The following is a 72,089-nucleotide window of genomic DNA, read 5'->3' as shown; positions in this document are numbered from 1 at the left end:
TAGGAGGATGGGTTGCATAGCACTATACTTTTCTGACAATTTTTTAATTTTCTAGCAACAGATTAACAGTCTGCATGCATTTTGTGTAAAACGTGAGAAAATAAGAATTCATGTACATCATGTCATTCTTCCTTGGGGAAAGCATGAGCTTTAAATTTGAATGCTGAATAAAACTTTGTGGCGCATGGGAAACAGTTGTTGAGACATGTCAGTATTGACGTAAAACTGTTAATCTATTATGTTGGACAACTTGGGTTATTGTTTGGCGTGTTAAACAGGCGTGAATGTGATGAACAACGAATGCGCCAAAAACCTGGACCAAACTGGAAAAAAAATTAGGAAGTCCCTGTTCACACCTACGGTTACCTGCAAAAATGACCAAATACCTTTACTAGTCCAACGTAAGCTGCCAATGTAGAAGTGCACATACACAGACCAATAAATGTTCACATACTTTATTCCAACATTTTATTTTATTGTTAATAACAAATGCGACACCGTTCACCGTTTTTGATGTTGGTGGTTTCTGACCTAGAGAGGCAAATGTTTTGGAGGTTTATTTGCTTTTTAAATTTCGATTTTTATACCATTTTCTTATCTTATCAACACTACTGCTGTGCAATATGGAACTACTGAAGATGTTTATACTACTGGTAATTTATCTAGTATGTTTACCAGATAGACATGGAAATCAACCTTCAATAATGTACCAGTATCCGGATCAGACAATTCCACTGTTCCTGCCTTTTCATTTGGTGAACTTGCTTACTTATAACAAGGGCTGTTTGTAAAACATGCATGCCCCCCATATGGGCTGTCCGTTGTAGTGGCAGCCATTGTGTGAATACCATTTTTGTCACTGTGACCTTGACCTTTGACCTAGTGACCTGAAAATCAATAGGGGTCATCTGCGGGTCACGATCAATGTACCTATGAAGTGTCATGATCTTAGGCAAAAGAGTTCTTGAGTTATCATCCGAAAATCATTTGACTATATCGGGTCACCGTGACCTTGACCTTTGACCTTGTGACCACAAAATCAATAGGGGTCATCTGCAAGTCATGACCAATCTACCTATGAAGTTTCATGATCCTAGGCGTATGCGTTCTTGAGTTATCATCCGAAAACCATTTTACTATTTCGGGTCAACGTGACCTTGACCTTTGACCTAGTGACCTCAAAATCAATAGGGGTCATCTGCGAATCATGATCAATCTACCCATGAAGTTTCATGATCCTAGGCGTATGCGTTCTTGAGTTATCATCCGGAAACCATTTTACTATTTCGGGTCACCGTGACCTTTGACCTAGTGACCTCAAAATCAATAGAGGTCATCTGCAAGTCATGATCAATCTACCCATGAAGTTTCATGATCCTAGGCGTATGCGTTCTTGAGTAATCATTCAAAAACCATTTTACTATTTCTGGTCACCGTGACCTTGACCTTTGACCTAGTGACCTCAAAATCAATAGAGGTCATCTGCAAGTCATGATCAATCTACCCATGAAGTTTCGTGATCCTAGGCCTATGCGTTCTTGAGTTATCATTCAAAAACCATTTTACTATTTCTGGTCACCGTGACCTTGACCTTTGACCTAGTGACCTCAAAATCAATAGGGGTCATCTGCGAGTCATGATCAATGTACCTATGAAGTTTCATGATCCTAGGCCCAAGCGTTCTTGAGTTATCGTCTGACAACCACCTGGTGGACGGACCGACAGACGGACCAACCGACATGAGCAAAGCAATATACCCCCTCTTCTTCGAAGGGGGGCATAATAATTTCGTCAATTTGAACACTGACATAAGCAAGAAAAGTAAACATTCATGGTGTTCTATTAACAGAAGAAACTTATTTCTTCCAATATGCTTATTATTATGTGGTGATGTTCATCCATGTCCAGCCCTGACACCCATTCATTTTTTTATTACTATGTCCAATAGCATATATATATTTTTTTTTGATAACCTTTATAAATAAAATAAAAAAAAAAATATTTTAAAATGTGTAATAAATTACGTATCTTCACCTTTATAGAGCCTTTAACACCAATAAGGTGTCCACATTTTCTCCCCAAAATTAAATCTGTTGGATTGTCTTTGTTATTTAGACTCAATGATTGAAATTACATTTCAAATTAATTCTTGTATATTTGTCATTGCTAATTTTCTATTGATAATCAAACAATTATTGTCTTTTTTGAAGATATTTCTTTTTGATAAATTGTCTAATACTTTCCAAAGACAGGTTCAAGAACACCATTAAGACAGACAAAGATGGGACTGTGGAACATCATTCTCACAAATGTCTTTAATATTTGTTGTCAACTTTGTTTTTCTCTTTTTTGTTATTACAGCTAGACAAGAATCTGTAAATAATAACATTTTACAGGTTTCCAATTGGAATGTCAATGTTTTTTGTAAAACAATGCTTCGACCAAAAGTGCAGATTCAAAAATCCAGCGGGTGCAATTGATGGATGTGTTATTTCATTTATTTCCTCAGTGACAAATGAAGCCATTTACCAAGTGAGCATCAAACATTTAACGAACGTTGCTGAAACATTATATTTAGGTCGCAACGTCAGAAACCATTACTGAATCTTGCCATAACGTTGCATACAAAACGTTACCAGGACACTTTATCATAACGTTACAAGGACGTTTCAGAAACGTTGTAATCTGGTCCCAACATTAGTAACCACTTCCGAATGTTTCTGCAACATTGCACGTGAAACATTGGTCAAACGTTTGAGAAGGATGTTGCAACAACGTTGCTTCTAGGTAATTGTGCACTCTTCAAGCGTCTGCAGTTTTTCTGCAGTATTCTCCCTTGAATTCAGTATTGCTGTTAGTTTTTTTCCTTGAATTCAGTATCGAAGCTAGGTGGAATGTATACTTTATTTTAATTCTTTTCCAAATTAGTTTACTTGTAGGACAACATAAACATTTGTTAACTATCGATCTGTTAACTTTTAACGACAGAATATTTAAATTAAAAGAAAAATTCAAACCACGTTGTTTAATCTCACATATTAACACATGCGCGAGGCATCAATTTCCGGTCTTTGTTTTGTTTTTCCGGCCAGTTTGATGAATGTTTGTGTGTAGAGCGATAGTCAGAAGATATATATAACCAGAAAATTACCAGTCAAATTCGAAATTTAAGTAAATCTGTAAATAAAAAACACATCCTTCTTCAAGAAACGATTGGTAAGTTTACATTACCTTATAAAAATACAGTTCCTGCATCGCATGAATGAAAAGATAATTTCTTGTAAATTTCAAAATTTCTATTTTTTTAATTTTACAGATCAGTTGCTTAAACTTAAAGATGCAAAAAAAGGAACTTTTACTCAAAATGGCTTGATAAAATAAATTGTTTAAGTTGTGTTATGCATTAAAATGGTAGAATATAGTTACAAAGTTTCAACAACAAAAAAATGTTTGTTTATTGTGATTTATGTGCATTGAAGTAAAAACTGAGTTGGAGCCGGTCAACAAACTATACACTTTCCTATGCTAATTACACGCATGTTCAAATTCTGTTCTTATGTTTTGCTGCACTTTGCATGCTTTAGTGTAGATTTTTTGTCATGTTTCTTAAAAGACAGTGCTGAACACTGTTTTGCAAGTTGTCGCAATGCACCAGTCAATTTAACAGGCTGATGGTACTGCCTGATAATCATTGTAGTTAACAGATTAAATTCAGTCCATGTGCAATTTGACCAACAGAAGAGAACCAAACCTTTATTGGAAAACAAATATAGCTGTATGAAAATATGCCAATTTGCAATAATTTCTAATGTGTTTAATTAATAAATTGTCTCGGTGACCTTTAAGACTTTTTGCCTTCTGTTCTTTACTTTTATCATTTTCCAAAACATCAAACTTTGACCAAATTGAAAGTGGGTCCTCTGCCTTCAGGTTATAAATTCCCTAGGGCATAATTTCAAAAGTTCTTATATGACATAGATGAGAAGATGAGACAAAAATTTAAATTGTATTGATAGTTGATACAATTAATCCATAAATCAAATATGATTGTAGTGATGTTTCTACAGTGTCATTCTATAAATTTTGGATGATTTAATGAGAGTAATACCTAATAAGAACTATAATGTAATGGAAATGTCAGAATATGCTGGATTAATCCAGAAAATGCCAGTTTCAACTCCACATGCATGGACTTAACTCATAAATGCTAGCATATTTGCCACCCTGATAACATTATTTATGTAGATGATGACTGGGTTTTTTTCCATTATTTTGGGAACTTAGCCCATGGCGTTGGAATTGGAAATTTTAATGGCGCTTTGATAAAAATTGGGGTTATTCTTTTAAAAACAACTTTGAATTCAATATTTAAATTCTCCTATAGGTACAGAGTAGTAGAATAAGTTACCAAGGTATTTCCTACCATAAGTATTATTCCTTTTTTGCTTTAGAAGGATGCTACTTTGGTGGACATTTTTAATATGAGTTGCATTTTTCAGCAAGGTTATGGATGATATTATTGGTATTAAAGCAGGCACTTCACTTTTGCATTCTTTTACTTAACAGTAACATCCTTATTTATTAACAGCCTGTAGTAAGTTTGGCAGGGATGTATCTCCAGAACAGGAGGAAAAAGACGCTCTGTTAGGATCCACGCCTGACAGATAGCAAGGTTCTGAAGGTTCTAGGAAGGGCTCACCCCGCAAGTTTACCACAGCACGTGAATTTGTTGGTTATTCAAGTTCTGGGAAGAGCTCACAATTTCCAATGTTACAGGAAAGTAAGTATTTATATTAACGTAGCTTTTCAAATGTTAAGACAAAACTGGCAGTATTATTTTTACTCGAGTAAAATTTTAACAAAAATGGCAGCCTCCAAGTTGTAAAATTTAGACAGTGATTTGTTGATCCTACACAGGCATAGATACACAGTATGTACATCTTTAAATTAATGTCATTTTTGTTCAAGGAATAAATGTCACTACCTTGTACTTAATGGTTTCATAACTAAAGAACTTTTTAACACTGACAAGATTATGTGTGATACCATATTTATTATTTTTGTTTTGACTAGGAGATACGATGGCTACTATATCTACGGACAACCATAAACCAGGACAAACAACACTCTGAAGAAGTCCATGAGACGGTTTGTAATAGTTCGCTATGTTGAAGCTACTCAGGCGTATTTTCTGGTTGGGTTTGTCTTCAGTGTTATAGGCCTAATTGTGCCGATATGTATTGTGGGGTAATGTTAATTGGTATTTGGGCTAAATATAGCATGAAGTCTATGATCATTATATCCAAATTTTATAGCATACGCCAAATTTAAAATAATGCAATATTGTTTACCAGTATAAGTGACTCTGAACTAATTGTCTTTCAACAATTTCATATAAACAAAGAATTTAGGATTTACACTTGTCACTGACACTCGTGCACATGTGTATTTACCGGTGTAGTTGAAAAACATCTACTATGTCATAATCACAAATTCATAAAATATCACTCATCCAAGAAGTGTAAACACATTTATTTTAATTTTCATTATAAGACTCGAACGCTGCCAATTACTGTGTATGAAACTCTGAGGCATTAGGCAATTTAACATAACTGTTACATATGGATATTGGTTGATATTTTATCTGAACGACAAAAAAATCAATGATGTCTACTCAATATCTTGTTGTCCGATACATTCTGATATGGGTTAAGAAAAGAAAGTTAAGTTTATCCCACCACCAAACACTCAATACAAGTTTTCACGTGAACCACAGTTCCTTCTGTCTTCTAACAAATTTGTCAAGAGAAGTTCAACACCTTTCATTTAACCTTGCATGCATTTTGTCCAATTTGTATCTGTTAAAATTATGCCTTGTATAATTTTGGAAACTTGACGAGATACACATGCATGCCAAATATCAAGTTGCTATCTTCAATATTCAAAAAGTTATGACCAAACTTCAACGCAGGTTAAAGTTTTGGGAAACACACATACAATGACAGACAGGCCGAAAACAATTTACCTCTGATCTTTTGATCCGGGGGCATAAAAATGTGTATGGATAATGTGTTTTGCCATTTTTTATTATGTCGAGCTATCAATCTTTTTCAAGGGTCATCAATGAAAGTGAACAGCAAAAATGAAACATGTGATGTAAGATAAGCAAAATTAAACTATTTTGGACGAAGTTGAAATAAAATTATACCATCTGCTGCGAATAATTACACGAAATTCTCATGTTACATAGATTTTCTTCCTCATAATAAAAAGCCCCATGAGTTTTGATATTTATTGTAAATGCTGCTAAAGATAATGGCAATTTCACCTGATACTAAGTAACTTAAGAGGTATAAATCTTACTAATTCTTGTCTCATTGAATTGTATTGCATTGAGTACCAAAACTAAAGAACATAGCACCACTGCACAAGAGTGTCTATCACAAGATGCAGAAGAGAATATATTGAACAGGGAATCATCGGATATCGATGTATGTAAATTTATTACGATTTTTGTGATTGCAGCACAGTATACTCATTTACACATTGTATCTAAGATTACATATAATTAAGATTTTGTTTTCAAGTGCTAGTATCCAACTGCAATAAAGAAATGAATTATGTTTTGTGTTATGTTACACTTAAACATTTTTTATGGATGTAGTTCTCCAACAACAAAAATATAACTTGTGATATGTTCATAATTTTTATATGATCTCACACACAGGAACAAAAAGGAAAGTGACAATGACAAAGACTATATTCCGGAAAAAAGGCGATGCATGTCAGATGAGTCAGTAGTTGTCGAATTCATACCAAACATTCAAAGATTTCCAAATAAGACAGCGTCAACACTAGCTCATGTTGAATCCTTACAATCTCGTGAACGTGACGAATCATCAACAGATACATACAAAACCAACATCACCATCGCTCAAACAAATAACAATGAATACAGACATTATGATAAGAGATTTTATTGCATGTTCTGCGAAAAGCTTCAAACAAAACTAAACAAACATTTGCTTTCGCAGCATAAAGATGAACAAGACGTGAAATTGCACACCGCGAAATTAGGTGACATAACGATATACACATTATAAATAACACAAGTAGATTGATCATTTTATATATAAAATATATACAATTCACTACGCATGCAGGAAGATAAAAGCTTCAACATACACTGTGAAGCAAGCTACTGAAAAATGGCTTATAAGGTTGGCATGGACCCTGGACGTCTATCAGGCATACCCCAAGCAGTGGATAAGTGTCAATGTCTGGAAGTTGCCTCAGGCCAAGGTTACCAAAGTGGACCAGGACTATGATTCCAACCGTAACAGGTTGGGATATCCGTGAGGGTATACCAACATTGAGATACGTGGGGAACAAGGTGCTGGACGAGGAAAGCTTGTTGGCTTCAAACTCGGATTATGATATGGACTTAGGCTCTGATCCAGGCAAGTTGCTTGAAAGTCCTCAGTCAAGAGTTTCTACGGGATCCATGAAGGAGCAGCCTGAGGCAAACCCAGTAAGGCTGTATCAGGGTGGCGTAGGAAGGGGTTTGTTGCGACTTGTTAGTCAAACAACGGAAATGCCGATCAGCCTCGAGACATTGTCATTGCAGCAGGGAGTGAAAACAGTTGGACTTTCTTGGGTTTCTTCACCCAGTGAGAGGAGCAGATTAATGCCTGTTAAATTGAACCGTCGCAGAGGTCGGAAGAATGTGTTGGGGCATCTTTGCTCACGGATGTTCAAAGACCTGCTGCAGAAGAACTGGTGCAGAGGTAAGAAGAATCTGTTTGGGCTTCCTTGCCCACAGATAGACAAAGACCTGCTGTTGAAGGAAGGAGGCAGAGATCCCCATTGTGGTTCGCCCATCCACGAGCGGAGTCTCTATAACAGTGTCTGAGACAAATCAGGTAGGGGATTTAATAGTAACAATCCCTGGAAAGCGAAGAAGGGAAGATGAGGTTCCTGTGAAGTCATCAGCTGTTGCGGCCAGTTCTGGTGCTATGAAGCACAATACTCTAAGAGTGTTTGTGCCATGTGTGGTCCCAGGATGTGCAGGTTCTACTGGATATCGGAAGAGGCATGCATACAAGTACCACAAACCGGTGGTCTTCGAGGAACATTTACCTGCATTTGAGGATGCAGTAGTAAGGAGACATGTGGCAGCACTGAGGAAAGCGGCAATGTGGCTCTTGAGCAAGGTGGCCACCCTCAACAACTTGGTCAAGCATGTGGCCATTTAGATGCTTCTCGATGCAAAGGACAACACAAAAATTTTAGAGGCCTAGAGGAAAGCCATGGACCGGATTTGCAATTTTCTAAATGTTAGGGCACGGGAACAGTATCAGTTGGTCCCACCAAACTGTCCTGCTGTATAGTCCATTGGAAGGCTTTAGTGCTCATTGCTGCATCCCTTGATGAGGACGAGAGGAAGTACTGAAAAGACACTTTCGGTGCTCCTGAGGGCTCAGAGGTGGAAGCAACCCTTGCCTCAGTCCCGGAGGCTGTTGACAGTCATTTTCATCTGGACAAATTGGCTAGAAGGTTGGGATTACGGACAGATGGCCCTGTTGGAGATATCTGGGAGATGGGACCAGTGGCGAAGGAAGAGAGAGTTTCCTTAAAAGGAGGAGTTGCAGTGTTCTGTGATTCAGCTACGTTTCCTTCGGATGCATATCTTGCCAATTTACCCCCATCAGTTGGCGTTGCTGTAAGGATCCACCCACATCTATCCAATCAGTCGCAAGACACCTTGGATGATTGGATTGGTCTCCTAAAATATCTGGTCGGGAAAGAACATGTCGTTGGGTTTGGAGGGATCGGATTGGATCTGATGGAGCCTGATAAAGATTGGCATCACCAGTTCCAACTGGTTGACTGGTTGTTGACAGCCTTGGAACAGCGACACGTCCTAGTTATCCACTGCCATGGCATGCCTGGAGACTAGTCCGGCAGCGGTCATGCTGTTGCTTAATTGAATGAAGTCCGTCTCTCACACAGAGGGAATGCACATGCATTGCTTCACGGGAGACAGTTACGTCGTGGAGAAGTGGCTGGAGGTGTTCCCGGAAACGTATTTTGGTTTTACCGATACAGTTGAAAGGTTCAACAGACACCAGCAGGAGGCAGTTACAGGCATCTACGAGAGTAGATTGCTCTTGGAGACAGATGCGCCGTATTTCCCTTTGCCGGGCAACAAGTGGTCGTCACCGAGCCAGATCCACAAAGCTGCTAGACTTGTGGCGGAACTAAGGAACGTGTCTGTGGAGAAGGTGTTGGCAGCCACTACTGAAAATGCCTTGAGACTTTATGGACTGCGGGCTTAATATTGTCAGATTCCTAGGCTTGTTCTGTGGTTGGTTGCATGGGTTTATTTGTCCAACAATCTAAACCATAGTTTTCGAGGACCAGGATACCAGTGAATTACTTGTTTGGGCTTCTTTGCTCGGCAAAGATAATTATAACCAGTACCCAACAATCATTAGGGCTTCTTTGCCCAATGAAGGAAGGAAATCATCCAGCTGATGCAGGAGCATTTGTTTGGGCTTCATTGTCCAACAAACAGTGGCTCCAGAGGAAAATTTGGTTGACTTGTTGGTTCACCAAAGGAAAAATAGGTTCAACAGAAAGAGCATGACATTTGTTAGGGCTTTGTTGCTCAACAAACTAAGAAAAGGCCATTAGTCACTCTTCCCCACATCTGGCTGGAAACTTTTCAGTTAAATTGAGAGAGAGTGTTGTGATTTATGGGTTTAGTAGATTGTAACTATGAGCAATTATTACGAGTGGGTAATATCGCAGGACCTAAATTCTGATTAAGCGCGAATCGCTCTCTTTCTAGCTTGGATTTAATGAGAAGAGACGTTTATTAACACAGTTCTTTACGAACATAATTTGTGGGAGCACTCATCTTTATCATGTTCACGTTCATTGTTACCAGTTTATAGTTCACTGTTATTAATACTTAGTTAGGCAACGACTTTTATGTTTCTTGCTTTACAAAACCGCAGATCCTAATTTTTGGAAAATGGGAAAAAATATATAATCGGAAAATCGTCTTTTTTTATATATTTTATTCCCAACCGCACTGAAAAACGAACGAAACGATAAAAAAAAAACGATCCGGTTTGAGTACGGTTGCGAATAAAATCAAGTTAGTACAATCAACAATTGGTTCACATATATTGCAGAGATTGGTATATTTTTCAATGTGACACATTACATACCAGTCCTTTTATGGGCTCTTCTCAAAATTTATTTCGGGTAAAAACTACAGACAATAGGAAAATCAGCGTCAGTTAAATGTCGACCCCATCAAAATTTATTTCCGAGTCTGTGACGCAACTATATTGTTTAACATGTTAATTATATTAAACAAACCCGATATTATCGTAGATAAAAAAGTATTACCTTGCAATTTGATAATTAGTATAAATAATCCAATAAAACACTGCCATTATTTACGATATATGTGTTTAGGAATTTTGTTAAAACGTCTGCCATAGTTTATAGGAACTGTACATTAAGTTTGGAAATCGAAACAAATCGGTATATCTTGGAAAATCATTGATAAATGTATTTGTCGTTTCAATGCTTAAGGCCGAGTAATTTCGGCAAATCGGAACTCAACTTGCGTAAAACACTAGCTCAATTAACCGTTAAACTCCGCCTCAGTTCTCTGCAAAAGATTCGAAGGCGGAGCTATGAACATGCTATTATTAAATTGGAGGATTGCAATTTAGAAACAGACACACGATTGGTTCGGCATGTTGATTGCTAGACAAAGGAAGCCAATTTTGTCGGCGCGAAATTTGTTGCTTTATTTATTGCTTCAGACAGAAAGGGGCTTTCCTTTGGGCGCGAAATTTGTCGCATTATTTATTGCTTCAGACAGAAAGCGGCTTTCCTTTGATGACGTCAAACTGTCAATTCACACAGACTGCACATTTTCAGAAGACTTGAACTGACTCCTTGTTTACAATTCCAGTAAAAATACACTTGCTAACATTAAACTTTGGATTAAATGATCAAAATAAAGCAAAAGCAAAGTTGACACATATGATTAAATTAATTTGCGTCAGTTCAAATAAGAAGTTTTGCCTTGTAAATCAACGAGTTTTCATGACAACAACAACTTAAACAAACATTACCGCGACGACGCGGGGATCGATCTCATAACCTAGATTTTTTTTCATGGACGATCTTATAAGTCGAGTAAGAGCAAACACATAATTTGTGTATGAGTAGTTTATCTTATATAAGATTTATGCAACGGGCATAGCATTTTGAATGGTGCGCATCGAATTACGGAAATGAAGCGCAGTTTTTCGTTTTAATGGGAGAAGAACGCATGTAATGTAATGGAGTGTTTAAAATTAAGTGATGTTACAAAAGGTGCTTTTAGGACTCATTTCATTTTAAGATATAGATGTGTTTCATTGCATAATTTGATATTCTCTCTCTGTGTTAAGGTTATAAAAGATATGTTGTCTTTGTTCTGATGTTATTAGTATTAACTTTTTTTTCCAATAATTTTTTTTTTTTTTCGACCGCCCGATGGACCATTTTCAAAATAATTTTTGTAAACCAATAAAAAAAAAGTCGTGGCCTTACTAGCAATCTCTAAGGAATAGAGTACAGAAAACACTTTATGTAAACAGACAACTTAAATCCTAGTGATCGGGGGGGTTACTGTTGAAGTCGGCTGAAGATGCATACGCTATGGAAGCAGACTATAAACTGCACCTTTAACCTTTTTTATAATTTGCATTCCTGGGTTTACCACGTGACGATGATGATCAATCTACTTGCGTAATTTATAGTTAACTGGTAGTTATCTGGTTGACATGCTCAGTGAAATTTTATTACCGAATTTACTGAAAATATGAAAACTTAACAACTTTTTTCAAGTAATGTAATATACCAGTCGTGATATTTTAATCAATATAAACTAATAATTGTAAAAAAAATACGTTATTTTAGAACTTTTCTTTTTTCGTCAATCGCGGTTGACAGTCTCTTTAAATATTAAATAAATATTTTCAGTATATTTGGTAATAAATTTTACTGGGTATGTCTACCAGGTACAGTACAGCCAAAGCGGCACAAACAAAATCCGCGGCTACGCCACGGCCAGATTATTAGTCCGCGGCGGCCGAATCGTGTGTTCACGCGGCGTATCGCCGTGGCACTCGGCATCGATCCGCACAACGACGCCGAGTCTGTATTCACCTCGCGTACTTTCGCGGAGTAAATCCGCCGCATACGTACGCGGCGGATCGAGTGAAAAGATATCCACCTACATGTATGTGTAGCGTAGAATTAATTACGCGCAACTGTTTATGTTTCGTTCGATTATCATTATTAAATTTGTAATCCGAAACACACTTCCGAATTTAAATGCTAACGCGTCCTTTGGCAAATTCTAGCGTCAAATAAACAGTGCTAAAATATCCCTTGCTTCATAAAAAGCGCGCGAAAATTATGCAGACATGTAGAACGTCGTTTGGAAAGTTTGGGTGTATTTTGTGTTGTATAAATACATGAACATCACGTCAGGCGTAAATCGCGTGTTCAGTGGGGAAAAAAAACGCCCCGATTAGACGTTATTTCATCATCTCTATAAATAGTAACAAATGCCAAAATGTATTTGATACTTAAGGAAATATCGAGAATGTTTGTGTATCGAAAATATTTACCAGCATTTGCTTTAAAACTGGAATATACGGGATTATCGGGTAATTAGTAGCGATATTAACTGTATAATATGAACAAAATAAAACGTGTTTATATACGCATATTCAAACAATAGTTATAATGAGCTGATAATTAACAAAACAACAAATACGTCGTCACCGTCTTGATTATTGATGTGGCTTCAAACTGCTAATTTTCTCAGCTAAAATATAATAGCAGAATCAACATGCAATTAATTTATAAATCCACCATATGCTGGAGCATTGACCACTTGTATGTGCGAAAACATAATTACGTGACCTTGTTTATGTGTGAAATACATACACTACGGGCGGGAAACAAACTTAATTGGCTAGACACATTAACTATGCTTACATGTATATAAAAATACAATCCGCGCACTATAAATTTATTATGATTTTAATTATTATTATAATTGTTCTTTCAAAATTTGTTAACTACATGTTACTAATAATTTTAAAAAGATTTTTTATTTCATGATGCGCATCGACTCGGCATCATGCCGCGGATCGCGGCATGCCTCGGCGGACAGATGCGAAGTTTCGCGGCGAAATGCGACTTGCCGCTGCATACTGACGCGGCTTCAACGACTGACGCGGCATCGACTCGTTTCGCCTTGCCGCCGCGGATCGCGAAATACGTTTGGTCCGCTTCGGCTGTACTGTAACTACCAGTTAACTATAAATAACGCAAGTAGATTGATCATCATCGTCACGTGGTAAACCCAGGAATGCAAATTGTGCATGCGTAGTGAATTGTATATATTATTATATATAAAATTATCAATCTATTTGCCTTATTTATAGTGTGTATATCGTTATATCACCTATTTTCGAGGTGTACTTTCGATTTCACATCACAAAATTTTATAACCGAATATACTAAAAATATGAACTTTTTTCAAGTAATGTAATATATCAGTTGTGATATTTTAATCTATATAAAATAATAATTGTAAAAAAATAAGTTATTTTAAAACTTTTCTTTTTTCGTCAATCGCTGTTGACAGTTCCTTTAAATCAATACAAACTAATAATTGTAAAAAAATAAGTTTTTTACAACTTTTCTTTTTTCGTCAATCTGGTTGACCTCCCCTTTAAATAAGAAAAATTAAATAGTTGTGCCAGCAGTTTTTTTATAAGTATATACCATTTTGCAAAGCATTTACACAAATGAGTTAAAGGGAACGATAAATGATAATCCTAATGTGAAAACCACTGGCAGGAGACATGCCTATTAATAATCTTATTATTATTTCGGAGGCCTAAGATGTTGAACTCTACACGACAAAACAATGGAAAAAAGAGCACCAAGCAAGCGTACATTTTTCACACAGTCTACATTCCTAAATCTAAAGTGACGTAAAAACTCCTGAATTTAAAATATAGGTAATTTTAAGTACACATAGTTTTGTCCTTTTGATTTTATTGATTGATTTGTACTAGACATTTTCTGACACATGTCCCTAAATCCCAAACACGTTGAAGTACGTGGAAGTATGCAGAGGTGATTTGTCTTGGTGTCAATCATGCTTTTCATTAGCAGCGCAGACTTATTATTAATTATTGTATTAAGTGCAATACATGTTGTACACTGGACCATGAATGCGCATATTTTAATATACTTGTCCTTTACCCGTTAATCGTAAATTATGGGGCAAAACGCGCACATCTTTACATGTGTTCCCACAAAGCGTTCCAGTTTCACAAACACAGTGATCATTACTACACCCTGTTGAATAAAATGAAATATTTACATTTTTATAAGAATTCTAAGCAATTGCCAGACAGTCGGTACTTTTTAAAGTGATATATCTGTACTTTCAAGTACTGGTCACATCAGGTCCCTTTTCATGTGACAAGACTTGAGAATATATTGCTGGTTTTATTTCTTGGTGTTCAATAGCATTTATGGACTGATGTTTCCTGTTATATAAATACTGTGTCCAAACTCGGTCACAATAAGAGAAGTTTTCAGACGACCCATTGTTTTTTGTCTAATTAATAACCATATAAAAACAGTTACAGTGTGACAACACCATCGATGAGTTGTCACAGGGTTATATGTTTTGAGACGATTCTTTGCTGCCTTCTGGACTTAACAATTATTTTCTTCTTCTCCATTATCAGAGAGCACAGTATCAGTGGACAGCTAACCGAGAAAGTATTGGCCGCAGAATGCAAAGTTTGTGTACAAGATTTTACAGTCACTCCGACGCAAGCCAGCAACCCTGAGAAAATGACCAGGAACCAGTCAGAAAGTGGACTATCGAAGAGACAGCATCATCGTTGTATAACAGCATCTGTTGCTCATGATGTGAAAACCTTAAAAGAGGAAACCAAGTCTAATGCCTTGATAAAAAAGACAATTTTGTGTTGCTGGAAAATGCAATGGTGGTAGACACCATATTTCCCTTGTTTGCGGTATCACTTGATGGTGTTAGAACTTGCGATTGTCATGGGGAAGGACATTCCAGACATTGACCCTACATTTTTCCTCGCAAAGGAAAATCTAACTCTGAAGGAGGTTCACCGACACTATACCCAAATTCAATTTAAAATGTTTGTGTGCCAGAAACAATTGTGTGACTTTGTTGTATATACGAATAAGGGTGTATTTGTACAGACACTTTATTATGACAGCACTTTTGTGAGAGACCTTGTAGACAGGTGTACAGCATTTGCCATGTCGGAACTAGAACCAACAGTTGTCATAAAAACGAGAGCACCGCCAAGCGGCTGCAGACCGCTCATCCATTACTGTAACAGATAGGCTTTCGAGTATCAAGAAGCACACCCAAACTACTTGATGTAATCATACAAAACAAAAGTCTAAAAAATTTTTGGATCTGTCCTCGTAATTAAATTTTTTAAGGACTTCTGTAATGCAGTAGTTAGACTTCGCTATAATATTCTAAATGAGGTTAATTAAGATTTTTTATCCTTAAATATGTCATCAGAGTCTTGTACATGAACTTGTACATGACCTGTTTTTTGTGTATGTTTCTTTAATACTAGACTGTACATTGCTATTGTTTTAAAATGTATAAGTCTGCAGACGCACAAGGTTCTTAACGTCCTGCAGCGTAACAAAAATGGGGCCTTCCTTCTTCTGAGTGGCAGGAAGGAGGTCACTGCAAAAGCAGTTCGAGATCTGCTGCAGTTCAAGTACCGAGAAGGCAACCATTAAGGCAACTAGATGAAGAAACTGCCTAGGGCTTTCGCACATTTCTTCAAGCAACAAAGGGTAATAAATAAAATAATCCATTTATCTTTCTGTCATTTAGTCCAATTATTTTGTTTGCTATGTTCACAGTCATCATACTTTTTCTGGCTGACAATATTTATTATACTGCTGACAGGAGACATGCATATTAAACAAACATCACTTGTTCATATGAATTAACAGAAGTTGATTTACAAAGTTGAATTATAAACTATGACTGAGATTGCCTTACCTCATTCAGCCCTGAACAATTGTGCACAATTTGATATCTAATATCTATTAGCCTAAAGGTCAAAATAAATCAAGTATTTTTTTCAATTTCAGTCCTGACAGGAAGGAAAAATATTTACTATTGGAGTACACATGGATAAGTAAAGTCTACCCGGATTAAACAGCTCTTGAGAAGCTGTCTGAGAAGCAGGGACTAGATTTGCAAATGACACCTCAATGCATTACTCAGGCTGAAGGAGTTAAATACTTTACAAAAGCTTATAAAGTGATACAGATATAGTGATTCATGCTTTGTAATACCAGTGACATCAGCATCTTGAAAGAGGTTTTGATGAGTGTTTTTCATTTTTAAATGTATTAGCCAGGAAGCCACAAGATGTGCTCATGCGGATCACAGGTGCTCAAGCCATTCCTGCCATTGGCTTCCACAAGAAGATCTGGGAAGCAACAAGGGTGAACACAGTCATGTGCCCTGGTTCTCACTCTTGGACCGCACCCACCAGCACTTGACTTATGTCATCCGTTTGTAAGCTCAAATTTGATTGGCTGACGGGTTTAAGGGCTTATTCTAAAAATAAATGCTGGTCGAGCAGGATTTTTCTGCTGCAGCAGAAGTTAAAGTTTTTAACCCCTTTGGTGCGCCATAGTTATCAGCACTGTACTTTGTCCACATAAAGTTCTCTTCAACAGCAAAGTATTCTTAATGAGATATCAAATTGATGCAACTAACCTCTGGTCTATCAATGAATATGACGGCATGAATTCCGAGTACAGAGACTACCTTGATGTCCGCTGGACTCATACAAGAATGCAAGAAGTGAGCAAACCAAAACCGCTTCATAAGAGAAACAGAGTCTGGACCAAAAGCACTTTGTTAATTATTCTTTAATACTTTATATGCACCAGAAATATGAGATATCTACGTCAAAAAAGGTCTTGAGATGCAAAATGCTGACAAACATATCAAAATTGAAGCACTGCAACGCGCGCCAATTCAGATCGTAAAGGACCTTTTTTAACATTATAATAACGTCATATTGAGATATATACCTACTGAAAATTTCATTCTTCCCCACCGATTTCTATATTCCAATTACCCATGTGCCAATTACCCCTGACTTCCAAAATGAAATAATTGTCAAATCTTCATTTCTTCCACGTAAATTGTTATTATTGTCTGTTTTCATAATACAATCACTATTGCAATTGCAAATTCACGCACAATGTGATAGCTTTATTATTTTTAAATTAATATTTGCATCATATCTCAATTATAAACATTCAATTACATTGAACTAAACAACGTTTTTTTCCAACCACCTCACAATAAAAAGGGTGGGGTAAAAACTAGCCAACAAGCTAGTTAGCTACCTGGAAACTAGAACTGATCAACTGAATGATTGGCGCAGGAAATCAACAAGTACCGGTACTAAAGCAGCCAAGGGTCCAGACAGACTGGTTAACATTTGAAGAATTGTTCATGGTCTTGGTTAAATTGAAAACTGGCAACTTCAAAGAAGACTTGGCTACTACATTCAACACAAGCCCATCACATGTTTCTTAAATATTCATAACATGGGTGAATTGAATGGCGGAAGTTTTGACAAAATGATACATTGAGGAGTAAAAATAAGTAAAATGAACATTTCGAAGATCATGTTGACAGTAGTGCTTGTAATAATTAATCTGAGAAACTTTCAAACAGTCTTGTCAATCATGAGGTGCAGCATTATTTGGACGACTCCATTTTCAGTCAAACAAAAGTTCTCTCTTCGTTCTATATCGGGCTTACAAAGCTTACAAGAACATTGCCTCGGAGACAATACATTTTATGAACATTTCATAGTCCCATTTCATTATTGTGGTAAATCTAAACATGCAACTTCCTCGTCTAGATGCTCACTATCCAACTGGACTCAAATTTGTTTGCTTTTGTGTGGAGATATCCACCTCTGTCCTGGACCAGTAAATGCGAGTACTCCAAACAATACGTCGGATGTGTTTTCAGTGTTTAGAAAAAGAGGTTTACATATTTTTCACATGAACATTCGCAGTTTAATACCAAATATAGACGAAATTCGTTTACTTGTTCGTCAATCCGAAGCCGCAGTTTTGTGTTTATATGAAACTTGGTTGGACGAGAGTGTGCCAGATAATGAAATTTCCATTCAACTTTATTTCTAAGAATGAAATTAAAATTAAATAATTAAAATACCATGTTTCAAATATCCATTAAGTTGCAGTCATTGCAGTCTGCATGTGCTGAATTCTCTGAAGAAGAGGAAGCTGGAGTTTCAGATAAGATTGTACAAGGCCCAGTTGGCGTGATTGTGCGAAGAATAAAACAAATAATAGAATTATATTATATGTATTTTATCAAACATTACATTATTATTTTGTTATGAAGATAAAGGATAGTGATATTTAAGAATACCATGAACTTCATCTACATTGTGTATTTCTTACGATTTCGGTCTATCCATGAATATGACAGCATGAATTCCAAGTACAGAGACTACCTTGATGTCCGCTGGGCTCATAAACGAATATAAAAATTTAACTTACATTGTGTAAGAATTGTCAAGTTTGCATCCTGGTATTTATAGTTATGCACACGTTTGGTTTTAAAATTTATAAATAAAAGTAAAATAAAATGACAGGATCAAAATGTTCATTTTGTTTAAAATTGCAATGCTGCTGTTCATATTTTGTTTTATCTGTTATTTATTTGCTTTGTAACATTATTAACAACTTTCATCATTTTATAATGATTTTAAAGTTTGAAAACTGATTTTTAGTTATTTATATTATTTGGTATTAAAATCACCAAAAATAAAAATCAGAATGAGATAATCAAAATGTTTTGTGTTTTTATTAGGTAACAATAACTATACTACTGGTACTATACTGGTATTCAACGATTGTAAACATGGAAAATTACCTTAACAACCGCATCTGTTCTTTCCTGAATAAGATATTTTATCCTTGTTATTCAGTAATGCTTGGCGCCAGGAATTGACTAAAGTATGTTTCTTTAACAAATTGTGTTCCTATGTAGCTCAATAGATAGCATGCTTGCAGCTTAACCCTTGTGAACCAGGTTTGAATCCGGGTAGAGGCACACATAAATGCACGCCATGTTGCAACAGAAAGCTGACTAGTAATTTAAAAGTAGGCCTTGCATATGTTTTTTCCACAATAGAGCTAAAACAAATCAGCTTAAACTTAACAAATGCTTCTCTTTTTCTATTTCATATACATAACAGACCTGGGGCAGGTAGACGATAGTATAAGAGAAAGCCTCCAGAAATTAATGGACACTGGGAAATCTATAACAAAAGCATTGGGTTACTGTGTAATCCAAGAAGGACTTACACAACAGATATGGGACACTGAATTCAATGCCATTGATACTGAATCGTTAGATGCTTACTAAATAGACTGAAGAATGAGAGAAGAGGTCTTAAGAATCAGGCTCTCTTAGATACACAAAACAACAAGGGACAAAATTGTCACAAAACCAGGTTTTCATTGTGAAAAAAAATCTGATTAAGGGAGACAACTCAAACTGAACTTTTGAAATGAACAAACAAAATTAACCCCCTTTGTAAGTTTGTTTCAAAATAAATCTATTTTAAGTTGTGGTGACCTTGACATTGGAGATATTGACGTGATTCTTTCGTGCGACACACCGTCCCATGATGGTGAACAAATGTGCCAAATAATTGTAAAATCTCACAATGAATAACATAGTTATGGCCCAGACAAGCTCATTTATTGCCAATTTTGACCTTTGAACTCAAAGTGTGACCTTGACCTTGGAGATATCGACGTAATTATTTCGCGCGACACACCGTCCAATGATGGTGAACAAATGTGCCAAATGATTTTAAAATATGACAATGAACGACATAGTTATGGCCCGGACAAGCTTGTTCCGCCCGCCCGCCAGCCAGCCAGCCAGCCAGCCAGCCAGCCCGCCCGCATTCGCCAATCTAATAACCAGTTTTTTCCTTCGGAAAACCTGGTTAAAAATGCTTAACGACTATCTGGCTATGGGGGGTACAGCAAATGATGAGTCTGAGGACATTGTGTCGTAAGTGTTTAGTGTAAAGTACGTGCCTCCGAACACATGTGGACACTCAGGTTTATGTCTATTGCTTTTCTTGATAAAATAACTAGTCACAATAATTTTGTACTTTTTGCTTGGAACAAACCAAGAGACGTGAAACTACCAGCTGCACCTTTCTATGATGTGGACTTCGAGAGGAAAAAGTTTGGAAAACAGCTGAAGCAGAAACGAGAGCTGAAAGGGGTGCGGCCATAATGGTACCAGCTTTACAAAGTGTATGCTAGCAACAGGAGTGCAGTCACAGAATTCACAGAAAGATGTTGCTGCTCAGTACGGTAGTGGATCCAGAGGAACCCGTTGAAACCATATCAACTGTGAATCATCTGTACATATACTGTAAATATGTTGCAGTTCTTACAGAATGTAGAGCGTATTTGTTCACAAGACGATGTTCCTCTTCAGGAGCTTAGAAATGCTTTGAAAGTCTCTGAAGAGGAGCCAGTCATGATTGAACAGAATACTCTTCTACCAAGTAGAATTTCAGACTGGTTTACCTTAAGAAAGTATCGCATTACAGGTTCTGTCGTTCATCGAGTTTGTAATTTCTACGTCTACAAACCATCCCACCCAGAAAACATTGTTAAATCTACATTCACAAGTGCTGCAATGAGACTTGGCTTTGAACTTAAACCCAAAGTCCTAGAGCGTTATGAGGCTACCAAGAAGGCGGACAATGATGAGGTTTCTCTGAAAAAGATAGGGCTACTTATTGACACTCAGTATGTTTTTTTGGCAGCCTGACTCCAGATTCTGATGTAATTCAAAAAGGTAACCTAGTAGGTTTGGTGAAGTGAAGACAAAGATTGGTGACAAGTCGAGCAAGAACTCAATTGCTGACAGTGTTAAAGACTCCTGCTACCTTTTAAAATATGTTGCCGGCAATGACAGAACCACACATTTCATGCTCAAAAAATCAAATCCCTGATATCACCAAATACAACCGCAGCTATTTGTGTGCAGATCATTTGCTATGTTTTGTGACCTTGTAATATTCTACGTTGAATGTGGCGATTTTATTTGCTTGAGGATAAACAGTGATAATGATTGGGTCAGAAAACATGTAGGAAAACTGGAGCATTTTTGGATACACATATGGCTCCAAAAATAATTGAAAAACATAAAGCAGTAGGTTAAGTTGTAAGTTTATTTGGTATATTTCAGTGTAAAGATGCTAGAGGCACTTTAATTTGAAAGTACAACAAACCACAGAAACATGCAACAACAATCAACATTCAATAAATTTAAAATGAAGAGGAAAATATTTCTAAGTACTGTCAGACTGGCAAAGTCAATTCTCTCAAAGTGTTTAAATTGTGTTTAGTATAAGACAATCGATAGCACAAACTATGCCCCGGTTATTTACTTAATTGTACTCTTACGTTCACTTACCGAATGGATTGACCGTAAAAAGATTTGTTCACTTACCGAATGGATTGACCATAAAAAGATTTGTCTATAGACCTGGTAATAAAACAACTTTTTAAATTATTTTCTTTTTTTACTTTTCTTCTGGTGATGACTCAAGTGGAGCATAGTATGTGCTGAATATTAATCATTCATACTACAGCTAATTACATAATCTGTGAGATATAGACAAGTCATTTGAATAAATGACCAAAAAACTGTACATATATTGGTTCTAATTACATTAATGTACATAATATTTGCACTTAAAGAATACAATACTTGTAAAATGAGCTACATCATTGGAAAAGAGACCTTTAGGCGATTGCAACCAGTTAAGATCCAGATCAGCCTGCGATTGAAAGTGCAGTCTGATCAGGATTCAATCTGTTTGATATTCAGTCAGTAAAACAAGATGTTAAGCGAACAGTTTGGATCCTGATCCGACTGCACTTGAAAAGCGCAGGCTGATCTGGATCCAAACTGGTGGCAATTGCCCGAAGGTCCCTCTTCCCATTACATTGCTCAAATGGGACTGTATATCGTGCCATCTACAAAATACTCTTCTCTCATTGGCTGTTTGACGTCACATTCTGACCCCATATATTCAATATGGTGTCAGTAGACTATATGGGGCAGTAGAAACATTCAAAATGGCCGCCCAAAATCGTCGATTAAAGTACTTAAAGCACTCAGCCCCTAATATATTCAGCTCCCTTTTCCAACAATAACAATAGTGTAGTGTAACCACAACAGTAAGGTTCAATATTTGAGCATAATGTACATAAATAACAACTTTGAATATTTTCAAGCTACAATGGACGCTGAAAAAAAAATCGAAATCATGGAGGATTTACACATTACAAATGCAATTCCTAATGGCAATAAGTAAGTTTTTAATCCTTATTGTCTTTCTGAGTTGTATTGAAAACAACGGTAGTGGATCCAGTGTGGCTGGATGTTATACAGGTAAATTTTGCATTATTTCGCGATCTGTCAAATTGTGTTCCTGCATCATGTAATGTCTAGAAATATTTTTATCAAGTCTCTTTTCTGGAGAAGAACCTAAACAAAGAAGTGAGGTTACACTAGATGAATGGAAGACAGAAGTCAGAAGTCTGTTAGCAACCAAGATGTATCCAGATAACTGTATAGCGCAAGCAGTAAGAAAATCACTGAAGGTACTAGCAAAAGGTTTTGATAAATATTAGTCCTAAAGTTACAGCAGATGACATCATTGAAAAAATAGACGATATATCCGGCGATACTTCAAGCCAAAAGACAATATTCACAGAGTATTACACAGCTGCACAGAAAGAGAAAGAATCCGTGGCAGACTTGGGTTTAAGACGCGAAGAAATTTTTTGAAAGTTTCGACAAAGAAACAGCTCACAGCAGAAGAAAAGAGCGAGATGTTAAAAGATAAGTTTTGGAGGTCTCTTTACAACAAAGAAATTAAAAATGGCCTAAGAATCTCTTTTGTTCAGATAGTTTCTAAGTCATAAGAAAGAAAGCAAGAGCTAAAGAACGTGAAGATAGCATCAACGAAGAGCAAAGGAGACTAAAGTACTTCAACAACAGAAGACATCAAAGAAGCCGATAAACAAACAAATATGCTACAAAGCATGATGAAGACAAGATGTGTTTGTGAAACACAATGTCCCCCTATATGATGTTTGACCTTGAAGGATGACCTTGACCCCTATATGATGTTTGACCTTGAAGGATGACCTTGACCTTGACCCTTCACCACTCAAAATGTGCAGCTCCATGGGATACACATGCATTTCAAATATAAAATTGCTAGCTTCAATATTGCAGAAGTGACATTACATGAGCAATTTTGACCCATATATTTGACCTTGAAGGATGACCTTGACATTTCACCACTCAAAATGTGCAGCTCCATGAGATACACATGCATGCCAAATATCAAATTGCTATCTTCAATATTGCAAAAGTATTCATAAAATAAGCGATTTGGGCCACATATATTTGACCTCTGACCTTGAAGGATGACCTTGAAATTGACCTTTCACCACTTAAAATGTGCAGCTCCATGAGATACACATGCATGCCAAATATCAAGTTGCTATCTTCAATATTGCAAAAGTACTCATAAAATGAGCGGTTTTGGCCACATATATTTGACATCTGACCTTGAAGGATGACCTTGACCTTGACCTTTCACCACTCAAAATGTGCAGCTCCATGAGATACACATGCATGCCAAATATCAAGTTGCTATCTTGAATATTGAAATACTGCAAAAGTGTACATTAAATGACCGATTTTGACCCATATATTTGACCTTTGACTTTGAAGGATGACCTTGACCTTTCACCACTCAAAATGTGCAGCTCCATGAGATACATATGCATGCCAAATATCAAGTTGCTATCTTCAATATTGCAAAAGTTATTGCAAATGTTAAAGTTGGCGCAAACCAACCAACCAACCAACCAACCAACCAACCAACAGACCAACCAACAGACAGGGCAAAAACAATATGTCCCCCACTACTATAGTGGGGAACATAAAAATGGAGGAGCTAAAAAGAAAGATTGAAGAGTTTAAGAGAGAAAAGAATACAACAGAACCTGGGTCAAGTGATTACAAAAATAGGCAAGGTAAAGCTACAATGGAGAATACGGCCAACAAAATATGGAAATAGAAAAGTGATTGTGTTTTACAGTTCTGGATTTATTGAAAATAACCGGTTTAGAGACTGCAGCAATTGGTTTATCACACCTAATTGAGATAAGAATGTAATTAGGGTGTGTTAGCATGTGCACTGTGTATGTAACTCACAATTGATAACATGACATGGGAATTTTAGCAAACACCATGGGACCGACTGTTTGGGATTTTCATGAACCCAATCAGTCTAGGACCGACAATACTGAAAAAATATAATCCCTGCATTCAGGCCATTCCTTTCTTAGTTCAATACTAAACCTTATTTAATTATCAGTTCCAGCCATTTTTAACACATGTTTTATTTTAACTGTTGAGGATTTTCAGAGTTTTACCCCTCCATTTGTTTGCTTGTTATTTTGTCTGATGTAGTTATCAGTTCAGGCCATTCTTATGACAGGTCTTGACTTATGCTGAAGGCGGTCATTCATATACCAAATTGCTTTCCTTCATGGTGCAGCATACTAATTGTTTTAGTTTTAAGTAACATTTTAGCCTTTGTAATTGGGAGTGTCACAATATAATACATATATTCAGTCTCCGCCAAACATGGTCGGACCGACGGACATGTCCTGTAAAATTTTGTAAGGTCCGGCCTGTCGGTCTAATTTACAGGACCGATTGTCCGGTAAAAAATAGAACGAAACTGTTGATTATTTATGTTTTTACGGCTCTGAAAGTTTTCCGCGGTATAAAAATAGCTAACGGGTCTTTCCGTTCCAACGCTCTACTCTACGGAATTTTGCGATGCACTTGATTGGTCCATTTTTTGCGTCGTTACCATATGACGAATGCTCGTCAGGACATTCTAAATCCATGACGGCCTAGTCGCTGATTAAGATAATTATAAATCTGATTATTAAATGATACAAATATCAATTTGTATGGACATAATTGAGATAGTTATAAATAATTGTGATCATCTTAATTTGCCATGTAATGATCTTGACTGTCAATGTCCCTGCGTGAAAATCAATTATCTAGGCGGCCGTCGGTTTAGGCCTTATTGACCAGATTCCTCTCTGACATGCGCACTGAGACTTAGCAACAAGAATCAACAAACGCTACCGCCGAGTTTGAAAACTGTTTGAAAAATGTTTCTACGATATTACGAGGGAGCGACTCCCGGTGGAAAATGACCGGCACCACCTGATTCTTCGGAAAAACAGAAAGAGAAGTGGAAAAAATATGAAGAAAAAATGAAAATGAAATGCTCCTTAAATCTTTTTGTACATAGTGCAATTATAATGATAAATGTGTTCAATAGTTTTCAGAACATGTTTTATCAAACTAAACAAGTACCATGTATGGTCGCTTTTCGTATGATTGTATTAATATAGTTATGTAGTTGGTAGGTCCTGTAAAAAAAGAGGAGGTCCTGTATTTTTTCCCAGTTTACAGGACATACAACATTGTACCTATTTTACTTCTGGTTATGTTTGGTTAATAATAATTCTGATTTTCAGAAAAAAATGTTGATAAATGAAGACAGAGAGTTACTACAACAGCCAGCTTGTGTTGTGAGAAGGCTCCAGTCACTGATAAACATTTGAGATTCTGAGAAAACTGGGCTTATTGCATGTGCATAAAGTGTTGTCACAGATTAGGTTGTGAAGTCTCCATGGGATAATCAGGGACACCACTTTCCACTTTTATGAAATTTTTTGTTTTAACTAAGTCTCTTCTTAACCAAAATCCACAGTAGGTGAAAGTGTTGTACCTGATTAGCCTGTACATACTACACAGGCTTATCAGGGACAACACTTTACACACATGCATAAATCCCAGTTATCCCAAACGAGGCAACTTTGAAGAAATCAACACCAGCAATTCCTATTGAAGAGCTGGCCACAGACACAAATGAAGGTCTCCTTATACATAGAATCATCAATACTCAAAGAGTTTCTCTGCCTCATCCACAGCACTCTCCACAACAACCTCCAATCATATTCTAGCTAATTCAAATGGTCTGGAAGATGCTCCTTCCACAGCTGGCCAACCTCTGCCACTATGATTGGGTCACTCAGATTTAATCCCTTTTGATGAGGAACATTATAACATTAATATTCCATTAAGCTTTCCTGTCATGTGACATGGACCTATTTCTATGTAATATATATTTTTTTCAGAATGTCATGACGACAACAACGTTAATTATGAAGTATTCCCCGACAATGGTCATGACGACAACAGCGTTCATTATGAAGTCTTCCCCGACAACGGTCATGACGACAACAGCGTTCAGTATGAAGTCTTTACCGACAACGGTCATGACACCACACAGTTCATTATGACCCCTTTTTACCCATGATGAACCCATACGTAGCCTATATCATCAGCCACTTGAAGCTAAGTTGGTCAAAGACATTTGGTGCAACAAATTTGGGGACATGGTTTCACTTCTTCCATCAGTATTGTCTCCCGAGACCAAGAAGTACAAGATGGACCGAAATATGCAGATACAAGCAGAACAAGTTTTCTTTCCTTCTTTGGTGTTATCTTCCAAAGAGAGAAGAAAGCAAGCTGTTCCTACTTTCACCTTTCCTTTGATTTGTATCCATAACATACATGTTGTTTTTTTAAACAAGTTCATGTTTAATCGCCCTCTTTTTAAATAAATTTCTTTAATTATTTCTCTCAGTCAAAAAGAACATCAAGACAGCTAGACCTGGAAGATGTAAAGTTCTTAATTGACTCTTTCCAAACTGGAGTATTCAAACAACTAACAATCCTGGTGGGAATGGTCCCTGAAGATTGTGACCCGTCAAAATTGAAGATTAATGGTGCCGTACAGGTTGAGACCCTTGGAAGAAACCACACAAGGGAAGCCCTTCTACAGCGTTGTCTCACAACAATGACAACGGTCAAGATGAACATTTATTCCGCCATGTCCACATGCACCGCCTTAACGGTGGGTTGGCAGCACAATGTTTCCTTGCAGGAGAAACAAAAGTCTCTAAGCTTCATGGACAAAGTCAGGCTTATGAGACAGGTTCGCCCCTCAATGCCAATGTCACCAACTGACCTGAAAGCTTGGAAAGAAGCTCTTTCTTCCATCTTTCATGTGAATTTAAGGACATCCAATGATTCCAGAATTCCTATGGGCTGCATTTGCAGATGGCTCATCTGGAACAGAGAGTTTGGGCAATCGTGGAAGAAGTCTCGGGTGGTGCAGTGAGAATCAATGAAAAGTTCTTCAGACCCCTGTTGAAAATTAAACTAGAGCTTTGTCACAGACGTGATGAATACCCCCACATGCCACATTGACACATAATATTTTGCATGTCGTCTTCACAAAAAACAGTGGACACCATACTCAATTTTTAAAACGCAATTAGTGACCCCTTGACCTAGTTTTTGACCCAGAAAGGCCCATGTTCTAACTTGGCCTTAAGATCATCTCCATAAAACTTCTGACCAAGTTTGGTGAAGATCGGATGTAAACTACTTGAATTAGAGAGCAGACACCATGCTGAATGTTAAAAAACGCACTAAGTGACCCCGTGACCTAGTTTTAGGCCTGGAATGGCCCATGTTCAAACTTATCCTAGAGATCATATAGATAAAACTTGTGACCAAGTTTGGTGAGGATTGGATGAAAACTACTTGAATTAGAAAGTGGACAACATGGTGAGGTTTAAAATGCACTAAGATACCCTGTGACCTAGTTTTTGAACCGGCATGACCCATATTCAAACTTGACCTAGACATCATCTAGATAAAACTTCTGACCAAGTTTGGTGAAGATTGGATGAAAACTACTTGAATAAGAGAGCGGACAACATTGTGATGTTTAAAACGCCCCAAGTGACCCCGTGACCTTGTTTTTGACCCGGCATGGCCCATGTTCGAACTTGACCTACACATCATCTAGTTACAACTTTTGACCCAGTGTGGTGAAGATCGGATTTAAACTACTTGAAATAGAGAGCGGACACCATGCTCAATGTGTAAAATGTACTAAGTGATCCCGTGACCTTGTTTTTGACCCGGCAAGGCCCATGTTCGAACTTGGCCTAGACATCATCTAGATACAACTTCTGACCAAGTTTGGTGAAGATCGGATGAAAACTACTTGAATTAGAGAGCGGACAACATGCTGAATCTTTAAAACACACTAAGTGACCCTGTGACCTAGTTTTTGACCCGGCAAGGCCCATGTTCATACTTGGCCTTAAGATCATCTAGATACAACTTCTGACCAAGTTTGGTAAAGATCGAATAGATACAACTTCTGACCAAGTTTGGTGAAGATCGGATGAAACTACTTGAAATAGAGACCGGACACTTAATACGGACCGACCGACAGACAAGCTCACTCCTATATACCCCTCTTAACTTCGTTTGTGGGGGTATAATTAATAGAGGATATTGAGTCTTGTCTCGACAATCTGCACACCAGAGGACTAGCTGATTATAACATCAAAATCAAGTAACATTTGAGATCCAGACAGATTACCAAAAAAGACAAGACAAACAGACTTGGAATATGCTGACAATGAGGAATTTCAAACAACTATGAGGAACTCCTTGAGAATTACAACAAGGTAGTCGAAGAGTTGAAAATGAAGAAGGAAAAATGTTCCATGCTTGAAACCGAAAACTTAGAATTGAGACATCAACTTACAGAGAATTGCACAAAGACCTAGGAATGAATCGATTTGAGTTTGACACGATCAGTTAAAAAATGTTATTGACTTTCTTATATTTGTTCTTATATTTGTTCGGTAAAGTAACGTGTAAATGGGTTGGATGAAAATTGAAAATAATTTAAACACGTATTACTTAATGTTGATTTATTCAGGGAACTAATACCACAAAAGATTTACTTGAAGAAATCCAGGACAAAATTGATGCTAAATTTACAGCATTGGAAGATTTTACAATTGATATGTTGTGAGGCTTCCGCTCTAGATTGGAAGATTTGGAAAGGTGTGTTAATGATTCCAAAACGTGTAATGACTCCTTGAACAAAAGTTTAACGAAGAACAGGACTGGAATGGAACAGACCTGTGAATGCCAAACTTCAGACGCAGAGTGGTTTGGTTTGATCAGTGAGCCTCAAGCATTATCTACGCCTGAAAACCCTTTGAAAAAATCCAGGACAAAATTGATGCCAAATTTACAACATTGGAAGATTTACAATTGATATGTAGTGAGTCTTCTGCTCTAGATTGGAAGATTTGGAAAGTGTGTTAATGATTCCGATACGTGTAATGACTCCTTGAACAAAAGTTGAACGAAGATACGGACTGGAATGGAACAGACCCATGAAAGCCAAACTTCAGACGCAGAGTGGTTTGGTTTGATCAGTGAGCCTCAAGCATTATCCACGCCCGAAAACCCTTATAAAAAAATCCAGGACAAAATTGATGCCAAATTTACAGGATTGCAAGATTTTACAATTGATATATTGTGAGGCTTCTGCTCTAGATTGGAAGATTTGGAAAGTGTGTTAATGATTCCGAAACCTGTAATGACTCCTTGAACAAAAGTTAAACGAAGATCAGGATTGGAATGGAACAGACCCGTGAACACCAAACTTCAAACGCAGAGCGGTTTGGTTTGATCAGTGAGCCTCAAGCATTATCCACGCATGAAAACCCTTTGAAAAACAAAAACTTCCTTGTTCCGTTCGGAATAATGTCTTCAAACCATCTGGCAAGTTCATTGAAAAGCCCTGCAGTGCTGTTCTGCCCTCTAAGTACCTTGAGGGATGTCACTGATGACAAACTGGCCCAAAACTTAAGACGAATTGTAATGGAAAGTTCCTCCATGTCTGCTAACAAAAAACTCACGCCAGTGCAACTGGCGCGTGGCGTATATAACCTACATTTTTTAAAGATCTGATGAAAGTAGTATATTCTGGTGGGCAATAAAATTTAATAATTTATTGAAATGTATATCTTTCAAAAAAAATGTATTATTATCGAACGTTTCAAGTTGAGTACATTTAGATTATTATTATACTCGCATATATGTTCTTCAATAAGAAGACAACTTAATCCCTGAGCAAAGTATAGAACATGATTGCTAGCATAAGAAATTATATGTATACTCTGAAAAATATGTATATTTAAATGAATTAATTTTGAATACATTTTAGCCAAAAGTTTGGTTCTGGATTGATGACCTGTATCAAAAAGCGAAAAAGTTTGGACAGAATCATGGACACTTCTGGGGATAAGGGGAGTTTTCATATATACTTAAAAGAATAAGTACGGAACCTGAACAAAAGGCAAATCACGGAGAAGGTCACAGGCGATTTTGTGAACAAAATGTCCATTAAGAACTGATAAACTGAAGCTTTTAAGATTTCACCATGATAAATAAGTGTTATTTTACTTTGCAGATACTTTTGTTTGCTATGTAAGAATTATAATTCTTCAATTAAATGCTTATCAATAAGACATTTATAGAAAATTTACGTGAAATGAATGCTCTTTTCTGTAGTTAAGGATTATTAATTTAAAAATAAGTAAAATATTTCAAATGTTGCTGTTTTTGCGTTGTGGTTTGCTTCAACGATACTTTTTTGATTGATTGATAATCACACGAAACAGTTCTTCAAGTTGTTTAATTATTTTGCATGATTTAATGGTGGTTTGCACAACAAATAAACTTGGTGCCGAACGTTTTGTTTTGTGATATATTGCATGTTATTAGTAAAGACCTGACATAAGAACACGAAGCAAATGTTTTAGATTATTAGAACATGGACACGTTAAACATATTGACAAAAAAGACCCACATTAAATATGATCGTATTGCCTGTATAAAATCCCATAAGCACCACAAAGATGGGTGTGTGAAGCAACAATGACACAAGACTATCAACCTTGTCGTTTGTAGTATTTGTCACAATAAAATTGTGCAATTTTTTTTTACCTAAGACCATGGCAATATATATATGTTACTATTTAATAAATGGCAAAGTCAATTACATACTTAAGTTAGGTGTCACACGACATTTAAGTAGAAATGACTTAGGAATAGTATGGCATAGTATGGCATTAATGTCAATGAAAATAACTTATACTTGAAGTATTAAATTGTGTCATCCAATCTGTGATCAACATATTTAAAACAAGTTGATACTTATGTCTACTAGCAATTTTTCAAGCCTCGAAATAAGCTTTTAAGCCCATTGATTTTCTATGTTTTTATTGATTGATCAGTCTAGAATTATTTCAACAAGATTTGGTCAAAATGTCAGAAGAAAAGTAAAACTATCTCCATCTGTTTAATGCTGTGACCCATTAAACGAAACTGTAACCTGTTTCGCCCAATTCGTTACCTAACCATTTTGTTTATTTAAATTTATGTTGAGAGACGTGGTACCCCTTGTTTGTTTGTTTTTTTACAAAGTGATGCAACTTTTTAATGGATTTTCTGGTTTTAATTTGCAGATTGTTAAGCAAGGTGGTCATGTCAGAAGGTTTACAGCCAATATTGCCCAGAGAGACAGTAAATTAAAGCAATTTCTATCAGTTTGTGTGGACACAGAGGCTTGAATGTAGAAATCAAAGAGTGGACATGCATATAAAATATCGCCAACAAACCATGGACGGATAAAGAGAAAATTTGTGCTTGATTTTTTTTTCGGAAATTAATGTATTCGTTAAAAAGAACTTGTTTAATAATTTCTTAATACACATACCTTGATGTCAAAATATAGATTATAGAAATATGATGATACAGGCGAATCCCCAAAACAAAACACTTAAACTCTGTGAGGTCCAAGCCCAAGGACATCTCCAAGAAAGAACACCTTGTACGAATATGTTTAACGATAATGCTATACGTAATCGTCTGGTCTATTATCAAATACTGGTTATTTGTAATACAAAATGTAAGGTTCATGTATTTGTTTGATGGTCATGCATTCTGGTCTTATACAATTTTATGATTTTCGTTCAAGTCTTAAGCAGAAGATTATCAGAATGGTTGATTAATTATTTTGAAACTAGATAAAAACTACAACTACAAACATATATTATTGATAAAGACACATTCATTTCATGTTAATAACGTAAACCCTTTGTGCTTAAGACTTCCTGGTTATATGCAAAATATATAATACTTATTATAAACAGTTTTCCCAGTGGCGCTGTTCACTGGCGCGGGAAAATCATTATAGTGATGGTAAATATTTATGAACGAAATGTGCACAAGTATCCCTCTATGGGCATGCTCACTGAGGATAGTCGACTTTAAACGGTAATTAGCTTGGAATATAAATTCATTGAAGCTTGCTATGTCTGTGGAGCTTGATTTAAAATCCTATTGGGATCGTATTGGAAATAATATGTTTTTCACGTTTAACTTCTTTTCTTAACGATATTCATTAAATTTTGACTTCTGCATATTTTGAATTTTTTCCTTTACATAGGCATATACCGTCGATATGCCACTTTAAAATAAATAAAATAGCTGATTGAAAAGAAACATATACTTGAAATCATTTTGCACCATTTCTATGTTTAAATTAATGTATTGCTACCCCTACCGGGAGGCATAAACATTATTTTTTTGGTGAGGGGGTGGGGGGGGGGGGGTATAGTGTGAGTGTGTGGTGGTCATTTATCAGATGAACTTTAATAAAAAAACAATAATGGGGGGGGATTCAGGGGGGATTCAGGGGGGGGGGGGGGGGATGGTTTGGACGGAGTCAATTGTAGTATGTCAGGTAAGAGTTGTTTTGTCAAAGTATCAATCGAATCTAATCATAAATAAAGAAGTTATGGCAATTTTAGCAAAATTTAATAACTTGACCTTGAGAGTCAAGGTCATTCAAAGGTCAAGGTAAAATTCAACTTGCCAGGTACAGTACCCTCATGATAGCATGAAAGTATTTAAAGTTTAAAAGCAAGTATACTAAGCCTTGATACTTTAGAAGTAAAGTGGATCTAAACACAAAATGTAACCATATATTCAAAGGGCCATAATTCCGTAAAAATGACAACCAGAGTTATGCAACTTGTCCTTTGCTTTCCCTTATGATAGTTTGCGAGTGTTCTAAGAATGAAAGCAATATCTATGATACTTTAGGGGTAAGTTGGACTAAAACACAAAACTTAACCAAATTTTCAAGTATAAAGGGCCCATAATTCTGTCAAAATGCCAGTCAGAGTTATATAACTTTGCCTGCACAGTCCCCTTACGATAGTTAGTAAGTGTTGCAAGTATGAAAGCAATGGCTTTGATACTTTAGGAAAAAAAGTGGACCTAAACACAAAACTTAACCAATTTTTTTTTTATTTTCTAAGTATAAAAAGGGCACATAATTCTGTAAAAATGCCAATCAGAGTTACATAACTTTGGCTGCACAGTCCCCTTACGATAGTTAGTAAGTATTGCAAGTATGAAAGCAATGGCTTTGATACTTTAGGAAAAAAGTGAACCTAACACAGAACTTAATCAGATTTTCAATTTTCTAAGTATAAAAAGGGCACATAATTCTGTCAAAATGCCAGTCAGAGTTACATAACTTTGCCTGCACAGTCCCCTTATGATAGTTAGTAAGTGTTGCAAGTATGAAAGCAATAGCTTTGATACTTAAGGAATAAAATGGACCTAAACACAAAACTTAACCAAAATTTTCAATTTTCTAAGTATAAAAAGGGCACATAATTCTGTCAAAATGCAAGCCAGAATTATCTAACTTTGCCTGCCCAGTCCCCTCATGATATTAAGTAAGTGTACCAAGTTTGAATGCAATAGCGTTGATACTTCATGAGAAAAGTGTACCTAAGCGCAAAACTTAACTGGACGCCGACGCCGACACCGATGCCAAGGTGATGACAATAGCTCATATTTATTTTTCAAAAAATAGATGAGCTTATAAATGAAAGCTTGTCAGAATTTTTTTTTATTATTTTTTTTTTTAGAGGTCACAGTGACCTTGACCTTTGACCTAGTGACCCAAATATGGGTGAGGCGTGTAGAACTCATCAAGGTGAAACTACATATTAAGTTTCAAAGTTGTAGGTGGAAGCACTTTGATTTTATAGCCAATGTTCAAAACCTTGACAAAATGTCAATTAGCACAACGCGGACGGCGGACGACGAGATGGCTATGACAATACCTCGGGTTTTCTCCGAAAACAGCCGAGCTAATAACATGGTTTGTTTTCTTTTTTTTTTTAGCATTATTATCTGTTTATTTCACTATTTTAAAATTGCTTCACTTTAGGTGAAGTATGTTGTAAGATGTTTTGTTTTTATTGTCAGAGATATTGTTGATTTGGTGAAGTGTTGTTTCATTTTTTAATATGTTGCTGAAAATTGTATTGGGAATAATTATTAACCTTTTTGGGGGGGACAGTCAATAGATAAATTTACAAATATGTAATGACCCTGTGTAGACGAAATTGCTGAAAGGCAAAGGCCTGATAGAAATATTTTGTTTTTAACTTTATCCATACTTTTTCTTAGAGTAGCAACAGAGAAAAATGGTTGTTTGTAAATATACCGTTTGAATGTGTCTCGTTATTGTTAAAGGCTCTATAAAGGTGACGATCCTTAATTATTTACCGATTTTTAATTATTTTTTTTTCATATTTTATTTATAAAGGTTATCAAAAAACAATATATATACGCTATAGGGCATCACCATAAAAAATGAGCAATACAACTTGTTTTGAGCTCAAAATATGGTGTCCTCCAAGTCAATTCTGTTTACAAACAATCAGTTTATTTACATCGCTGTTTACTGGGGAAAGTGAAAGTGAACAAGAGCGCCGCATGACGGAGCAATATACGCCCGATTCGTGTGCCATTGGAGATGATACACTGATGATTGATGTATTTGTTTTGGAAATAAGCAAAAAAAAAATTCAAAAATCGCGAAAAAAATAAACCCGATGAAAATATCGCAAAATAAAACTGGATAAAAATATTGCATAAAAATATTGCACGTGTTAATCGGTTGCATGTCTCCAATCAGACCTGACTGATATATAATCTATATACTACCTCTGACCAAGTTTGGTGAATTCAACTTGAACTAGAGCTTTGTCACTGAATGTGACTTATACCCCCATACCACTTTGACGCAGGATAAAAAGTTGTTTAAAAGTTTCGGATGAATACAATTTGAATTAGAGTCCGGACAAAGTGGCGCCGTTGAAAATGCACTAATTGACCCTATGACCTAGTTCTTGACCCGACATGACCCATATTCGAACTTGACCTAGATATCAACTAGATGCAACTACTGACCAAGTTTGGTAAAGATCGGATGAATACAATTTGAATAAGAGTCCGGACAAAGTGGCGCTGTTGAAAATGGACTAATTGACCCTATGACCTAGTTTTTTACCTGGCATGACCCATATTCGAACTTGGCCTAGATATCAACTAGATGCAACTACTGACCAAGTTTGGTGAAGATAAGATTTATACAATTTGAATTAGAGTCCGGACAAAGTAAAATGCACTAATTGACCCTTTGACCTAGTTTTTGACCCAGCATGACCCATATTCGGACTTGACCTAGATATCAACTAGATGCAACTACTGACCAAGTTTGGTGAAGATCGGATGAATACAATTTGAATTAGAGTCCGGACAAAGTGGCGCCGTTGAAAATGCACTAATTGACCCTATGACCTAGTTTTTGACCCGGCATGACCCATATTCGAACTTGGCCTATATATCAACTAGATGCAACTGCTGACCAAGTTTGGTGAAGATCGGATGAATACAATTTGAAATAGAGTCCAGACAAAGTGGCCCCTTTGAAAATGCACTTATTGACCCTATGACCTAGTTTTTGACCCGGCATGACCCATATTCGAACTTGGCCTAGATATCAACTAGATGCAACTGCTGACCAAGTTTGGTGAAGATCGGATGAATACAATTTGAATTAGAGTCCGGACAAAGTGATGCCTTCCGCCCGCCGCCCGCCCGCCGCCCGCCCGCCCGCCAAGGGGTTTCACATAATACGTCCCGTATTTTATACGGGCGTATAAAAAGACTCATGAGTCACCAAAAATATATCGTTGATTTTCAACATTTTCCGGTATCACTCACAAAGAAGGTCTCTTCTAAATGGTTAAAACGTTTGTAGTCATATAATCAGTTACTTTCTGCTGGTAAAAAGTTGTTTAAAATAGAATTAAAATTGAATTTTCTTTTGGCTACTTTTAGCATACGTCACTGCTTTGGGGCTACACATCACGTTAGTTGCAAAGTTGTAAACATTTCTTCCAATTATGAAACGGGTAAAACTTCCATAATTCTCGATAACGTTGCACCTAAGCTGTGTTATGAGCATTTTTTATGCAAGAGTAACTGAAATCCGGTAAAAATTAGAACAGTTTATATGCATAAGAATTGGATTTGTCACCTTTATAGGGCCTTTAATATATCTTGTCGCTGGGAGGCTGCAAGCCAAAAGGAGGGTAGTTTTGCATTTTTTCATAGCTTATTTCGGCCATATTATTATGTTCAAAACATTGCTGGGAAAAGGCAATTTCTCTCCTATGAGTGGTGACTCATTTATCTTTTTATTTATGTAAATTGCTATAAATCATGGTCACTTTGGCAAATTGCTATAAATCTCTTCACTTCTGAAAATTGCTATAAATCATGGTCACTTTTGCAAATTGCCATCAATCTCTTCACTTCTGAAAATTGCCATAAATCATGGTCACTTCTGCAAATTTCCAGAACTTTGCATATGTTAAGAAATTTGCATAACTCATAATGTCAGAAAATAACATATTGGAATAGTATATAAAGGGGATTTGGGAGAAAGAGAAAAGGAGGACAGGAGAATGGATGGATGCTTTGAATAAATGTCACTGGAAAACATTTGAGCATTGGCTATGGGAAAACTGGGCTTAATGCATGTGCATTCAACAGCTGGCCAACCTCTGCCACTTTGATTGGGTCACTCAGATTTAATCCCTTTTGATGAGGAACAGGGGACCGTTTTACTAACAGAGTTACGCTAGCCTATGTCTACGATTTTCGTAATTCCTTGCGTACGTTTGAAATTTTTGCGCAAATGCGTTTTACTAAAAAATGCGTACGTAAGTTTTAACGCAACTTTACGAACAAAAAAAGCATGCGTAAGCATTCAGTATTTTCGTAAATATGGCCGCGTTATTTCCGAGAAGGAACGCTCGAAGGAGAAATCCAAGGATTTTTAGAGATCGACCAAACTATCTAAATGTTCTGACAGAGCAAGAAATACAGCGAAAGTATAGACTGTCAAAAACACAAATCTACACAGTCCATGAATTAATTAAGGACGACATATCGCCGCAATGTAACAGAAGTCACCCATTGTCGTCAATGACGAAGGTAATATAGATTAACATATTTTGATTTTGTTGTATCATTTGAAATGACAACTTGTTAGAGTGACAGTTTGCCGCATTCAGAAAAGTACGTGTCAATAGCGCTTGCGTCCTTGACATTGTCAACTTTTTATGAAAATTAAATAATGCGTTTGCCCTTTTTGGAACTGATAACGCTATTAAAATACACAAGTATTCTTTTATTTTGTAACATCTATGATTCATTTTCGAGTGTTACTGAGTTTGTAGAACGCAATATTAACTGGATACATTTTCGAGTGTTACTGAGTTTGTAGAACGCAATATTAACTGGATATGGGGAACTACATATGTATTACTGTGAAAAGGATTTTCATCCGAAATCTGTATCCGAATAGTGAATCTCATCCCCCTTTGTTTGGAAAACATTCTTTGACAAGTTACCTATGGAATATGCCAGAGTTTGGTATGTAACCTTGTTGAAAAGATATTGATCTCTTTGATCAATTTTACAAAATGCAGTAAGGTTATTTTATCAGATAATGGCATGTTAATAATGTAGCTTGTTGTGGCATCCAACGAAGACGATTTCACAATGAAATGGAATTACTGCAGTATGGTTTGATTCTGTGTACAGCAATTGAATTGGTATTGTTCAGATATGTTTTTAAATATATTAAGTATAAAACCCTACTATATCCGTATAATCATACATTAATTGTATTGTCCAGCAATGTGATTTTGTCTTAGAGATAATTTAATTTGTTCATTTGAAGCATAAAAAAAATCTGACACTCATTGTCATTTCAAACCATAGTTTATTAAACTCATCCAGGAAATTCCTTAGTAACTTTTTTTTTTCAAATTTTTTTCAAAGTATATCACTATCTGTTACAATTTTTCAGTTGCTGATAACACTTCAATTTCTAGCCAAATCTGAGTTCTACAGTGAAGGTGGCATGACTCACGGTGTCTCAAGAAGTTCAGTTTGTAAGAGTATTTGGCAGGTACAATAGTTGAACATATTTAAAATCAAAATTGCTTTTTCGACATGGAAAATATATATGTTTTGCAGTAACACATAGTTTAAAAATATGTTCTGCGTACTCAACAGCTCCCTTAACACTTCACACATTTTTGTGTCGCCTTTTATTATTAAGTAGATGCGACATAAATGGATCACTTCTCCATCGTCTTGTCTGTCCGTCCGTCTGTCATAAATTGTTTCCGGCGCATAACTAATAAAGTATTGAAGATATCAAATTACAACTTTTTACAGTGATACAGCTCAATGAGAGGAAGAGTAGTGACAAGGAACCATAACTCTGGGTGGTCCCATTTTTTAGTTATCACCCATCGTTTGAAAATATACTCATTAGGTGAAACATCCGACTCGCGGAGTTCTTGTTTTTAAATTTTATCTATTCCTCAGCTGTTTCATCTTGTTTTCCATGTTGCTATATATATTTTCACATAGTTTTATCGTAAACATGTGCTATATAACTTATGGTCTCATCAAGTCATTCATCAACATAGCTCATAACATGTTAAGTGTCAGACCAAATGAAATATTTATAAGTTATGTACATTTTATAGAGAATATTATTAGAGTTTCGGAAAGAGATTCAGTGAGGCTGATAAACATGTTTGTCTGAGATGTTAACAGAATGTATGATCAAATTTTAATTTGTACGACATTGTGGCTTAAAGGCCCTACAGATGCTTTGCATAAGTCAATCCGTTCACTGCTTTTAAACAATTAATATTTAAAAGGAACAATTTTTATTATGTAGCTAAATTAAGTGTAATGTCAATTGGTAAATAAATTACTGAACATTCCATCAAAGAGTTATCACTTTATGTTTTGTTAAAGGTGCTAAAAGCTTTAGACCGCCGCTTGAATACTGTGGTATTCCCTACATCAGAGAGAGAACTGGTCCAAGTGAAACAAAAAATTTTTGGTATAGCCGGAATTCCAAATGTGATTGGAGCAGTGGATTGCACACACATCGCCATGTTAGCCCCAAGGGAGAGAGAAGACATATATGTGTGTCGGAAAGGATACCATTCCATTAATGTACAAGCTGTTGTAGATGCAAACATGAGGTTACTCTTTTTCTCTTTGTATAAGTTTGTGAAAGAACTGACAAAAAAGCATATCTAATGATTATCTCCAAAGGTGGAGGGATGTTGCTTTGGTGTTGTCTGTCTGTTCTACTGTTTATCTGTCTGTATCACTTTTCTGACAGGAGATGTTTCTCAGTAACTATTTTGTGGAATAACATGAAACTTAAAATAAATGTTTCACTTTTGTAAATTATTTGAATTATAATGCATATAATATCATGTCAAGAGACGAAACAAATTTTAAATCTTAAGTGAGATTATAAAGCAACGCAACAATTTATTTTTGTTAATCCTTTACTCTGCTAATCTCTGCTCATTCGAACACAACACTACAGTGTACATACCCTTTATGATTCATGTTTTCTGATTTTATGCGTTTGAAAAGAAAAGCTGAAAACTTTTTTTGTAGATTCACTAACATTGTGGCAAAGTGGCCGGGATCCACACATGACAGTGTAATCTTTGACAACTGTAGCTTGAAGGACTGGCTGGTGGATGGAAGCAAAGGATGGCTACTAGGAGACTCCGGCTATGGACTGAAACCATATCTTCTTACTCCAAAGGTAATTTTTCATCATCATTGACAAACCATTAATGAACATAAACATGTATGTTAAAGAGCCAGAGGATATTTGTTGCATTCTGTGCATTATCGATTTTAATTCACGAGTGATCATAGAAAATAATATTTTCACGAGTGAATTAAAATCGATATTTAACCGAATCCAATAAATTTTCCTTTTATTTAATGCTTTTGATTACAGTTTATATACATTGTTAAAGAGTTAAACTAAAGAATTTTGCTGGGATAATGACGTCATTTCGTCAAAAAAGTAAACAGTGAAAATTATCGATAATTTTCAGTTAATTTTCACTGTTTGAAACAGTGAAACAATCAGTTTTAATTCACTGATATTTCTCTATAAACCACCGGAAAGCATAAAATAAAGTACTTATGGTAATTGTTTAGTTAGATAATCTTGTATAAAGATTGTTAATAATCATGATATAAAATGTATTTATGAGAGTGAGCAATAATACAATGTACTTTTGTGTACAAACATTCCTTTTGTTGAAAAAAACAATTTCTCTTATTTCCTATTCAACGGTGATTCATATCCTATTTACCAGTCCAGTAATGTTCAATGTTTTTCAATAACCTTTTTAGCTCGACTATATCTATATATACATTGTTTTTTTTTAATATGCTGGTAGCTGAATCCAATGAGCAGAGCTGAGATCGCGTTCAACTTGGCCCACAGTCGTTCGAGGATGGTAGTAGAGAGGGCGTTTGGACTGTTGAAGTCACGTTTTAGGTTATTAATGTTATAAAAAATAGATTTGATTTTTAGCTCCACTGGCCAAAGGCCAGCGGGGCTTATGTCATGGTCCTTTGTCCGTTGTGCGTGTGTCCGTGCGTTTACTTTTCCTTTAAACATCTTCTCCTAAACTACTGGTCCAATTCTGATGAAATTTCTCAGGAATGTTCCTGGGGTGAACCTCTTTCAAATTTGTTCAAATTATGCCCCTGGGGTCAAATTTGACCCTGCCCTGGGGGGTCACAAAATTGAACATATGCTTAAATAAGGCCTATTTTGTGAAAACTTCAAAAATTTTCTTGTTCATAACCATCCGGCCTATGGCTATCAAATTTGGTATGTAGTGACATCTAATAGTCCTCTACCAAATTTGTTCAAATTTTATCCCTGGGGTCAAATTTGACCCTGCCCCAGGGGTCACAAAATTGAACATATGTGTTCGTGTGTTTGTGTGTTGTTGTGTATGCATGTGCGAAAAATTGCAATAGTTTCGCGTTTGCTCAATAACTTTGTTATACATGTACAGATTTTAATAATACTTGTTATGGGTATTAACCATATTATGATGTGTCGTGTGAAAGACTCAATATGCTAATACCTTTCTTGGACAGAAACATAACTTGTTTTGCAACTCTTTCTGATGAAACTGTAAGAGAAAGTACATTGTACTTTACTGTACTTTATATCTCCAATGAAAGCAGGCCAATAATGACATAATGGTATATCCACGTGTTTTCTTCCAGTTAATATATTACTAAGTATGGTATATTTGTTGTAGGTGTCTTCACAAAACTGGAGGCTATCTACAATTTTCGCCTCAGAAGATAGCTCTGGTTGTGACTGTATGTGCCAAGCTGCACAATCTGTGTCTGAGTGATGGTTTCCTTGACATTGATGACATTGACGTAGAAGATGATGATGACGATGTACAACTGCCACTGGAAAACCCTGACCTGAATGCGTTGCGTGCACGGGCCTTACTGATTGAGAGATTTCACTAAAAAGGGATTCTATATTAATTTAATATAGAATACCTTTTTCAGGGAAATCGCTCAATCAGTAATGAATTGATTCTCAATAGCATACTGAACTGTTTAATGTATTGTTTTGTTCATTTCACTACTAGAGTATTGTTTTATTACTATGTGATACTAGGTGATATTTAGTGTTAAAATATAAGAAGTAGTTCTAACAATGACACAATATTTTTTGATAGTTGTTAAAAATTGCAGAGAATTGTAATAACCTTATTAATTTCACACCATATTTAGTACATTTCATTTATAGCAATTTGCTGCTAAAATTGTCATTTGATTTATAATATGAATGTTAATAAATGTTTAAAGCCACACACCTTGAAATGAAGTACATGTTAATAAATACATATAGATGCAATTTCAAAATGTGCAAAATTGTCATAAAATCTCTAGCCTTGTTAGCAAGTTATTTATTGTTTTTTTTAATTTAAAAACCAAAAGTAGGATTTCTATACATATACATACATTTCGACAAACGCAATTATTTTTAAGTTTTAAAGCGCAAAAGAGACAGATGTCTACCTTGTAACCACCAGATATATTCTTATTGGCATAGATCAAATATGTTTCTCATTTATCCTTAAACTTACTATGCCATGTATTTCATTTCAAGGTGTGTGGCTTTAAACAATGATTATTTATTGTTCATTAAGCGGAAATGAAAACAGTTTTGCAAGAAGTTCTCTGGTTCTTCTTTGCTCTAATAAAATTGCATCGAGTGTCTCATTTTGCTGTCTCAAAAGTTGCAAGACATCTTCATGGTCATCTGAAAAAAAAGGCTTATTTTTAGTAATAGAAAGAAATTCAGGCAAAATGGACTTTAACAAAGGTAGGAATAGGTAACGACTCGCCCCATTAACAACTCGCCTCATAACGACTCGCCCATTGTTAATTGGGCTAGTCGTTACAATACCAATAGAAAAACAACATGACTGCGAAATTTAAATAAATTAACATAATTCAACAGTTTATTTCTTGAAATATTACCATCTTCACTTGTCTTCCGCCTTTTGTTTTTCGTGCTTGGACTCCTGTAATAATTCAAATTAACATACATTGAAATAATTTGTTAGACGATTGTTATAATAATTGGAATAAAACAAGGGCTGTTTGTAAAACACACATGCCCCCAAAATGGACTGTCAATTGTAGTTGTTTCAGGTCACTGTGACCTTGAACTTTGACCTAGAGTCCTGAAAATCAATAGGGGTCATCTGTCGGTCATGACCAACGTCACCATGAACTTTCCTGATCCTAACCCTTAGCATTCGTGAGTTATCATCCGGAAACCATTTTACTGTTTCAAGTCACTGTGACCTTGACCTTTGACCTAGAGTACTGAAAATCAATAGGGGTCATCTGTCAGTCATGACCAATGTCCCTATGAACTTTCCTGATCCCAGGCTTAAGCGTTCTTCAGTTATCATCCGGAAACCATTTACTGCTTTAAGTCACTGTGACCTTGAACTTTGACCTAGTGACCTGAAAATCAAAATGGGTCATCTGCCAATCATGATCAATGTACATATGAAGTTTCATGATCCTAGGCGTAAGCGTTCTTGAGTTATCATCCGGAAACCACTTGGTGGACGGACGGTCCGACGGAACATGTGCAAAACAATATACCCCCTCGTCTTCGAAGTAGGGCATAAAACACACCATATGTTGATTGGCAATAATTACATTTTTATTACAGGGATTGTGTGGATATTAATAATATGTATTATACTGTTGAAATGTATTCCAAATTAATTGGTTATCTTGTTTCAGTTTAACATTACTGAATGTATCGTATTTATACTAATAGCATATTTTAGTAGTGTTTTGTCACATTATTTATATGTTTTAGATGCTTTGCTGAATACACACTGTTGTTAACAAATAGATGAAATAAAAAGAATTTGTTATAACGCACTGCACATACATTTTTGTTTTTTGGTTTGGAGTTGCGACTCCTCCTACCACCTGGGGTTCTAAAGCTACAGTGGGCTCCACACACATCGTACTGCATGATTGACCATGTTGCTCTGCAATCATCGGCTGTTGTGTTCCTGTCATTATTGAAAACAGACAAAATGTTTCTTCAACTCGAGTGCCTTTCAAAACAATGAAGATTAGAAGCACAAGTACATTTAGCGTTAGCAGCGGGGATAGCAGTAATTTTTACTGTTTTTGCGAAAACAGTACTGTTTTCGTTATCTAGTCATACCGGCAGCGGGGTGTCATTAACTGTCACAACGGCGACTGTTTTAGTGGAACGGTATGGTAAATAATATAGCTAATGACAGTAAGTAAAGATAACTTTTTTATTTGATCATTGCAATAAGGTATGTTACTCACGTTGCACAGCAAACGTGTCCACACCACCGAACCCCACAATCGACTCTTCGCCAATAACCTCTATCATCTATAAGAAATTAGATCTAACTGTACGGTAATCAACAATATAATTTGCATCAAACTTAGGCCTAAAGAAGTTGTATGTTTCCGCTAACCCGACAGACACGAACTTTTTTACCGACCCTTAACTTGTTTTGCCATTTGAAGTCAAGTTTACAGACAAAAAATCAGTTTTTGGTTACATTTGTTAAACTGGAATCTTTTATCGATATAATAATTGTGCCATCTTAGAATTATATTAAATGATGTTTGCATTGATGTTTTGAACACTTTTGTCAATGGACTTACCTTGTTAGTGGAACACAACGTGTAAAAGTCAAACAAAAGTTCAATGAAAGTTACGAAAACCTACTTTTTTTATTTTTGGTGATGTTAGCGGAAGTAAAACACAACTTTTTTACGCGTTCAAAAGAGTACAAAACACTTTAATTCTAAATTATATGAAAAGACACTTATGAACCCTATTAATTAATCAAGCAAGTATTTTTTAGATTTCTACGGTAGGAGTATTATTGATTTGACTTAAATGATACACTGCATTACATAATTAATTTCATCACAGCTATCAGTCAGATACAGTAATTTACATTTGATATCATTGTTTATGAATAAAAAAACAATATTCTAAGGTCACTCATCAAATGGAGATATGCTTTGATATAGCTTTCTCTTGGAATAGTCGTGAATACAAATGCATTTACTTTCTCCTCCCACTTCTCCAGTGTGATTGCTGGCCCCCCTCCAGTTTGTTTCATTGATAGGCGCCGTTGTCTTTCTTTCTTTCTCAGTTTTGTTTTCGTGTCGGAAATCTTTTTCCGGATCTCTTCCACTGTTCTTTCTTCTGCTCCCAGTGCGTTTATTCTGCATGAGATTATGTTTACATACGTCTAGCATGTTTAGTGACATTTTAATAAGCTATATCCTTATTTAACAAGAAGCCGTCGGAGACGGGTTATGATCCCAAAAGTTTTTTTGTCACAATATTGCACTATATATTCAGATAAAAGGAAACGTCTAGTAGTTGGGGGGACAAGAATTGCACTATATGTACAGTTAATGGAAAATTTCAAACGGCCATATCTCTGTGAAAAATCATCCGACCAGAACCGGCTGATAATATGCACATCTCCTCTTGGTAGTGAAGCTTCCCATAAAGTTTAATTGAATTCCGGTCATTAATTGCTGAGAAATAGCCCGGACAAAAATTGTGCACGGACGGACGGACACACGCACAGACAAACGAAGCGGCGACTATATGCTCCCCCCCCCCCAAAAAAATGGGGGGGAGCATAATAAATTATTATGGTGTTTTTGAGCGTTTAAACTACAGTAAGCACATGTCACGTTGTGTTTTTTTCTAATCTAAAATTGTGTTCATTGTTAAGTTTCAAAGAAAATATAATAGTGCGCTAGATGATACTCACTGTTCTGCAATTTTTTCCCACGCAAGATCCTTATCTTTTCCAGACAACGTCGATGAAAAATTGCCGTTTATCAACGCATGCTGCTCGATGTAAGCAGCTGCTAACACCTCCGTTTCTATTTTGGTCCAATTCAATTTCCTTTTTTCTCTTTTCTTCTCATTAAGCGTTACCGCATCCATTGTGACAAGTTACAACTTAAACAAGTGCAGACGACACTAGGTGACAACACACTTACGAAAGCAGATGGGTTACATAAAACAAAAAAGTAAAAATAGTATAGTTTAACCGTCAGAGTTGTTGTTGTTTGTTTTCATGTCACCTCCAAGTTGGAGAGTTACGATCATTTTTTTCACTTACGTACGATGTCAAACTTACGCAATGTTAGTAAAACGCACTTACGAAATGCGTACGTTATTCGTAACTTGTCAACTTACGCCAATACTTACGCAAAACTTAAGTATTGTTAGTAAAACGGTACCCAGGACCTTAAATTCCATCAAGCTTTACTGTCCCGTGACATTGACCTATTTCAAAGTAATTTATTGTATTTTATGAATGTCATGAAGACAACAGCGTTGATTATGAAGACTTCACCCACAACGGTCATGCCGACAACAGCATTCAGTAAGAAGTTTTCCCGACAACGGTCATGACGCCACACATAGTTCATTATGACCTTTTTTACTCATTATGAACCCATCAGTAGCCTATATCATAGGTTACTTAAAGCTAAGTTGGTCAAAGACATTTGGCGCAACAAATTTGTGGACATGGCTTTACTTTTTCCATCAGCATTTTCTCCCCAGACCAATCAATACAAATTGCAGATGGACCGAATAAATGAAACAAATCAATTGAGTAAGAGTAATTGATTAGTGATTTGGAATAAATACATATGTACTAAAAATAAAAATGTGTTTCGCATAATTTATATCAAAGTACATACAAACATCATTCTGCTTTTTGCTTATACTGATTTCAGTTGATAAGAAAACCAACCAGCCTCAAAAGTTGTTCTGTACACTTTAATACAATCTATGGCAGAAATTTTAGTATATTCTTATGATATATTTACAGTGAAAGTTAATCAATATGTGTATTTGTTTTTAAGGACAACATCAGAGCTTGAGACATTCAATAACCATTTTTTAATGTATGCATCCAAAAGACAGGCTTACTGTCATGTAAGCATTTTATTCAGCTTGTACTTTAAGTTGTACATTCAAATACTTAGGAAAGATAATCAGATATCTAGTATGAACAAACCGATTTGAAATCTTTCTTCTGTGATTCAAGTTAAATCATTGTAGTCATGCTTTATAATTGATTTTACAGTGTCTCCTCTAAAATAATGTTGGTTATGCAATAAACTCTTTAACTGGGTATTCAATATACAAGTGCTGATGCCAGCTTGCAGCCATAGACTATATGCACCATTTGGACAGGCCATACAAGGCTGCAAATGGTGAGCTCTGGTAAGTGGAAGATTGAATCTTTTTTTTTGTTTATTTATAATGCTTGGAGTGGATTTTGTGCCAACAATTAAAGGATCTTTCATTATCATATTATTTGCTCCTTTTATGTTGACTTCATCTAATTATGTACACAGACTTTGTGTTCTTATACCACATGGAATGTTTGTAGTCTTATACCACATGGAATGTTTGTTAAAGTGTTTTAGCTTATTTTATGACAGTATGCCTATTTTTTTAGCTAGTTTTCCAAGAGAGAGAACAAGTGGACAGTCTACCCAGTGAAGGTGGACAAGGCCTACAGCTACATAGAACAAGAGGCCCCAAAGGGCCCTGGGTCGCTCACCCGAGAGACTAAGATGGAAAGAAACAAAGATTAAAAATTTTCAGCAAATATTTCAAATTATTGGTATGACAAGACTGACTTTAAAAATAAGGTGTTTCAAAGTATTCACAATAGGCCTATATAGAAAATTACCCCACCCACCATGGCAGCCATGTTTTTAATAACTAGATTTTTTTAAAATATATATATAAGGAAAATGCTTCTTACATACATATAGAGAAAACTGCCCCATCCCATGGCGGCCATTTTTTTCCACTGATCATTACCATTTTCATACTCATCTGACATATCAATAAAACCAATGTTTTAACCAAGTTTCATGATGATTGGCCAAAAAATGTGACTTAGAGTGTTCACAAGCCTTTAGTATATAAATATAAGGAAAATGCCCCCCCCCCCCCCCTCCATGGCGGTCATGTTACTAGATAGATCAAAACATTTTTTGACTCAACCGTGGTATACAGGAAAAAAAATGTTCTGACCAACAAATGTCATGAAGATTGGGAAAAAAATGCGTCTTCTAGACTGTTCACATGTTTTCATTATATACATATAGAGAAAACTGCCCCACCCCCTGGCGGCCATGTTTTATCACTGATCACGACTATTTTCTTACTCAACCAAGATATCCAAAAAACCAATATTTTGACCAAGTTTTATGATGATTGGACAAAAAATGTGACTTCTAGAGTGTTCACAAGCTTTTTTTACTGTATAAATATAAGGAAAAAGACCCCCACCCTGGCGGCCATGTTTTTTTACCGATCCGAACCATTTTCGAACTTAACCGTCGTATCTAGGAAACAAATGTTCTGACCATATTTCATAAAGATTGGGCAAAAATGTGTCTTCTAGACTGTTCACATGTTTTCACTATATACATATAGAAAAAACTGCGCACCCCCTGGCAGCCATGTTTTTCCACTGATCCAACCATTTTCAAACTTGTTCAATATATCCAGATAACCAATGTTTTGACCATATTTCATGATGATTAGGCAAAAAATGTGAATTCTAGAGTGTCCACAAGCTTTTTTACTATATAAATATAAGGAAAAAGACCCCACCCCCTGGCACCCATGTTTTTTTACTGATCAGAACCATTTTCGAACTCAACTGTTGTATCCAGGAAACCAATGTTCTGACCAAATTTCATGAAGATTGGGCAAAAAATGTGTCTTCTAGACTGCTCACATGTTTTCACTATATACATATAGAGAAAACTGCCCCACCCTCTGGCGGCCATGTTTCTCCACCAAGCATGACCATTTTCGAACTCCTCCGATATATCTATAAAATCAATGTTTAAAAAAATTTCATGATGATTAGGAAAAAATGTGACTTCTAGAGTGTTCACAAGCTTTTTTACTATATAATAAATATAAGGAAAATTACCCGCCCCTCGGCGGCCATTTTTTTTACCGATCCAAACCATTTTCGAACTCAACCGTCAATTCCAGTAAACAAATCTTCTGGCCAAATTTCATTAAGATTGGACCAAAATTGAGACTTCTAGAGTGTTCACATGTTTTCACTATATACATATATAGAAAACTGCCCCGCCCCCTGGCGGCCATGTTTTTTCACCGATCTGGACCATTTTCGAACTCCTCAAAGATATGAATAAAACCAATGTTTTGACCAAGTTTCATGATGATTGGGCAAAAATTGTGACTTCTAGAGTGTTCACAAGGTTTCTCTAAAGCCATATAAGGAATACTGCCCGCCCCCTGGCGACCATGTTTTTCAACGGACCAGAACCATTTTTGAACTCAACCAACATATCATTAAGACAAACATTTTGACAAAGTTACATGAAGATTGGGCAACAAATGTAACTTTTACAGTGTTCACAAGGTTTTTCTTTTTTTTGACTTAGTGACCTAATTTTTTACCCAGCATGACCCAGTTTCGAACTCGGTTGAGGTATCATTGTCTGACCAAGTTTCATGAAGATCTGACAATAAATGTGGCCTCTAGAGTGTTCACAAAGCAAAATGTTGACGACGGACAACTGACGACAGACAAAAGGCGATCACAAAAGCTCACTATGAGCACTTTGTGCTCAGGTGAGCTAAAAACGGATTGTTTCAGCAGTCAACAAGTACTGCACGGGCAAGAAACGCATCTATCACCCAATCAAAAGACAGGCTGGCGAACCCTGACCATTGCTTCCACCATTGCTTCAATTGAACCACCACCTACTGCAGAACTTGTCACTCAAAGGAAATCAAGATTGGCAAAATAAAGGCAGAATCTGAACTATGCAGATTATCTACAAACGTTCAATGACACTGATGTCTATTGTGTTGGAAATGATTGATGTTTTTGTTTCATATTTGAAACAAGAGATGTGTTCGTCAGAAACACAATGCCCCCTATTGCACCGCTTTGAAAAAAAAATAAATTGACCTTTGACCTTGAAGGATGACCTTTACCTTGAACTTTCACCACTCAAAATGTGCAGCTTCATGAGATACACATGCATGGCAAAAATCAAGTTTCTATCTTCAATAATGCCAACGTTAAAGTGTTTTTTTTCGGACGGACAGACAGACTGACATACACACATACTGACATACTGACTGACGGACAGTTCAACTGCTATATGCCACCCTACAGGGGGCATAAAAACAGAGAAAATATAGACCATGGCGGTAGGTACAGACCCTTTTACAGTGTTCGATAATTTAAGGCGTGAATTAATTAATGTTTCCAATTCTTTAATAACTCAGGGCATTTCACAAACAGTTCCTAAATTTCATGGAAACCGTCAAGAGTATAGGGAATGGGTCAAATCCAATGAGAAATTTGCTACGTTAATGAATATAACTGATGATAGAAGAAAACAATTCATTGCACATCAAAGTGCATCGGGTGCAGTTTTTGGTTACATTGAAAGATATATTCATGATAATCCTGAGAATACTAGGGGACAGTTCAAACAAGACTTAGCGATCAGGTTCTCAGACGTGACAGATCTGCATTTCACTCTGTCCCTTCTAAGGAAAATAAGACAAGGTAAACATGAGGATATCCAGTCATACGCTGAAAGAATTATGTCTTTGAGGAAAGAGGCATATGGTGTGAGAAATGCTAATGCTGAGAGACATTTGATAGACAATTTCACAGATGGCTTAAATGATAATTCCCTAACATAGAAGATATTAAGGGAAAGGCCCGCAACTTACAAACTGAAATTAACAGGGCCATAATCAAACAAAATTTGTTGGCATGAGTAAGACTTTCTGGCGGTACTAGTAGTGTAAGATAAGAGAGAGAGGAAACCCCTATGGGGATTAACCATAATCGAGATTTCCGGTGTTACAAATGCAAACGGATCGGACAACTCCTCCGATTGCAAAAAGGTTAATGTTGCTTCAGTCGAGTGAGAGAGTTCAAGAGTTTTGTGTTGGGGCTGTGGTACAGAAGGGCACGTGTTGCGTGATTGTCCTTATTCGAAACAGGGTTTGAAAGATAATAAAACAGGCCATAGAAAAACTAAAACATTCTCAATATGTCGAGGTCGAAGTTTAGATAACAATAAGTCAGAAATTAACCAACCATGGCAAGTTTTTATTTCTGGAAAACCGAACTCCTGTTTATTACGTATTGGTAAGCAAAAATTTCGAAGTTTGATAGATACAGGTGCTGAGATTTCTTTGATGCATAGACGATTGAGAAGACAAAATTACAAAAGAAATTGGTTACTGTACAATCAGCAAACGGTAGTCCGTTGATGATTGATGGGCTCATCAGTATTAAAATCTGCGTTGGGATATCAGAAATGATCCAAACTTTTTATGTTGTCAGAAATTTAAATAGAAATTTAATTTTGGTTTATTCGGGTAATAAATAACTCATAATGTCAGAAATTTACATATAGGAATAGTATATAAAGGGGGTTTTGGGGAAAGAGAAAAGAAGGACAGGAGAATGGATGGATGCTTTGAATAAATGTCACTGGAAAACATTTGAGCCTTGTTCTGGGAAAACTTGGCTTAGTGCATGTGCGTAAAGTGTTGTCACAGAATAGGTATTGTAGTCTCCACACGGCACAGGGACAACACTTTCCGCTTTCATGGAGCTTTTGTTTAAATAAGGTCTCTGCTTAACGAAAATCTACAGTAGGAGAAAGTGTTGGCCCTGATAAGCCTGTACAGACTACACAGGCTTATCAGGAACGACACTTAACGCACATGCATAAATCCCAGTTATCCCAAGGTGGCGACTTTGAAGAAATCAACACCAGCAATGGCTATTGAAGAGCTGGCCACAGACACAAATGAAAATCTCCTTATACATAGTATCATCAATACTCAAAGAGTTTCTCTGCCTCATCCACAGCACCCTCCACAACAACCTCCAATCATATTCTAGCTAATTCAAATGGTCTGGAAGATGCTCCTTCCACAGCTGGCCAACCACTGCCACTTCAATTGGGTCACTCAGATTTAATCCCTTTTGATGAGAAACAAAACCTAATATTCCATCAAGCTTAACTGTCTTGTGACATGGACATATTTTTATGTAATGTATTTTATTTTCAGAATTTCATGACGACAACAGCGTTAAATATGAAGTCTTCCCGGACAACGGTCATGACGATAACAGCGTTCATTATGAAGTTTTCCCCGAAAACAGTAATTGATGCCACCATAGTTCATTATGACCTTTTTAAAACCCATGATGAAACCATCAGTAGCCTATATCATCAGCAACTTAGCTTAGTTGGTCAAAGACATTTGGCCCAACAAATTTGTGGACATGCCTTTACTTCATTTATCAGCATTTTCTCCCCAGACCAATAAATACAAGATGGACTGGAATATGCAGGTATCTTTCACCCTAAAATTCAATCTCTGAAAAATCAACAACATCGATCAATGGACAAATGTCATCCTGTTTTCAGCGGTTAACATGTTAAAATTTACATCAAAGACGCAGTCTCAGCTGAAACTGAGTTTTGCATAATTTCTAGTATAAAAACTTGGCTATGATTTGCAACTGTTGCATTTTTTGTTTCATGAAAACCGGGACATCTGGCATTCCAGAAGAATTTTATTGAGCAACGTAGAAATACATTCTACTATCTTGAGCAGTCAGTAGCACTGTCCGTCAGGACAGGACGGTCCCAGTCTGCCCATTTTCTCCAATATAGTGACCGACTACATCCTGGACCGTGACCATAGTGTGGTGAGCGAGGGAGATCTGCCAGAGCACCTTGCTCAGCTGATAGATCAGGTCAGTTTTGTTAATAATCAAATTCATATATTCAACAATCAGCATCACAGAAAGAGCTGCAGGACAGATGTGCCAGGCTTGAGTTGGAGAATGAGCAGCTCAAGCAAAAAAAATAAGAAGATGAGAGAGAAACTAGAGGGGCTTAGTCAGGAAAAAAAACACTGGCGGTTATATTTAGCTGTTTTGATCATTTGAATGGTTTATTTTGCATTCAGTATTGATACTTCAGTAAGAATATCCTTACTTTTCAACAACAACGGTCTTTGCATATGTACTTTTGTCTGGGCCAACCAAAATATAGTTTGTACAAACAGTTCTTGTTATTTCAGTTGTTCTTTAACAATATGATAAAACTGATAAACCTTGCTTATTTGTCCATGAAATACTGCTACAGTAATGCTTAACACATTTTTGAACATTTTCTTTTTTGATACTGTAAAAAACCAGCACAGCAATAATTACAATAAATATATGATGGACATGATTGAACGCGGACTGTCTGGCCATTTGCTGTTCAAGTTGTATTTTATATCTTGCTGATAATTCAAATTTGTGCCTGAATCAAGCTTCAGGGCTTTAAGACTTGATTTGGGGAAAGGGCCTAGCCTTCCATTTTTTGGGAAAAAAAATCAAACTGAGAAGAGGGAAAACCTTCCCAAAGTAAGCTTGAAATTTAGGGAAAATTGTATAATTTTACAGAAAATCTCTTTGAGGAAGGGGCATTTATAAGGCCCTTGCTAAAAAAGGCAAAACAAGATGTGTTTGTGAAACACAATGTCCCCCTATATGATGTTTGACCTTGAAGGATGACCTTGACCCCTATATGATGTTTGACCTTGAAGGATGACCTTGACCTTGACCCTTCACCACTCAAAATGTGCAGCTCCATGAGATACACATGCATTTCAAATATAAAATTGCTAGCTTCAATATTGCAGAAGTGACATTACATGAGCAATTTTGAACCATATATTTGACCTTGAAGGATGACCTTGACCTTTCACCACTCAAAATGTGCAGCTTCATGAGATACACATGCATGCCAAATATCAAGTTGCTATCTTCAATATTGCAAAAGTATTCATAAAATAAGCGATTTGGGCCACATATATTTGACCTCTGACCTTGAAGGATGACCTTGACCTTTCACCACTCAAAATGTGCAGCTCCATGAGATACACATGCATGCCAAATATCAAGTTGCTATCTTCAATATTGCAAAAGAACTCATAAAATGAGCAATTTTGGCCACATATATTTGACATCTGACCTTGAAGGATGACCTTGACCTTTCACCACTCAAAATGTGCAGCTCCATGAGATACACATGCATGCCAAATATCAAGTTGCTATCTTGAATATTGAAATACTGCAAAAGTGTACATAAAATGAGAGATTTTGACCCATATATTTGACCTTTGACCTTGAAGGATGACCTTGACCTTTCACCACTCAAAATGTGCAGCTCCATGAGATACATATGCATGCCAAATATCAAGTTGCTATCTTCAATATTGCAAAAGTTATTGCAAATGTGCAAACCAACCAACCAACCAACCAACCAACCAACCAACAGACCAACAGACAGGGCAAAAACAATATGTCCCCCACTACTATAGTAGGGGACAAAGCAAGCCCTGAACTTGATAATGCTTTGATATGAACATTATAAGAATTATTTCTGTTAAACAAATAATTCCAATTATTTACATAGAAATAAAGTCATTTTGCGTTACTAAGGAAGCTGGGAATGTTTGGAATAACTCAGTCTTTCTCCTAGTAAATCGGGATCCCGGATGTGACGTCACACACATTCGGAGAACTTCATCACGTGTACTGGAGACAGAGGAAGGGGAACTCATAGAGATGGCAAACAAGTTGATGGACATGCTGCATAATATTCATGAGAGGGCCAGAACCCCTATGACAGAAGAAATGAATGAAAGACGAAGAACTTTGTCCGAAAGACAAGTTGCCCACCAAAGTGACAGTGAGGCCAGTGAAACTAGTACATTCCCTATAGAGGACATGATGGAAGTGTCCCAGTCATCAGATCCTCCTGTTTTTGGTGCAGACTCAAGTTTTAAGTGGAGACAGAACTCCTCTCAAGAGGAAACGATTAAGCAAAAAGATAAAATGTGCGAGACAAACACAGTCAGAAAAAAGACAAGAAGAACAACAGATTTCCTGTGAAACAAGACTGCTTGATATAAGGGACATAGATACGCTTGAGGTAGCTTCAGAAGGACATCGCACCTTTGATAAATCTGAAGAAATGCAACAAGAAGCCCCACTTGCTCAAACAGAAGCAGCCCCACCAGCTGAAATTGCAGCGGCCCCAGAAGGTTACATTGCAGTGGCCCCAGCAGGTCACATTGCAGCAGCCCCAGAAGGTCACATTGCAGCAGCCCCAGAAGGTCACATTGCAGAGGCCCCAGAAGGTCACATCGCAGCGGCACCAGAAGGTCACATTAAAGCGACCCCAGAAATAAAACTGAAGTTCTATGCATTAGTTAATAAATTTTGTCCATATATAAATGTTTTGAATAGTGCCTTGGCACTAAACATTATATTCTATTTGATTTGAAAACATTTATACCTGTGTCTATTGTAAATGTCTGTGAATTTCCTTTACTCATGTTTGTAAGAAATGCATTCATTTTCAACTTGTTTTCGTAGTAATTGTTCACTTAATATATTAACCAAATTCAATGTTTTAATTGTAATCCTTTCAGGAACGGCAATCCTTAATATCCTTACAGACCTTTTTATGAAAATTGTCTGCTTCCATTACTGCTTGTGTACAGTGTTTACGGAGACAAGTTTTCAATTACTCGCAAGTCGGTGCGTGGGAGCTAGCTTAAGTTTTCCACTCTGTGTGGAACCGGCCATACTAGGGACTGAGATAGTGCTCCAGGTTACATTACACTAAATCATTGTGTATCCCTCCGTGGTCCATTCGAAAGTAGTGCCTATTTCTAAAGAGTTCCTTTTCTCTTCTTGAATATAAGCCATTTAACAATGTGAGACATGTCTTTTGTGGTTATTTGTAATATCCTGTATGTGTCTGGAGTACTTTGATGCCTTGGATTGGAAGCTAACTTAAAAGATGAACTTTTGAGGGTGTGTTTTCTATTGTGTGGGGCTTTTGTCGAAATTAGGATTCCGAAACGCGTTTTTCTACGGTGGGTTCATTCGACAGCGATTTACTTTCTTAGAAGTTGCGAGAAGGTATGTTTTTTATTGCAATTATTGGAAGATGACAGCTCCATCTTTAAAATGATACCAGGTTCGGAAAAATTGATACGTCGGAAAGGCAAGAAAAATGCTGTGAAAGTTGTCAGTTTTATAATGGGACCCTATGGGAATCGGAATTAGTGTAATATAACCTTTAAAAAGCACATTTACTGCAATTTCAAGGTCACATGGATTCGTCTGCAAGCGAGACAAGTAGAAAATGAATTTTAATGAATGTTTTGATGATTTGGGTGCTAAAATAGATGAGAGATGTCAATATTTTGGTCCAAATGGATGTTTTAGGTGGTTTTGGACTGTTCCGGATGGGTGGGGGACCTGGTATGGACAAGTAAGGGTAACATTTCCAACAAATCTTAAATGTAAATATTATTATGTCCATAGATTGAAGTTTCAGGTGGAGAGCAAGATGAAAAATATGCCAAATTACATGCATGCAACCCATTTATGCCATTTTTCTCTTTGTTTGTAGGCCTGACCGTTTGTCCTTGAGCCGTATATGGTCAACAATCCGCTAGCTGTCTTGCTCTGACTGGTGCACTGGACATGATTTCAATGTGAGTCATCATACTGATTGTTTAATTAACACATGAATTTCAGTTTGTTCGTTAAAGTACTAACTTAGCTGTGTATTTACAGTGGACGTAGTGGTGCGCAGCAGGTGGTAGACTAGGTATTTCCATAAGTACACTATGTTTACAGAATTGCGGCCAGTGGAGCAACATAGCTGATGAGTTAATAGCACTAGTTCTTCAGACAAATAACTTTATTTTCAACCTATAAAGCATATTTAGCTGTAGGTGGGGCCATTTAGCTGTAAGATCTGGCTTTTGTTCTGTTAAGCCCTTAGAGTAATGAATTTCAGAGTGAAGACCATAGGGCCTTTTCCTAGTCAAGTATCGGGCAGCTGTATGTCTTTTCAGAAATGCACATGCCTTCTTAAGCATGTCATTGTGTTTGCTTTTAATAAGATAGGCAATAAACTCATAACCTTTAGACAAATGAGCATCTGTAAATTCAGATTTCACTATTTCAGAGTCAGCCAGACCATGATTGAGCTTAAGGATTGTGCTGCGAATGCAGCCTGTGCAGTTCCGGGAGAAAGTCACTGTCTTGGGCAATGCGGTCTGGTATCAGGTAAGCACTATTGAAAGCCTCACGCTTTTGGGGGGTCTGAAGCCTTCTGCTGTCAATGCGATCTGGTTCAAGTACAATCAGAATGCATTCTCAAAGCAGTACTTCATCAGATATGGTTATCTCAAGCTTACAGTTCGCGGGCAGATATGACTTCGATTTGTTCTTGCTAGCAGAACCCCTACAGGCCAAACTATGCGTTAAGCACTATTTTCCACAGCAACCCTTGCAGACAGAAAAACAATACTTAAAATTACTTCTGGCATTTAATTTCTAATTTCCTTTATATCTCTTTTGTATGTTTGTTTGCCCTTTTTAACTCTGACATGCCATCTTGCTCACATTGATGGAGCATACCTGTTTTTGTTTAGAGCCAAGTCCCCAGCCGCTCGAGTTTGCTGTGTCGATAATGAGAAAGCCATGGCATGATGTCTCCTCTATGCGTTTCCTTATCTCAGTGTTGAACATAATTGCCAGTTTCAGGGTCCTAAACATTTTATTTTATTAAAGGTCTGGATGATCCTTGCCTGACTGCGGGTTTGTGTACACCTCAATCCGACTCTGTGTCCTGAACAGAGGCCGCAGTGGTGCAGCGCTTGTGGACGATCCATCAACATCCTGAAAGGTCAACACTACACCAAGCTGGGAAAATTGATCCTGATAGTCATCCCCAGGTAGTGGAATGAATGTACACTGAGCTACAGAGGAATCACACCCAAATGACTTTCCTGCCACGACATTAGTGTGGCCACTCGCGTAGGAATTCCTTAGCCAACGTGCTCTTTTGCATGGTGACTGTGGGCATTTTTGCAAAACTTACGCTTTCAACACTGGATTTTAAAGGGAATAATTAATAAAATGTCGCTAACAGGACTTATTTATATGAGAGAGACTATCTGGATGCGCATTAAGTGTCACTTTGTGTCGTAAGCTGTTGAAGGAGCGATTTGCGCCTTTTTAAGTGTTAATTTTGGGTAGCCGGCTTGTATCGGCTTGAAAGCTGCAAATTATGCCTCTCATCATAATAGCATTAATTTTTGTAAATGCAATGTGTATGTTTAGATTGTAAGTGAAGCTTTTAATAATAATTTTCTTAAAAAACATGATTTTATATGCTGTCAGTGAGTTTTTTATTGAAAAAAGTGCTTAAAATTAAAAAAAAAGTCTCCTTTTTCATCAAGAAAAGTACACTGATTCACAATCAATACATTTATTTGGGCCTTTTGCTGATATATTGGTGAATTTCGCATGCAATGATACCAGTTTTTGCCATAAAAGTTACGCATAACAATAATTGGAGACACAAAATCAGCTGTCGTCACTTAGACTAAAAATCATGCATTCCGACTTGACTGCGGCCAATTTAGTCACCGCTTTAAATGGCCATTTTAAGGCCTTTACACCCATCCGAATGCACTGAAATTGCATATTCATTGTGGAAATAGTTGAAATCTCATGTGGAGAAAGTTTGAAAAAGATAGGACAATGTTGAGTTCCCTTAAAGGTTACATTACACTAAATCATTGTGTATCCCTCCGTGTTCCATTCGAAAGTAGTGCCTATTTCTAAAGAGTTCCTTTTCTCTTCTTGAATATAAGCCATTTAACAATGTGAGACATGTCTTTTGTGGTTATTTGTAATATCCTGTATGTGTCTGGAGTACTTTGATGCCTTGGATTGGAAGCTAACTTAAAAGATGAACTTTTGAGGGTGTGTTTTCTATTGTGTGGGGCTTTTGTCGAAATAAGAATTCCGAAACGCGTTTTTCTACGGTGGGTTCATTCGACAGCGTTTTTACTTTCTTAGAAGTTGCAAGACGGTATGTTTTTTATTGCAATTATTGGAAGATGACAGATCCATCTTTAAAATGATACCAGGTTCGGAAAAATTGATACGTCGGAAAGGCAAGAAAAATGCTGTGAAAGTTGTCAGTTTTATAATGGGACCCTATGGGAATCGGAATTAGTGTAATATAACCTCCAACAGTCAATGGGACACCAGTATCATGAACGTTCTTGGTGCTGGATCAATACTTTTTAGTGGTGTGTCAATAAGACAATTTTTTAACTGTCTAGACTTTCTAAGAGTACCTTTTATTACATAAAGAACATTTACACGGATTCAGACATCTTATATTCTATCAGCAGTAGATAACGTGTGGAAAAGAACACAGAAAAAATCTTCCTGGGGGCCGTTTCATCTTTGGTTGCAGCCCAGTTGCGTTGCAAGTTGCAAGTTTTTCCTCGATTTTCAACGCTCAACTAAGTGGGTTTCATCATTGAGGTTGCAACTTTCAATAGGTTAAACACCACCTATTCCTAAAATCGTGACGCCATTTACATGCGCAACTGTCAGACAAACTAAAAATAAAATGGCGTAGTGCAGTTCCAATTGGACTCGAGAGGAAACAGAAATTCTGGTACACGATTATGTAGAAAATAGAGGTTTTATTTGGAAAGTTTTCAAGCAAAATAACACATAAGGAGAAAGAAAGAAATTTTGGTGACATTTTAGGATCGTTAGTACTGTTTTATGTGAGTTTGTTCAGTTGACAGCTGTCAACTGGCCACTCAGAGATTCTGTATTTAAAGTTTGCAATTTGTTCAGGGGATGTGTGCAGCTTGGGTTGCATCGAGTACTGTAAATAGCAACTGATTGTACTTTTAACGAGTTTTGAATAATAAATGTTACCTTAAAATAATTAAAATACTTGATCTAGATTTTGGAATTGAAGGAATTATTTTAAATTGGACCCACTTTTGTTTTTAAGTTTGTACGGGTAGTTAATATTTCATGAGCTATGTTTTAAAAACTGTAAATTTCACACAGTTGATAGGTAGAACTTGTCTGTGTAAAGCATTGATATAATGGATTTATATAAGCTGCCATGAATTATTGTTTTGTTCATCTAGTATAATTGGAGTGGGAGGCAATGGGAGGTCTATTGAAGACCACACGAGTAAATGGAAGCAACTGAAGGTAAATTAAAGTAGTATGTTTTAGTAGTAATATTGAAGTTTAACAATACATTATGAGGATGAAACATCCCTCCCCAAAATGTACTGCTTTATTTTGATTTTGCACAATGCCTTATTGTGAGGTGTTAGTTGTTGATTAAATTAAAGAAAATGATAATGGTAATAATAATGATGATTTAAAGCTCTGCATGCACAATTTTCCTTTTTTGCGTACTGGGTTCTGGACATTGTGTACAGTATTAAATTCTCCCGAATACTGTGTGCCAAAGAGGGTGGTTTCACCCTCATGTAAATACTCAAATTTACTTGAGTATCACTAAACAATTCACCCAAGTTATGAATTATTCTTTTATTAAACATTACTATTCAACATAATTTATGCTCATTATAAATATCACTTTTTATTAATAATACCTTTTTTTCAGTGCTGGACTGTTGCTAAGGAACGCAAAACTCTTTAAGAACAACAGAAGACTGGAGGTGGGGAGGCTGTACAGGGACTTACTACTGTACAAGAAAAGGTTTGCAAGTTTTTATGAAATGTAATAATGTTTATTCGCTTAAGAACGCAATTCAACGCAAAGGCTATTTTCCACTCTAACTCTAAAACACCCCTCTTTATGAAATGCTATTGTCCATTGTATCATTTGGACTTGTCCACTTATATAAACCGCTTGTTTTCCTCGCAGTCATTCCTTTTCCAGCTGACCAGTAAACCGAGTAAGTCACTGCTTTACGAATTTTACATTTAAGCACGTGGTTGAAAAGTCTCGATGTCTGAAGTTCTTTTTAAACTTGTTCTTATTTTGTACAGTTTTATCTTGTTATTCGTTTGTAAATTTACTATAAGAAATTCAGTATCTTTATTCTGGGGTAAGGTATTTAATAGTTTGCGTTTTTATATTCAAGATATACCGACCACGTGTTTGTACGGTTCTCGGAATTGTGTTTGGTGATCAGCTTTATCTTGTCAGTCGTTGTACATTTAGTATACAGTATATAATTTGAGTTTTTAGATTCAAGAAACAACAACCACATGTTTGTATGATTATAGAAATGGTGTTTCCTGAATAACATAACTATTAAATATTAAAAGTGAACTATTTAACAAATCTTAAATTCTAGAATAATTGTATTTTTGCTTTTAATTGGAATTATTGTCTATATCATTGTTCGCTTTCCGTTTTTATTAACAAGACTATTTTTATGGTTTTATAATGCCACCACGTGCAAAAAGACGTCGAGCGAAAGTCGCGCAAGTGCTTCAAGCCATGGCCGCAGAACCGAGACAGAGGGCCGTTCGCGCGGAACCGATAGTGACGGCACCGGAAATTGACCCAGAGGAATCGTCCAAGCCAGGAACAAGCGAGCAACAAAGCGAGAAAGGTTGGTTGAATATGTACGCACATGTACCTTTACAGACAAGGCAAAAAATCTGGAAAGGGGAATTTATTGATTTGAGGTCCCTTTTGCCGAAATTCCGAGAATCAACCCAGCAAAAAGTCCAAATAAGAAATGGCGAGATAATTGTCTCTGATTCAGGCGTTATTAACAAGGGCTGTTTGTAAAACATGCATGCCCCCCATATGGGCTCTAAGTTGTAGTGACAGCCATTTTGTAAATATGTTTTTTGTCACTGTGACCTTGACCTTTGACCTAGTGACCTGAAAATCAATAGAGGTCATCTGCGAGTCATGATCAATGTACCTATGAAGTTTCATGATCCTAGGCATAAGCTTTCCTGAGTTATCATCAGGAAACCATTTAACTATTTCGGGTCACTGTGACCTTGACCTTTGACCTAGTGACCTGAAAATCAATAGGGGTCATCTGCCAGTCATGATCAATGTACCTATCAAGTTTCATGATCCTAGGCATAAGCGTTCTTGAGTTATCATCCGGAAACCATTTTACTATTTCGGGTCACCGTGACCTTGACCTTTGACCTAGTGACCTGAAAATCAATAGGGGTCATCTGCTAGTCATGATCAATCTACCTATCAAGTTTCATGATCCTAGGCATAAGGGTTCTTGAATTATCATCCGGAAACCATTTTACTATTTCGGGTCACAGTGACCTTGACCTTTGACCTAGTGACATCAAAATCAATAGGGGTCATCTGTGAGTCATGATCAATGTACCTATGAAGTTTCATGATCCTAGGCCTAAGCGTTCTTGAGTTATCGTCTGACAACCACCTGGTGGACGGACCGACCGACAGACAGACCGACCGACCGACAGACCGACATGAGCAAAGCAATATACCCCCTCTTCTTCGAAGGGGGGCATAAAAATATCGAACGCATTGAAGTTTGGTCAGACCCCTTCTTGATATATATGGCTATATTTTTGTCGAGGCACGGAAATAAACATTTAGACATCATCCAGTACATGAATAACATTCGTACAGCAGCGTCCCGTTTCGCTGTAAATGTAAATAAAAGTGTGCTAAAGTTAAAGTTTTGTTCAAGCATACTGAAGCAAAATTAAGTCTTAGTCTTTGTTAATACAAACAATAAAGTGCACAATGACTTATAGAGATAAACCAGATACTCCAGTTATTTATAGGACACAGGATGAATGTATGATATAAATAATATGCAAACAAATTATGCTCATCTGATAAAACTGTGTCATGTTCTCTTAGACAAGTATCTAATATTAAACTTGTTTAAATAGTTTTATATTTTATCAAAATGGATTGATATTTTATCTTCTTTTTTAACATAATTTACATAATGTTATGTTTGAAACATGTGAGTATTACTAGAGCTGCAACGATTCGATCCGATTCATCGAAAATCGATTGGAAATGCTTCGATTCGATTACGATACCAAACCTACCAAATTCGATTCGATTCTTTAACATATATACATATATATGCATAGATACGTAAAGCACGCTGTATTCTGGCTATTGATACAGGAAGGTGTATATTTTATCTTTACCTGTAATTACGACGCGCGCGAATGGTTGCTTATTACTTTAGTCATCCAATCAATAAGCGCATTACGGTCTACTTTCGGAAAAAGCGTCAAAATGGCTGAACAAGTTGTTGCCGACAAATTGAAATTATCAGATGCGCCTAAGAAGCTAAAATCTAAAGTGTGGCAGTATTATGGGTTTCGGGATGGTAGCCCTACTGATTAAGCAAAGTGCTAACTGTGCTTCACGGATGTGGCGTACGCTCAGTCCGGCTCAACCACTAATCTAATGCAATATGTCAAAGCAAACATAACGTTGATTTAGCAAGACTAAGAGATCGCACAAGCGCAACTACTGAAGTCGCGAGCCAGAAAAGTAGTTCTATTTCTGTTGGAATTTTGTTAAGTTTATTAGAGAATGTGATTTGTCCTACAGGTAATAGGTGATGCTGTCATGGCACAATTGAAAACATGCTTATAGCGGTTTTGGGTAAAAGTATAATAATGATAGTACAACCATTCAACTGATTCCAGATACGTTCTTATGATTATTTATTTATTTTTTTTATATTATTGTGAAATCAACACAATCTTCTAGTGAGAAGTTTTTATATTAAAATTCTTAATTTGCTATTCTTTTTTATGTGTTTTATTGAAATCAAATTTGAACAGAAATGTTAATTTTGAGGCATAAGAGTGAATATATGATAAAACTAGGTTTGAAGATGAATCGAATCGAAAAAATTTGGTATCGGAGTGTCTGAAATCGAAATCGAATCGAATCGAGCTGTTGGTGAATCGTTGCAGCTCTAAGTATTACCCAACCATTGTTTGCTTAATCTTTTGTAATTATCATTTGTTGGAATTTATTTTGTAACAGGTACTATTTGTAACAGGTACTCTCATGTGTCCCAAAGGTTGCACTGGTTGGCTAATAGGGAACCACACCGGACCAATAGGTACACAATTTTGTTTTGTTTTCTGTGTATTTTTTTATCGCTGCAGTAAACAACAATATTGCAATTTAAGAAATAAAGTTGCATAAGCTAGTAGAGGCACTGTTGGCAGCTGCTGCCCACAAGATTGACATAACAACATACGTACACCACAATTATAAGTTAAATTCAAACAATTGCAATTTTTGCTATCAACAACATGTGAAGCCATTCGCCACTTACATCTGATTCAAGAAATGTAGCTGCCAGCTACTAGCTTACATATGTGCAGTTAGTTTGGTTTTCCAGATTAGGAATTATAAGCTGGTTATATTTTACTGACACAAGCCATTTCACAGCATCACAAACCAGGTCAAAAGCTGTTGCAGATGAAGGTATTGATCAGTGTATTTGTTTTGGTTATGTTTTTACATGAAGTTACATGTTATTAACATCCCATCAAGTATTATATCAATATTTAATGTGAAAAAATATTTAGAAATTTGGAGATAACATTCATTTTATAAATTGTTTGGTCCTTTTCTATTTTTCTTTTGAGGTCATATTTTTTGTTTAAGTTAAAACAATGATGTTCGTGCAAATGCTTCTTTGTTTCATAGAGGAGGTTGTATCCAAACCACCAAACAAAAAGAAGACCAGTGTTGAAGGTAAGTACAATTTTTTGTTATTTTCATATATTAATAAATTCATCAATTATGCAAGTGCAATAAAAAAAAGAAATTATAAAATTATGTTAATATATGACATAGAAAACAATAAAGTATAAATAAAGGCGTAAGATTTTGACAGCCAATACAAATGTATGCCTTGTAATACATTAACTTGTGAATTCATCATACACAGTGCAAATTGTAAAAACACCATGTAAATAAAATTATTAAATTTTACATTGAAAATCATATTCTTGGAAATCAAATTATGTCAATAGTTCTCAAATCTTAACTCTGTGCTCAAATTTGAATGTGTTTTACATCTCTATTTTCAGCATGCCAATGTTCTGCTGAGCTGCTGGATATTCAGAAAATACTTCTTGCGGAGGCTGTGCGCAGTAATGCATTGAACGAGGAGAGAAAACTCTTCCTTGAAAAAATTAGTTCAAGTCTCTAAGTTCTGGCTACTCAGCAGTAATCAGATAATTTGATGTTTGAATTGTGGATGTGTCACCGGCCGTGTCACCACCAACTGAGAATGTAAACCCAGTAAACGAAGAAATCAGAACCCTTCAGGCGACAGTGGCAGAATTATCAAGGAACAGTTATTCAGGTAATCATCCGCAAGGTTTAAATTTGTTCCTAGAGTCATGTGCTGGTCGATCATCCAAGTAAGTTACTTATTTATAATTTGTTTAATTTTTGCACATGGTTGTGTAATTTTTCTTCAGCTTTTTTCAAATGAGCACCTCTATATTTGTTTTTGTCGCTTGTATATTTTGTATATAAAATGGTTGTGTAATTTTTATTTAGCTCTTTTCAAATGAGCACTCTAATTGTTTTTGTTGCATGTACATTTTAGTATATAACAAGAGATGTGTTTGTCAGAAACACAATGCCCCCTACTATGCCACTTTGATTTTTTTTTGTGTGTATCATTTGGCAGGTACAGATAATTATCTCCCTTTGAAGCTTATTACTTCCCTTGAATGTTTTTTTTACCTTTGACCTTGAAGGATGACCTTGACCTTTCACCACTCAAAATGTGCAGCTCCACGAGATACACATGCATGCCAAATATCAAGTTGCTATCTGAAGTGGCATAGAAGTTATGAGCAATTTTCGAAACCTAAATGCGAAACCTAATCGCAAAGTGTGACGGAAAGACGGACGGACGGACAGACGAATGGTCAGATCACTATATTCCCTCCTTCGGGGGCATAAATATTAGGATAATTATACATATTTATATATATTTTTGAGTTTTTAGATTCAAGATAGGCCGACCACGCGTTTGGTCTTCAACAATTTGTCTGAAGTATTATTTTGAATGCATTTCGATGTTTATGTATAATTTCAAAGTGTTTTTTGTAATGATATTTATTATATCAACATTAAGTACAGATAGCTTCAGAGAAATATGATTATAATTTGGATTTTAAATGTAAGATTAAGTATACGATTGGATATATGATATATCTACCACAGTCTGTATGATTATCAAATTTGAATGTATAAATACACAGCTAAAGTCTACTTGAACTATTTGTGGTGTGGTGTAGTTTTGTTACATTTTGAAAGCGGCTTACATTTGAAAGCTGTTCGTGTATCACTTGTGATCTGTTTATCTTGTTAGTGGTTTGTTTAGTTAACTTGTATTCTACGTTTACTTTAGTTTTGCATTCCATTGAAATCATTGTTTATAAGATTGTTCGCTTTCCGTTTTTATTAACAAGACTATTTTTATGGTTTTATATTGCCACCACTGCCAAAAGACGTTGTGTTAAAGTTGCACAGTCGCTACTAGCCATGGAGTAGACCAGAAAGAGACCACTGGCCATGCGGAACCGGAGCTGCTGGCGCCGGAAAGAGAGCACTAGAATACGTCCGCACCAGTTACAAGCGCACATTATTAATTGTGAGCAAGGTCGCGTAATGAACATCTGGATAGTCGGATCATCGATCATAAAGGATGCTTATCAAAGGTGGGTAGGCAGAGCAGACAGTACTGATCTAGGATTACAAGCCTTCGGGATCAACATCACCTGGTACTTTAAAGGTGGGATGCGTCTGAAACACTTACATGAATCAATTATATCTCTATTGCTCTTTAATCAACAATCTGAACTTCTGATTATCCATTGTGGGTGTAATGAAATCGGACCCCGCTCAATATTAGATATTTTTAACCATTATCGACGCATAGTAGGCTACCTACAACAGCTTTTACCTGGTACAACCCTGGTTTTCTCTGCAATCCCCCCCCCCCCCCCCCGCGCATAAGCTGGCACTTCATCTATAGCAACAAGTCAGCAAACAAATGTACACATTGTCTGAATTCGTCATTATTCTTAGAGAAAGGAGGCTGCTTTATAAAATACCCTGATATTGTTCAATCGCCTGCCCTTTTCAATCCTGATGACACTGGAGGCTTGTTGTACTGGTATGCCTATTGCCGAACAATTTACCATAAAGATAGACTTATAGATAATCGCAGCTGAGAGGTCATGTTTCCCTTAATCAGAATGAAACTCTGCAAGTTCCAAATAAAAGGATTACCCCAACCAAGGCCACCCTGTAAGAATATGCATCTTGATAATGTTATAAGTTATCGTTTGGTCTACTATCAAATACTGGTAAGTTGTGATACAGGTACACGTTTATTAATTGTTCGTTGATGGTCATACATTCAATTATAGTGTGTCACATAAACAATGAAAGTATGGCATAAAAAAGTCAATAAGGTCAAAAGACCAGAAAAGTGGTAATTTCCTAGATAGATGCACTACTTGTGAAAGCACGACACAAATTTCTCTTCACATTATATGGCATTATCTCAAACACATCTTTTCATTCCACAATTATCGCTTGACAGATGTAATAACAAGATGCGTTTGTGAAACACAATGTCCCCCTATATGACATTAGACTTTGAAGGATGACCTTGACCTTGACCCTTCACCACTCAAAATGTGCAGCTCCATGAGATACACATGCATTTCAAATATAAAATTGCTAGCTTCAATATTGCAGAAGTGACATTACATGAGCAATTTTGAACCATATATTTGACCTTGAAGGATGACCTTGATCTTGACCTTTCACCACTCAAAATGTGCAGCTCCATGAGATACACATGCATGCCAAATATCAAGTTGCTATCTTCAATATTGCAAAAGTATTCATAAAATAAGCGATTTAGGCCACATATATTTGACCTCTGACCTTGAAGGATGACCTTGACCTTTCACCACTCAAAATGTGCAGCTCCATGAGATACACATGCATGCCAAATATCAAGTTGCTATCTTCAATATTGCAAAAGTATTCATAAAATGAGCGATTTTGGCCACATATATTTGACCTCTGACCTTGAAGGATGACCTTGACCTTTCACCACTCAAAATGTGCAGCTCCATGAGATACACATGCATGCCAAATATCAAGTTGCTATATTCAAAATAGCAAAAGTTATTGCAAAATGTTAAAGTTGGCGCAAACCAACCAACCAACAGACCAACCAACCAACAGACCAACCAACAGACCAACAGATAGGGCGTTAGTGGGGGACATAAAAAATGAAAATAAAGTAAAGGACTACAAAAGTCCTTTTAGATATATCAGGATACTGGCGAATCTACAGAATAAAACTCTGCGTGGTCAAAGTCCAAGGGTATCTCCAACCAATGTTTTGAAAATAAAGGGACTACAATAGTCCTTTTAGATATGTCAGGATACTGGCAAATCGACAGAATGAAACTCTGCGAGGTCAAAGCCCAAGGATATCTCCAACCAAGGCCACTGTGTAAGAACATGCTTAACGATAATGTCATAAGTTATCCTTTTGTCTACTTTCAAATACTATTAAGTTGTTGTACAAGATTTCAGGAACATGTTCATTAATTGTTTGTTAATTGTCATACATTCAATTATAGTAAGTCACATAAAGGATTAAAGTATTGCATAAACAAGCAAATAAATACCAAAGACCAGATTTGCGGTTACTTATTAGATAGATGCATTACTCATGAAAGTATGACACACAATTCTTTTCATATTAAATTGGCATTCTGTCAAACATATCTTTCCATTCCACAATTAATGCTCCACAGATGTAAAATGTTTTGAAAATAAAGTAAAAGGACGACAACAGTCCTTTTATATATGTCAGAATACTGAAAAATCCAGAGAATGAAACTTTGCAAGGTCCAAGTCAAAGGATATCTCCAACCAAGATCATGAAAGCGCCCAATAGAAGACTGCTGTACCAGTATTCCTATTGTGGAACAATCAACTTATGGATCATGTGCTGAGAAATCAGGTTTCCCTTGAAAACAGAATGAAACTCTGAAATATGCGAGTAAAAGGATATCTCAAACAAATCTTTTGAAAATAAAGTAAACAACTGGAACGGTCCTTTAAGATATGTCAGGATAATGGAAAATCCACAGATTAAAACTCTGCAATGTCCAAATAAAAGGATTCCCCCAACCAAGGGCACCCTGTAAGAATATGTATCATGATAATGTTATAAGCAGGGATCATATTTTTCCGCAACATCAATCGGTCTGGATTTAAATGGCGCAAACGTATCCGAAAATTTACATCTGAAATCATGACAAATTACGTTATAATAAACCATTCATTATTTGCCATTCATGAAGGTGGTATAATAACATACAAGTTAAATTCCCTTAGGCATGGTTTTATTTTTAAACGGAACATACAAACTTTCTCAATTGATTTTATCATTTGCTTTTTTATTGTTTTTCATCGTTGTCAACTATTATTAATCTGTGTAAGTCTATACCGATGTTTTAAATCGTTATCGACTCGATAATAGCTTACAAACATACCAAGAACCAAACAAATGTATGTGCAGAGGTTGGCTATTGACAATAACAAAACCTAATAATCGTTTTTTACTTTTATCTCGGGTATTATGAAATTTATTACACTTCACAGTGATAACAATACATTACAATATTATATTGTTTTGTCTCTGGCAATTAACATTAAACTTTAATTTAAAGACCGATTATAAACTGCGCAGACACCTTAGCAAACAAAACAAAGAAACCGCTATAACAATGATAACTATCAATAGACACACAATATCACTGATAATCGATCGATATGATATGTGCATCACAGGCCTTAAATCTCTCATATTGTTTTGCGATTTTTACAGTTTGCACATTTTCGACCACCCTTATTAATTTCTGACGCGTCTTTAATCCGCTGTTCACTAAATTTTTATTATTGGTCTGACGTGCAATAAACCCGTCCTGACCAGTTTAGAGACTGCAGCGATTGGTTTATCACACCTAATCGAGATAAGAATGTAATTAGGGTGTGTTAGCATTTGCACTGTGTACGTACCTCGCAATTGATCTCATGACATGGGAATTTTAGCAAACAGAATCAGACTGACTGTTTGGGATTTTCAAGCAGTCTTTCATGACCTCAATCGGTCTAGGACCGACAAAACCGAAAAAAAATATGATTCTGGTTATAAGTTATTGTTTGGTCTACTATCAAATACTGGTAAGTTGTTATACAAGATTTAAATTACATGTATATTGTTTGTTGATTGTCATACATTCAATTGAAGTGTTTCACATAAAGGATACAAGTTGGGCATTGACAATTTACTCGTTCTGTGTTCAACCTCCACCCATGACTTGGTTTAAAAAAAAAATCTCTTCAAAAGAATAGGAATTCCCCAGTATGGACACATGGCAAAACTGACTTAGTCTACACTGTAGACTGATTCTTTTAAATAAAGTGAAATATTTGGAAGATTAATTTGACGTCCAAACTGATTTGAAAGGCAACAAGTGCACATATGGATGATTAATTTGAAGCAACATCAGGAGAATATAAACTAGCATTAATATCTGCCACGAGATGTCCGCCTGAAAGAGGAAAACCTGTGTGTACAACCAAGGCAGACATCATGAAAGGAACTTACATTCACTACAAACATGGCAACAACACAAAATTAGGGTTTTTCAACACTTCTATCAACCAATGAACTTCATTTAAATAATTGTTCAATCCCAAGACGAGAAGCTTCTGTTGTTATATTTTTGTATTATCATTATGGCATTAAAAAAGCAAACCAATGCCAAAGAAATTAATTGCTGGTACTTCTTTCATGAATGTACAACTCATGAAAGGATTTCAAACATTTGTTTTCACATTATATGGAATTCTGCAATTAAAGCTTATTAAAACTAGTTTTAAAACAAGAGCACCGCCTTGCGGGTGCAGACCGCTCATCTATTTTCTTTTTAAAGGTGAAGGGACTCTCATTTCAATCACAAAGGAGGGAGGAGTGGAGTGAAGAGGGGTGTATAGTGTGGGGTTGTGGACATTTATTACATTATCTTCCAAAAAGCGAAAAAAAAAAAAAAAAAAAAAAAAAATCGGGGGGGGGGGGGGGGGGGGTATAGTGTGAGGGTGTGGTGATAATTTGTGAGATGATCTTAAAAAAAAAAAAAAAAAAAAAAAAAAAAAAAATCAAAAAAAAAAATTTGGGGGGGGGGGGTGGGGGGGTGGGGTGGGGGTATAGTGTGAGGGTGTGGTGGTCATTTGTGAGATGATCTTATAAAAAAAAAAAAAAAAAAAAAATTAGGGGGGGGGGGGGAGGGGGGGGAGGGGGGGGAGGGCACGGGGGATGGTTTGGGTGAAGTCTATTGTGGTATGTCAGGTAAGAGTAGTTTCATCAAAGTATCAATCAAATCTAATCATAAATAAAGAAGTTATGGCAATTTTAGCAAAATTTAATAATTTGACCTTGAGAGTCAAGGTCATTCAAAGGTCAAAGTAAAATTCAAGTTGCCAGGTACAGTAACCTCATGATAGCATGTAAGTATTTGAAGTTTGAAAGCAATAGCCTTGATACTTCGAGTGGATCGAAACACAAAATTTAACCATATATTAAAAGTTACTAAGTCAAAAAAGGGCCATAATTCCGTAACAATGACAACCAGAGTTATGCAACTTGTCCTTTTACTGTACCCTTATGATAGTTTGTGAGTGTTCCAAGTATGAAAGCAATATCTATGATACTTTAGGGGTAAAGTGACCAAAACATAAATCTTAA

The 72,089-nt window shown here is 36.3% G+C and overlaps 3 protein-coding genes and 1 long non-coding RNA gene across 9 annotated transcripts; 3 read left to right on the top strand and 1 right to left on the bottom strand.

Moving 5' to 3' along the window:
• Positions 1-8,990: 8,990 nt before the first annotated feature.
• Positions 8,991-9,338, top strand: LOC127853039 (uncharacterized metal-dependent hydrolase YcfH-like). Its single transcript, XM_052387201.1, has one exon. The coding sequence runs from the start codon at positions 8,991-8,993 to the stop codon at positions 9,336-9,338; it is 348 nt and encodes a 115-aa protein (XP_052243161.1).
• A 28,132-nt stretch (positions 9,339-37,470) lies between these two features.
• On the top strand, positions 37,471-44,110 carry LOC127850711 (putative nuclease HARBI1). Of its 6 annotated transcripts, XM_052384007.1 has the most exons (7): positions 37,472-38,148; positions 38,185-38,231; positions 38,616-38,717; positions 39,584-39,816; positions 40,247-40,400; positions 41,053-41,153; positions 41,935-44,110. In XM_052384007.1, exons 3-7 carry the CDS (start codon positions 38,670-38,672, stop codon positions 42,155-42,157), a joined length of 759 nt encoding a protein of 252 aa, XP_052239967.1. In that variant the 5' UTR covers positions 37,472-38,148; positions 38,185-38,231; positions 38,616-38,669; the 3' UTR covers positions 42,158-44,110. The 6 variants fall into 6 exon arrangements, with proteins under 6 accessions (XP_052239954.1, XP_052239948.1, XP_052239967.1 ...); XM_052383994.1 differs by lacking the exon at positions 38,185-38,231 and having other exon boundaries at positions 37,471-37,735; positions 40,313-40,400; XM_052383988.1 differs by lacking the exon at positions 38,185-38,231 and having other exon boundaries at positions 37,471-37,735.
• LOC127850774 (uncharacterized) lies at positions 42,750-46,231 on the bottom strand. Its single transcript, XM_052384075.1, has 6 exons — positions 46,018-46,231; positions 45,295-45,454; positions 44,534-44,600; positions 44,118-44,244; positions 43,181-43,224; positions 42,750-42,959 (listed from the first exon to the last, which is right to left on the bottom strand). Exons 1-6 carry the CDS (start codon positions 46,194-46,196, stop codon positions 42,832-42,834), a joined length of 705 nt encoding a protein of 234 aa, XP_052240035.1. The 5' UTR covers positions 46,197-46,231; the 3' UTR covers positions 42,750-42,831.
• Positions 46,232-56,058: 9,827 nt separating this feature from the next.
• Positions 56,059-59,184, top strand: LOC127850820 (uncharacterized). The gene is made up of 3 exons (XR_008035462.1): positions 56,059-56,891; positions 57,371-57,471; positions 57,979-59,184. It is a non-coding gene; the product is annotated as an uncharacterized LOC127850820 (long non-coding RNA).
• Positions 59,185-72,089: the final 12,905 nt, after the last annotated feature.

Source organism: Dreissena polymorpha, chromosome 1 (assembly GCF_020536995.1).
Source record: "Dreissena polymorpha isolate Duluth1 chromosome 1, UMN_Dpol_1.0, whole genome shotgun sequence".
Lineage (NCBI taxonomy): Eukaryota > Metazoa > Mollusca > Bivalvia > Myida > Dreissenidae > Dreissena > Dreissena polymorpha.
Note: the sequence above shows the minus strand (reverse complement) of the source record. Positions and strands in the feature narration are given on the sequence as shown.

What these genes read in the sequence shown, in the direction of transcription:
- LOC127850711 (XM_052383988.1), top strand. Translation starts at nt 37,526, where the DNA reads ATGGCCGCGTTATTTCCGAGAAGGAACGCTCGAAGGAGAAATCCAAGG. An exon ending in GTTGTAGATGCAAACATGAG is followed by an intron (nt 39,817 to 40,246) that starts GTTACTCTTTTT and finishes CTTTTTTTGTAG; the next exon opens with ATTCACTAACATTGTGGCAA. An exon ending in CATATCTTCTTACTCCAAAG is followed by an intron (nt 40,401 to 41,052) that starts GTAATTTTTCAT and finishes ATATGCTGGTAG; the next exon opens with CTGAATCCAATGAGCAGAGC.
- LOC127850774 (XM_052384075.1), bottom strand. Translation starts at nt 46,196, where the DNA reads ATGGATGCGGTAACGCTTAATGAGAAGAAAAGAGAAAAAAGGAAATTG. An exon ending in GGACACGTTTGCTGTGCAAC is followed by an intron (nt 44,245 to 44,533) that starts GTGAGTAACATA and finishes CAATAATGACAG; the next exon opens with GAACACAACAGCCGATGATT. An exon ending in CCAAACCAAAAAACAAAAAT is followed by an intron (nt 43,225 to 44,117) that starts GTATGTGCAGTG and finishes GAATTATTACAG; the next exon opens with GAGTCCAAGCACGAAAAACA.
- LOC127853039 (XM_052387201.1), top strand. Translation starts at nt 8,991, where the DNA reads ATGAAGTCCGTCTCTCACACAGAGGGAATGCACATGCATTGCTTCACG.